This window comes from Nicotiana tomentosiformis, chromosome 6 (genome assembly GCF_000390325.3).
Source record: "Nicotiana tomentosiformis chromosome 6, ASM39032v3, whole genome shotgun sequence".
Lineage (NCBI taxonomy): Eukaryota > Viridiplantae > Streptophyta > Magnoliopsida > Solanales > Solanaceae > Nicotiana > Nicotiana tomentosiformis.
In genome coordinates, this window is record NC_090817.1 from 99,983,868 (window position 1) to 100,055,956 (window position 72,089).

At 39.9% G+C, this 72,089-nt stretch overlaps 5 protein-coding genes and 1 long non-coding RNA gene across 6 annotated transcripts; 4 read left to right on the forward strand and 2 right to left on the reverse strand.

The window, feature by feature from the left end:
* Positions 1 to 9,345: 9,345 nt before the first annotated feature.
* On the reverse strand, positions 9,346 to 9,644 carry LOC138893381 (uncharacterized). Its single transcript, XR_011408762.1, has 2 exons — positions 9,540 to 9,644; positions 9,346 to 9,461 (listed from the first exon to the last, which is right to left on the reverse strand). It is a non-coding gene; the product is annotated as an uncharacterized lncRNA (long non-coding RNA).
* A 1,041-nt stretch (positions 9,645 to 10,685) lies between these two features.
* Positions 10,686 to 12,678, forward strand: LOC138893382 (uncharacterized). The gene is made up of 2 exons (XM_070177635.1): positions 10,686 to 12,469; positions 12,570 to 12,678. The coding sequence occupies exons 1-2, from the start codon at positions 11,948 to 11,950 to the stop codon at positions 12,573 to 12,575; spliced, it is 528 nt and encodes a 175-aa protein (XP_070033736.1). The 5' UTR covers positions 10,686 to 11,947; the 3' UTR covers positions 12,576 to 12,678.
* A 1,075-nt stretch (positions 12,679 to 13,753) lies between these two features.
* On the forward strand, positions 13,754 to 16,105 carry LOC138893383 (uncharacterized). Its single transcript, XM_070177636.1, has 2 exons — positions 13,754 to 15,537; positions 15,638 to 16,105. Exons 1-2 carry the CDS (start codon positions 15,016 to 15,018, stop codon positions 15,641 to 15,643), a joined length of 528 nt encoding a protein of 175 aa, XP_070033737.1. The 5' UTR covers positions 13,754 to 15,015; the 3' UTR covers positions 15,644 to 16,105.
* A 704-nt stretch (positions 16,106 to 16,809) lies between these two features.
* LOC138893384 (uncharacterized) lies at positions 16,810 to 19,161 on the forward strand. The gene is made up of 2 exons (XM_070177637.1): positions 16,810 to 18,593; positions 18,694 to 19,161. The coding sequence occupies exons 1-2, from the start codon at positions 18,072 to 18,074 to the stop codon at positions 18,697 to 18,699; spliced, it is 528 nt and encodes a 175-aa protein (XP_070033738.1). The 5' UTR covers positions 16,810 to 18,071; the 3' UTR covers positions 18,700 to 19,161.
* Positions 19,162 to 19,877: 716 nt separating this feature from the next.
* On the forward strand, positions 19,878 to 22,230 carry LOC108944416 (uncharacterized). Its single transcript, XM_070177638.1, has 2 exons — positions 19,878 to 21,662; positions 21,763 to 22,230. The coding sequence occupies exons 1-2, from the start codon at positions 21,141 to 21,143 to the stop codon at positions 21,766 to 21,768; spliced, it is 528 nt and encodes a 175-aa protein (XP_070033739.1). The 5' UTR covers positions 19,878 to 21,140; the 3' UTR covers positions 21,769 to 22,230.
* Positions 22,231 to 25,828: 3,598 nt separating this feature from the next.
* LOC138894484 (uncharacterized) lies at positions 25,829 to 26,916 on the reverse strand. The gene is made up of 2 exons (XM_070179183.1): positions 26,551 to 26,916; positions 25,829 to 26,440 (listed from the first exon to the last, which is right to left on the reverse strand). Exons 1-2 carry the CDS (start codon positions 26,914 to 26,916, stop codon positions 25,829 to 25,831), a joined length of 978 nt encoding a protein of 325 aa, XP_070035284.1.
* Between the last annotated feature and the right edge of the window lie 45,173 nt (positions 26,917 to 72,089).

Below are 72,089 nucleotides of genomic sequence, written 5' to 3' on the forward strand. Positions count from 1 at the left end.
CCTCTTTTCTCTCCTATGTCATTTACCTTCCGTACTTTTTTTGTTAGACTCTGGTGTATAGAGATACTAATTTTCTTCTGTAGCTTGTGACTTACGATGTTACGGATTTTGGAAAGACTGTGTATTTATAGAGTATTAGTTATTGTACATGCCGAGCGGTATTGTTACTTGTTATTCAGTTATCCAGTGCTGTTAGTTGCCAAGTTTTACTTTTATTTTGTTATTTTCCGTAATTTGTTAAGCTTACCTAGTCGTAGAGACTAGGTGCCGTTACAACGTTATACGGAGGGAGTTTGGGTCGTGTCAAACTGGAACAGGGCAGAAGTCACAAATTCCATCAAATGTTCACATTTGCGAGCCCTGGGATACTACACCAGAAACCAACAGTCTTCCTGATATAAAAATGGACATTACTCTCTCATACGATATTCGAATTCGACGATTCTTTTTGCTGTGGATCCGTAATTATAATACTGATCTAATTCTTCAATAAAACTGAATTTGGATCTCATTTACTTAATGTGGTACCATTAATGCTTGAGAAAACGACGTCGAAACATCAAAAACAAGCGCAGTACAACCTAAACCTATCTGAAACTCACCCATGCCTTTCGGGACCCCGTACGAATATACCAATAAGTCTCAAAACATAATACGGACCTGCTCAAGGCCTTAAAGCATATCAAACAATGTTGAAACAACGAATTGTATCTCGAATCGAACTTATGAATTTCCAAATCTTCCAACTTCCAAACTCATGCCGAAGCATATCAAACCAATCCGGAATTACCTCAAATTTTGCTTGCTAGTCCCAAATGACATAACAAAGCTAATCCAACTCTAGAAATTGAAATATCAGCCCAATATCAACCGAGTTAACTCCCGGTCAAACCTCTCAACCTTCCAAAACTTCAACTTTTCGATTTTTGCGAAAAATGCTACAATTTATCCTACGACCTCCAAATCTAAATCCGGATGCACGCCTAAGTCCAAAATCACTGCACGAAACTATTGAAACCATCAAAATTCCATTTCGGATTCGTCTACACAAAAGTTAAATTCCAATCAACTCTTATTGCTTTCTAAAACAAGAATCCTTCTTCCAAATTGATCATGAATCATCCGAAAACCGAACTCGACCATACACGCAAGTCATACCATATAATATAAAACTACTCGAGACCTTAAGCTACCAAACGGGACGCTAATTCTTAAAATGAACGATCGGGTCGTTACACCTATCCGTTCTTCAGTTGTTGAGTATACTAGATATGTTTTATCGCGATGCAATTTTGTATTTTCTAATGACGCCCAATGATCTTCTTAACTCCCCTCCCTATGTTAAGTTCATTCAAAGCATGAAAGGTATTTAGTATTTTTTCCATATCTAAGATTTCTTTCATCAAGTGCTGGATAACTAGTGCTTCATCTCTAAACTTGTATTCTTGGAAAGTTGCTAAAACTGCTTGTGGTATAATGAGGTTGTGCTTGTGGTTATTCATATAGCATAAAATGAAAGAGACATTGTTATCCTTATGTATTTTGAATTATTGAAAATGATGTATTTAAAGATTATACTTTATGTATGGTTTTAATCATTTAAATGATTATATTTAGAAGACTTCCGCATGCATCTATTAAGCATATATATGGATATTCTAGTATAGATTGGTTCACTCGGGTTGGATTATGTGTTGGGTACCGATCACGTTATTTTGGGTCATGACAACCATCTCCAAAACTATGATAATGATAATTTTCAGTAGAAAATGGTGTGCCAAAACTAGTACAATCATGACCATAGCTACTAGGTGTTGATTCAATTTCTAGTGTTGTAATTTGTGATAACAACCTTGTAAAAATATGAAATTCTGAATAACTACTTAATGGATCAGTACATGGCATATAAGCTTCGGTTGAAGGCTCATTAAGATTAAAAGATGGAATATTAGAAAGCAGAGATGACTCGTAAAAAATATTTATGGGCTCAACAACCTCCAATAATTCAGTTTTAATAAACATCTCAAGCACATCAAAATTTATCATATGGCTTAATTTATCGGGTGCCCTAAAAAAAAATTACAATGACTCACTATCGACAATAGAAATTTCTATATCGAGCAATACCTTATGTGGTCTGATATGGCCACCTACCGGAGATAATAAGTGTTACCTCGTTGGGGTTGATTTTCATTCTAATATGCAAGTTCCTAACTAACCACTCATACTCAACATTGAGATGAAATTTCATAATGGAAAGAGCACCACAATTATATCTAACTGTATCAGTTTCATAAATTATCTCACCGTCCCACTACAATGCAACTCTTATACGCTGACCAATTGACATTTTAAAACCTACCAAAAGTAGCAATTATAATCAATAAATAGTACCAATATTTGGAAAATAGATTACAAATTATGAAAATAATACTAGCCTTTTAACAAACTTGAAACACAACATACACAACATGAAATAACATCGGTTATATATAGAATCTAAATGCATATATTCTAGTATTTGTTTCCTAACAAAAGGCACATTCAATAAGCAAACCTTCCACATTTCAAAAAAAGGCGCAATCTGACAATGAGTCTTCCGTAAAGCTCACTACAAGAAATTTGATTTTTAACAACCACTTCTTAACGAAGGGACATAGATCCGGTCATTATAAGTGTACTTATAGCAACCAAATATTTTTTCAGTCGTTGAATTTAACTTTTAGCCCAATATTAAAGAGGGACCCTTAAAATATAATATAGCCCGTCGTTAAATAAAAAGTGGCGCTAACGCTTCCCTCTTTTTTTCCCACACCTCTGCCAATCCCCCCCCCCCCCCCCCCAAAAAAAAGGAAAAAATCCTAAGATTTCTCCTACAACTGTGAAGTAAACCTCTATTTTGAACACTTATTTCGTAAACCTGCAACTGCTATATCTCCTGCAACTGTGAAGTAAAATTCAGTGAAACTGCTGGTGTTCATACGTCAATATCATCGTAATAGAGAAATTGTTCGTTACCTTTGTTGACAACAATTGCTCATCTTCGAGTTTCTTCTCATCAAGTTAAGGTTTGAAATTATACCATTTTATGTTAATTTTAGGTTAGATGAATAGGTTGTGATGGCAATTGTATATATATGGATATTGGTATTCACTTTGGTGAAAGAATGACACAAAATACAAAAATTGTTCCCATCTATTTACAGTCTGATTCTACGGTGAGGTCTGCTGGTTAATTACTTATTTTAATTTGATCCATTATTGATTTTCATTCTTGTCCTCTCATCCCTTTTATATACAATGACATACTTGATTGGAAGTTTTTTGTGAAACTTATTTCTTGTTTTAAACTATACAAGTTACTCTGTTTTTTCAAGAGAAGAGTAACTTGTATAGTTACTCCATCTATGTGTGTATCGTGTATGTAACCACTACTTATTTTGTTTTATTAATAATGTTTTGTTCCTCTTTTCTTATATTTACTTTATTTTTAAAAGCAAAAGAACGCGTGTTTGTGCTCTAAATTTAAAATTATGGCTCTCTATTTGTAATGTGTAAATGGGTCAAATTCAGATTTTTCTTGTTGTTTATGTGTGTGTGTTTTCACCATCATGTATGGGTAATGTTCATGTAAACAATATTTTTTTTTTGGGCCAAAAATACTCTAATCCTCTCACATTCAGATTTTTGTCGTTGTTATTTATGTGTGTTTAGTTTCACAATATACGCTTGTATTTCAATTTTCAATATTATTTTTTACTCGCATCAATCTCTATTATTGTTGTTATTGTGTATGCATCTGTAATCTGTTAGACATGGTTTCATGTTCAGATTTTTATATTTGTTTATTTTAGTCCATGTGTATTTTAACACTGTTGTTTTTTCTCCAACAATTTTCTGTTTCTCTTTTCTTATTTGGTAGCATTTCTCTGTTTTAATCTCAATTGTACTGCAAAAGATCAGTATGAAAGAATGAGCACGGTCCAATTGGCATTGTTATGGATCAGCCCCTTTCTGGGTTGTTTTAGACAAAATTGATTTTATAGTCATATTTTAGTTGCATTGCACATTAAAATTGAAAACTACAAAATTAATCTAATAGCTAGGATTCCATTCCCAACCGAGATAAATAGAACGTTTAAATTAATTCTGAAATCAACTCCAATTCACTCTATCAAGGCCATGTGCTTAATGTTTCTTTTTAGTTGGCACAAATTGTCCCATGTACACCCCTTTCTGAACTTTGTTCATAAAAAAAAATTCAATAGCCATTAGCTATAGTGCACAGTAGTGCCTCTTTCTTAGCCCGTGGCTGTTCAAATTCCATTCTTGTCATCCCAATCAATTAAAAGCTTGAGGTTTAGCTAGATCATCTTTTATATGGCAGAGTTGTTGTTGAAAGACCCCTTCTTCCATTCTCCAAAAGGATTTTATTTATGCCCATACCTAGGGATTTTAGGTCCTTTATGTGGTAGTGTTAATAGCAAAATAAGAACAGTAAACATTGATTGTGGAATTGGTATTCTTTTAGTGTTTCAGTGATTTTTCTATTTGAAGATACTGATTTTTTTTTTTCAAATATTGGATTTTCTTTTTAGACTTGCATGTTTTTCAAATATACATAGGTTTCCTTTTTATGATTTGGGTTATCAAAAAATATTCTCAATTATCTAGAGTACTAGAAATTTAACATGTTTTATTTATCCTTTATTGTAGGGATATTAAGGCTATTACTTGGATTATAGGCCAGTTAAATTTTGCGGGTAAGAAATTATTCAAATGAATTATAAAAATAATTTTTGAAATAGATTGACTAATATTTTTTGGTAAAGGTGACTAATATATTTTTGTTTGCTTAAGTTCATTTTTTGCTCCTTTTGCATTGCTATACTAATATTTTTCGCTGGAATATATGTGTATATAAATCTTGTGCATGTACCAGGTTATGGCACATGATAAACAATGGATGAAACTTATTCATGATCGACTTGATGATGCTTACATACTTGGAGTGAAGAATTTTTTGGATTATGCTTTTATAAGATTAAAAGAAACACGCGAAATATGTTGTCCATGCATCAAATGTTATAATGCTATTTTAGGGACACGTGAGTTGGTTAAATCACATTTAATAGTACATGGAATAATCCAAAAATATACCTTTTGGTATCACCATAGGGAGAGGTTAGGTGAGCAACTATCAGATTCTGAATTTGTAGATGATAATAACAATGAAGAGGGGCCATTGAATTTGTAGCAAAAAGATTTTATAGGATCTTAAAGGATTTTGAGCAACCATTGTATCAAGATTCAAAAATTTCCAAACTTTCTACTCTGCTAAAGATGCTTCATATTCAAAGTATTGGTAATTGGAGTAATGCATCATTTACAATGTTGTTAAAGATATTGAAGGAAGATTTATTGCCTGATGGATCAAACTTGCCAGATTCATATTACGAAGCAAAGAAAGTAATTCGACACCTTGGGCTTTCTTACAAGAAAATTGATGAGTGTATAAATGATTGTATGTTATATTGTAAGGATAATAAGTCTCTTGAATCATGCAAAGTTTGTGGTGCATCTAGATGGAAGAAAGATAAACATAGTTGTCACGACCCAAACTTAGCCTGTTGTGATGTCACCTAACGTAGTACTAGGCAAGCCGACACCTCAAAACATTTCCAACACTTTTAAGCACACAATGAAATAACACAAGTTTGAATAATTAAAGTTCTCATAAACTGGATAGGATGTCAAAACTCAATACGGAAGTCCCCAAAACCGAGGTGTCACTAAGTACATGAGCATCTATACAACAAAAGTCTGAAAATATTGTCTATAAAAAAGTGAAACTAAATACACAAAGCTGAAAGATAGGGAGGGAGATTCAAGATCTGTGAACGCCGGGCAACTACCTTGAAATCTCCAAAATGGTCAAGCTGCTAAGATAATCAACACCCACCATATATGGAAATACCTGGATCTGCACAGAAGTGCAGGGTGTAGCGTGAGTACAACCAACTCAGTAAGTAATAAGACTAACTATTAGATTGAAAGTAGTGACGAGCTTCACGGATACAGTTCAATTTCAGAAAATACAATACAGAAAAATAGGCATGCTTTCAAGTTCGACAGTTAAAGCTAAAACAGATAATTTATGCCAGGTTCAATTGAAACAGGATATAGTATCTCTCAGAAATTTCATGACAGTGATATATGCCAGCTGAAGTACAACATTAATGAAATCAAGTGCATATTATCAGAGTGACAGTCACTCATTCCTCACAATCTCTCATTTCTATAAGATACTCGGCACTCGCGCTCGACACTCGCACTCTGTAGGTACCTGCGCTCACTGGGGGTGTACAGACTCCGGAGGAGCTCCTTTAGCCCAAGCGCTATAACAAGCCAATCATGGCATAAATCAATAAAACATGCTGCGGCGTGAAGCCCGCTCCCATAAATATCCTCACAATTAGACCATCGGCCTCACTCAGTCATCTATCTCTCCAGTCTCTCGGGCTCTCAATAATCATGATAATCAGCCCAAACAGCGATGATATAATGTATCAATAAAGAACAATGGAGACTGAGATATAATATGCAAGTAAAATTATGACTGAGTACAAAAGAATAATTTAGCAGATAATTCAACATATAACACGACTTTTGTGGGTCCCTACAGTACCAACACATAGCCTAAATATGATTTCTAATATGATTTGCAGTTCAATTTCTATGACACATAGAGAATAAACGGATAACAAAATATTATTCAACTACACAGTTCCATGGAATTGACCAAGTCACAATTCCTACGGTGCACGCCCACACGCCCGTCACCTAGCATGTGCATCACCTCAAAACCAATCACATGACACATAATACGGGGTTTCATACCCTCAGAACTAACTTTAGAACTGTTACTTATCTCAATCCGTGCAAATCTCTACTCCAACACGCCCTTGCCTCATGAATCGGCCTCCAAATGCCCCGAATCTAGCCACAAACAGTTCGATACAATCAACACGAGCTAAAGGAATCAATTCCACAAGAAAATACTAAGTTATTAATCAAAAGTCAAAAGTCGACTCAAAAGTCGGCCCCTGGCCCACGTCTTGAAATCTGATAAAAGTTATAAAATCCGAAAGTTCATTCAACCACGAGTCCAACCATATAAATTTTACCAAAATCCGACACCAAATCGTCACTCAAATCCCCATATCAAACTCTCCAAATCCCTAACCTCAAACTCCCAAATTACACCTCAAAACAACACAATCTAGGTGAAAAAATCAATGGAGAAATATAATTATTGAATGAATTAAACCACAAGTGATTTACCTCAAGAATCCCTTCGAAATCCCTCTCAAAAATTGCCCAATCCCGAGTTTGAAATGTCCAAAAATAAAGAAAATCTCGAAAACCCTTGAATTTAAACACTGCCCAGTGCTTTCGCACCTGCGGCCAAATATCCGCACTTGTGGAATCACTTTTGTGGAAAATCCTCCGCTTCTGCAGAAATTACTTAAGTCCACAGGGTCCGCACCTACACTCCAAGTTCCGCACCTGCGGAAGCGCTTCTGCGGCCCATGATCCGCTTCTGCGAAGGCAGCCTACGCCCTTTTCTCCGTATTTGCGGAGCCTTGCTCGCACCTGCGAGATCACAGATGCTGATTACTCATCGCACCTGCGTCCTACCCCAGACTAGCCCAGCTCCACACCTGCGCAACATCAGCCGCATCTGCGGCATCACACCTGCGGCCAAGACCCTCGCAGGTGCGATCACACCAGAATGCTCCAAGTTCAGTAATGTACTAAATCTCATTTTCAATCTGATAACCATCCGAAATCAACGCGAGGCCCCCGGGACCTCAACCAAACACACCAACAAGTCCTAAAACATGATAAGAACTTAGTGGTGCCCCAATTCAATCCTAATGAAAACTAAGGAATTCCAACATCAAAAAACGATGCCAAAACCTATCAAATCACGTCCGATTGACCTCAAATTTTGCACATAAGTCACAAATGAAACCACATACCTACTCCAACTCCCATAACCCCCAATCCGAGCCCGGTATCCTTAAAGTTCACTCTTGGTCAAACTTCCAAACTTTTAATTTTGGCCATTTCAAGCCTAAATCAACTACGGATCTCCAAATCATAATCCGGAGACACTCCTAAGTCCAAAATCACCCGACGAAGCTAACGAAACCATCGAAACTATATTCTAGAGTTGTTTACACACAAGTCAATACCCGATCAACCTTTTCAACTTAAGCTTTCAACCTTGAGACTAAGTATCTCAATTCATTCCGAAATATGTCCGGACCTGAACCAACTACCCCGGCAAGTCACATAACAACTGTAAAGCATAAAAATGAATAGTAAATGGGAGAACAGGGCTACAACTCTCGAAATAACTGGCCGGGTCGTTACATCCTCCCCCTCTTAAACAAACGTTCGTCCTCAAACGGATCTAGAAACGTACATGGAGTCTCAAATAGGCGTGGATATCTGCTCCGCATCTCCTGCTTAGTCTCCCAAGTAGCCTCCTCAACTAGCTGACCTCTCCACTACACCTTCACTGAAGCTATGTCCTTTTTCCTCAACTTTCGAACCTGCCGATCCAAAATGGCCACCGACTCTACATCATAAGTCAAATCACCATCCAACTAAATCGTGCTGAAATCCAAAACATGAGACGGATCGCCGACATACTTCTGGAGCATAGAAACATGAAATACTGGATGCACACTCGACAAACTAGGTGGCAAGGAAAGCTTGTAAGCCACCTCTCCAATCCTCTGAAGTACCTCAAACAACCCAATATACCGAGGGCTCAACTTGCCCTTCTTCCCTAACCTCATAACACCCTTCATGGGTGACACCTTGAGTAGTACCTTCTCCCCAACCATAAAAGCAATACCACGAACCTTCCTATCGGCGTAACTCTTCTGTCTAGACTGCGCCGTGCACAACCATTCCTAAATTAATTTAACTTTATCCTAAGCATCACTACTAGAAATTGGACCTATAGCAATGGTATTTTCCGCAACGGTTATATAACAATTACTATAGACCTCTATAGCAACGGTTATAATCGTTCCAATAGGATATCAAATCAACTGGCACATTTTTGCAAGTAAACCATTACATTAGTGAAATAACCGCCGCCATAGGGTATTCTACTGCGACAGTTGTTGTAACCGTAATAGTAGGACGACCTGTGGCTACGGTTATTTGCAAAATGGGTCTATGGAGACGGTTCAATTTCCCTCCTAACTTTATCCAATTTTATTTTTATTTTTGTTTTTTCCCTCCTTTAACCAAACCCTAGAATTTATTTTTAAATTTCTAATAGCAAAATAGATGGAGCCCACTCAGATGAACTATTTCCTAGAGCACATCGAACAAGAATACTCCCCCAAGCAAAAATACTCTCTCAACTATCAAATCTGAAGATACCCAAATTGCAAATCTGAAGAATACTCTTTCCACTCAAAAATACTCTCTCAACTATAAAACTAGCAAACTATCAAAGAATACTCCCCCAAGCAAATCTGAAGATACCCAAATTGCAAGGACTCAGCAAATAGATCGACGGTCTCTTAATTCCAGCAAATAAATTGCAAGGACTCTGTTGTGAACTCAGCGAGTCACTCGAAGATATATTTTGGAATTTGAAAAATTATGTGTGGGACCCATTTTGAGCTTAGGCAGGTGTTCAGTGCGTGAAGGTGCAACGTGGAGAAACTGGTTATAAATATAGTAGATGGTGTAGTGCATTTTTATACTGAAATTGTCAAGTGTTAGCTCTGTGTCTCATCTCATCCCCAATTCTGTATCAGTCTATTCCTTATCTCCATTCTTCTTAGATTTCTGTTGCATTGTCCTTATTATCATTAGCGATTGCTTTGTAATTTTCATTAGTGTTGAGTTAATACAATTAGTTGGTTTGGTATATTATCTTTCATTGGTGCTTTCATCCAGAGGTCTTCAATGGAGGACCAAATTTTTTTGAACTATCGATTATTCAGTTAAGGCCGTGAAGGATTCGTGGTCAAAGGATATCGCCGAAATTCATTCATTGTTACATGAGTTAGTTGAAACCCTTGCAACGAGTAAGCCTACTCTGGTGGAATTCCGATGATTTAGTGGCGAGGATCCAGAGTTATGAATTTCTCAAGCTGAACGCTACTTTGAATTTTACGGCACATCAGAAAATAACAAATTATTACACGCGTCTATTTACCTAGAAGGTGAGGCATTGGAGTGGTTCCGATGGCTTCTCCGGAACAAGCAATTGACGGATTGGGAACACTTTGTTGCAAAGGTGCGAATTCATTTTCGTAAACAACATCTCGAATCGCCGAAAAGTCACATGGCTACAGTCAAGGATTATTCTACTGATATTGAAGCCCAAATGTTCGATAATATGTCACATGGATGCTGTTGTTCCAAGGTGTTTGCTACTAAGTGATCAGATGTTGAAGTCTTTAATGATAAAATAGAATCTGGTTTAAACAATGCAAAATCAAAAGAGGTCGAGGTGTTTGATGAAAGCTCTCACGGAAATGGCAACACGCACCAGTCTCATTCTGAGACCTTGCAAACCGAGGTTACTACTAAGGTTCTAGTTAATCATATAGGTATTTCATCAATCTCTGTTCCCGTTACTTCTATAGTGGTTTTAATTGGTTACAATTGTAATGTGACTAAACTACTGGAACCTAAAAATAAAGAGTAGGAAAACGCAAGTGACAATGCAGCTCAGGTGTTTGAAATTTCTCCTCTAAGGGATGAAACTGGTTGTCAGATTCCTTCTAATAGCCAAGGATCTATCATGTCAAATACTATTGGGAGGTTTACTGGAATATAATTTCCATTGGCTGGTGCTACTCAAAATATATTGGGGCACCACCATGATTTAGACTTACACATATGCAATTGGGTTGATACTGGACATGAGCAAATTTTTACTGGTTTGTTGATGTCTTTATCGAGAGAGACTGCTAGGGAGCAGAAAGTACATGGGGTGCTCGAGGCTTTTGCTGATGGATATTTCAAGCAGTTGAGATTTCGAGTCATTGCTCACTGTACAATGCCTGCAAAAAGCTCGGTACAATGCCACAGTTAATTCAAAATCGTGAGAAGCATGAAATCTTCACAGTGCGAACTGATCTCACATTGCATGCACATGCTAAACACCCTGGTGAACTACACCTATTTCATGGCACAGTTTATTTTGATTACAGGGGCGGCAACTACAAGCCTCAATTTCAACTTGGTGCACAATTTGGAAGAAAAGAGACTAGAACAGCTTTCCTCAGAATAGGTTTGCACCCCTTGACGTTAATCATTTCAAGTAGTGGCATTTTATTCCACGCCCGGAAGCACGATGTTTTTGTGAATGCAAAACAATATAAGAGGACAGTTTGTGCATTAGCCGTGCATAAGAATGAATTCCTTCTTGTTGGTGGAAAAATTCAGAAGAGGGTGGTGCGATGTTGACATTCTCAGAAATCAGTTACCTTGCAGCAAGCTTTTGACCAAGGTAGAGTTCACCAAGAAACAAAAATTTATCTCTTTCAGGGCAATGAAGATCATAACCCTGCGCAGCTGCAATTTAAAGGAAGGTACCATGCCCAACAAGCTCTTCCATCAAGAGATTTGGCTGAAGATCGAGAGTCAATATGGCATTGTGATACGTTACTCATTGTGCTGAGTAACGGTTGTTGCTGCACATATGATTCTGTTATGCCGCTATCTCGATCCAAATTATTAAGTGCTCCTGCTGTGGTTATTATTGAGACCTCTGAAAATGCTTGGTTGACATCATCTTATCTTTACCTAGAAAAAGGATGTGCGCAACTATGTTCGCTTGGCAATTATTATTGAGGGTCGGCCCTATGTTAGATATTTTACAGTTGGTTCCTTGGACATGCTTACTGGATTTGCCAAAAAACTAGATAGTGCTGTCATCTTCTTGGTTCCAGAACGAAATTTAAGGAATTCACTACTGTATTTTTGTTTACATGTTGCTCCTGATGTTTGGCTCTATGTTCGTGGATCATGTGCCAATTCTTTTGGTTTTTCAACCAGTGTTTCTGACGTTGGCCTTGCAATTGAGGATGCATATACTGCTTTTGCCACAAAATGTGCTTCTGATGCGAGAGAGTATGTTCCATTTCCAAAAAAAGAGTTTCCCATAAAGAAAGAGACAATCCAGGATATTACATTGCATTATATTGATGCTGCAAGTGATCTGCCACAAGGAGAACACGATATATTGCCTCTTATGTGCCAGCTGATGGCACCTAGGAAAATTAAGTTTGATCTTTTTGTCCCTAGTATCAAAAGATGGCGAGATGTATTTTCCATGGCTATACTCTCAGTTAGGAAGCTAAAATTCCTTGTAAGGCTGTTAAAGCTAGGGATTGGGAAAGGAGCTGTTCACATTGAGGTTAGACCAATTTATTTAGCCATTTCCTATGCACCCATTTGCACTGATGCAGAAGTAATGAGCCACTACAATTCCTGTGCATCCATTTGCACTGATGCAGCAGTAAAGAGCCAGTACATTATGCTTGTAGATGTTGCTCTGCCTTGCTTGCTTGCTGTTGACAATGTCAGGCGGATGTTGCTACAATTTGTGCTCTACTCGAACCTTGAGGGCAAGGTTTTTTTTTAGGCGGGAGGTATTGTTGTGAACTCAGCGAGTCACTCGGGGGAAGATATATTTTGGAATTTAGAAAATTATGTGTGGGACACATTTTGAGCTTAGGCCGGCGCTCAGTGCATGAAAGTGCAGCGTGGAGAAACTGGTTATAAATATAGTAGATGGCGTAGTGCATTTTTATACTGAAATTGTCAAGTGTTAGCTCTGTGTCTCATCTCATCCCCAATTCTGTATCAGTCTATTCCTTATCTCCATTCTTCTTAGATTTCTGTTGCATTGTCCTTATTATCATTAGCGATTGCTTTGTAATTTTCATTAGTGTTGAGTTAATACAATTAGTTGGTTTGGTATATTATCTTTCATTGGTGCTTTCATCCAGAGGTCTTCAATGGAGGACCAAATTTTTTTGAACTATCGATTATTCAGTTAAGGCCGTGAAGGATTCGTGGTCAAAGGATATCGCCGAAATTAATTCATTGTTACATGAGTTAGTTGAAACCCTTGCAACGAGTAAGCCTACTCTGGTGGAATTCCGATGATTTAGTGGCGAGGATCCAGAGTTATGAATTTCTCAAGCTGAACGCTACTTTGAATTTTACGGCACATCAGAAAATAACAAATTATTACACGCGTCTATTTACCTAGAAGGTGAGGCATTGGAGTGGTTCCGATGGCTTCTCCGGAACAAGCAATTGACGGATTGGGAACACTTTGTTGCAAAGGTGCGAATTCATTTTCGTAAACAACATCTCGAATCGCCGAAAAGTCACATGGCTACAGTCAAGGATTATTCTACTGATATTGAAGCCCAAATGTTCGATAATATGTCACATGGATGCTGTTGTTCCAAGGTGTTTGCTACTAAGTGATCAGATGTTGAAGTCTTTAATGATAAAATAGAATCTGGTTTAAACAATGCAAAATCAAAAGAGGTCGAGGTGTTTGATGAAAGCTCTCACGGAAATGGCAACACGCACCAGTCTCATTCTGAGACCTTGCAAACCGAGGTTACTACTAAGGTTCTAGTTAATCATATAGGTATTTCATCAATCTCTGTTCCCGTTACTTCTATAGTGGTTTTAATTGGTTACAATTGTAATGTGACTAAACTACTGGAACCTAAAAATAAAGAGTAGGAAAACGCAAGTGACAATGCAGCTCAGGTGTTTGAAATTTCTCCTCTAAGGGATGAAACTGGTTGTCAGATTCCTTCTAATAGCCAAGGATCTATCATGTCAAATACTATTGGGAGGTTTACTGGAATATAATTTCCATTGGCTGGTGCTACTCAAAATATATTGGGGCACCACCATGATTTAGACTTACACATATGCAATTGGGTTGATACTGGACATGAGCAAATTTTTACTGGTTTGTTGATGTCTTTATCGAGAGAGACTGCTAGGGAGCAGAAAGTACATGGGGTGCTCGAGGCTTTTGCTGATGGATATTTCAAGCAGTTGAGATTTCGAGTCATTGCTCACTGTACAATGCCTGCAAAAAGCTCGGTACAATGCCACAGTTAATTCAAAATCGTGAGAAGCATGAAATCTTCACAGTGCGAACTGATCTCACATTGCATGCACATGCTAAACACCCTGGTGAACCACACCTATTTCATGGCACAGTTTATTTTGATTACAGGGGCGGCAACTACAAGCCTCAATTTCAACTTGGTGCACAATTTGGAAGAAAAGAGACTAGAACAGCTTTCCTCAGAATAGGTTTGCACCCCTTGACGTTAATCATTTCAAGTAGTGGCATTTTATTCCACGCCCGGAAGCACGATGTTTTTGTGAATGCAAAACAATATAAGAGGACAGTTTGTGCATTAGCCGTGCATAAGAATGAATTCCTTCTTGTTGGTGGAAAAATTCAGAAGAGGGTGGTGCGATGTTGACATTCTCAGAAATCAGTTACCTTGCAGCAAGCTTTTGACCAAGGTAGAGTTCACCAAGAAACAAAAATTTATCTCTTTCAGGGCAATGAAGATCATAACCCTGCGCAGCTGCAATTTAAAGGAAGGTACCATGCCCAACAAGCTCTTCCATCAAGAGATTTGGCTGAAGATCGAGAGTCAATATGGCATTGTGATACGTTACTCATTGTGCTGAGTAACGGTTGTTGCTGCACATATGATTCTGTTATGCCGCTATCTCGATCCAAATTATTAAGTGCTCCTGCTGTGGTTATTATTGAGACCTCTGAAAATGCTTGGTTGACATCATCTTATCTTTACCTAGAAAAAGGATGTGCGCAACTATGTTCGCTTGGCAATTATTATTGAGGGTCGGCCCTATGTTAGATATTTTACAGTTGGTTCCTTGGACATGCTTACTGGATTTGCCAAAAAACTAGATAGTGCTGTCATCTTCTTGGTTCCAGAACGAAATTTAAGGAATTCACTACTGTATTTTTGTTTACATGTTGCTCCTGATGTTTGGCTCTATGTTCGTGGATCATGTGCCAATTCTTTTGGTTTTTCAACCAGTGTTTCTGACGTTGGCCTTGCAATTGAGGATGCATATACTGCTTTTGCCACAAAATGTGCTTCTGATGCGAGAGAGTATGTTCCATTTCCAAAAAAAGAGTTTCCCATAAAGAAAGAGACAATCCAGGATATTACATTGCATTATATTGATGCTGCAAGTGATCTGCCACAAGGAGAACACAATATATTGCCTCTTATGTGCCAGCTGATGGCACCTAGGAAAATTAAGTTTGATCTTTTTGTCCCTAGTATCAAAAGATGGCGAGATGTATTTTCCATGGCTATACTCTCAGTTAGGAAGCTAAAATTCCTTGTAAGGCTGTTAAAGCTAGGGATTGGGAAAGGAGCTGTTCACATTGAGGTTAGACCAATTTATTTAGCCATTTCCTATGCACCCATTTGCACTGATGCAGAAGTAATGAGCCACTACAATTCCTGTGCATCCATTTGCACTGATGCAGCAGTAAAGAGCCAGTACATTATGCTTGTAGATGTTGCTCTGCCTTGCTTGCTTGCTGTTGACAATGTCAGGCGGATGTTGCTACAATTTGTGCTCTACTCGAACCTTGAGGGCAAGGTTTTTTTTTAGGCGGGAGGTATTGTTGTGAACTCAGCGAGTCACTCGGGGGACGATATATTTTGGAATTTAGAAAATTATGTGTGGGACACATTTTGAGCTTAGGCCGGCGCTCAGTGCATGAAAGTGCAGCGTGGAGAAACTGGTTATAAATATAGTAGATGGCGTAGTGCATTTTTATACTGAAATTGTCAAGTGTTAGCTCTGTGTCTCATCTCATCCCCAATTCTGTATCAGTCTATTCCTTATCTCCATTCTTCTTAGATTTCTGTTGCATTGTCCTTATTATCATTAGCGATTGCTTTGTAATTTTCATTAGTGTTGAGTTAATACAATTAGTTGGTTTGGTATATTATCTTTCATTGGTGCTTTCATCCAGAGGTCTTCAATGGAGGACCAAATTTTTTTGAACTATCGATTATTCAGTTAAGGCCGTGAAGGATTCGTGGTCAAAGGATATCGCCGAAATTCATTCATTGTTACATGAGTTAGTTGAAACCCTTGCAACGAGTAAGCCTACTCTGGTGGAATTCCGATGATTTAGTGGCGAGGATCCAGAGTTATGAATTTCTCAAGCTGAACGCTACTTTGAATTTTACGGCACATCAGAAAATAACAAATTATTACACGCGTCTATTTACCTAGAAGGTGAGGCATTGGAGTGGTTCCGATGGCTTCTCCGGAACAAGCAATTGACGGATTGGGAACACTTTGTTGCAAATTTTCGTAAACAACATCTCGAATCGCCGAAAAGTCACATGGCTACAGTCAAGGATTATTCTACTGATATTGAAGCCCAAATGTTCGATAATATGTCACATGGATGCTGTTGTTCCAAGGTGTTTGCTACTAAGTGATCAGATGTTAAAGTCTTTAATGATAAAATAGAATCTGGTTTAAACAATGCAAAATCAAAAGAGGTCGAGGTGTTTGATGAAAGCTCTCACGGAAATGGCAACACGCACCAGTCTCATTCTGAGACCTTGCAAACCGAGGTTACTACTAAGGTTCTAGTTAATCATATAGGTATTTCATCAATCTCTGTTCCCGTTACTTCTATAGTGGTTTTAATTGGTTACAATTGTAATGTGACTAAACTACTGGAACCTAAAAATAAAGAGTAGGAAAACGCAAGTGACAATGCAGCTCAGGTGTTTGAAATTTCTCCTCTAAGGGATGAAACTGGTTGTCAGATTCCTTCTAATAGCCAAGGATCTATCATGTCAAATACTATTGGGAGGTTTACTGGAATATAATTTCCATTGGCTGGTGCTACTCAAAATATATTGGGGCACCACCATGATTTAGACTTACACATATGCAATTGGGTTGATACTGGACATGAGCAAATTTTTACTGGTTTGTTGATGTCTTTATCGAGAGAGACTGCTAGGGAGCAGAAAGTACATGGGGTGCTCGAGGCTTTTGCTGATGGATATTTCAAGCAGTTGAGATTTCGAGTCATTGCTCACTGTACAATGCCTGCAAAAAGCTCGGTACAATGCCACAGTTAATTCAAAATCGTGAGAAGCATGAAATCTTCACAGTGCGAACTGATCTCACATTGCATGCACATGCTAAACACCCTGGTGAACCACACCTATTTCATGGCACAGTTTATTTTGATTACAGGGGCGGCAACTACAAGCCTCAATTTCAACTTGGTGCACAATTTGGAAGAAAAGAGACTAGAACAGCTTTCCTCAGAATAGGTTTGCACCCCTTGACGTTAATCATTTCAAGTAGTGGCATTTTATTCCACGCCCGGAAGCACGATGTTTTTGTGAATGCAAAACAATATAAGAGGACAGTTTGTGCATTAGCCGTGCATAAGAATGAATTCCTTCTTGTTGGTGGAAAAATTCAGAAGAGGGTGGTGCGATGTTGACATTCTCAGAAATCAGTTACCTTGCAGCAAGCTTTTGACCAAGGTAGAGTTCACCAAGAAACAAAAATTTATCTCTTTCAGGGCAATGAAGATCATAACCCTGCGCAGCTGCAATTTAAAGGAAGGTACCATGCCCAACAAGCTCTTCCATCAAGAGATTTGGCTGAAGATCGAGAGTCAATATGGCATTGTGATACGTTACTCATTGTGCTGAGTAACGGTTGTTGCTGCACATATGATTCTGTTATGCCGCTATCTCGATCCAAATTATTAAGTGCTCCTGCTGTGGTTATTATTGAGACCTCTGAAAATGCTTGGTTGACATCATCTTATCTTTACCTAGAAAAAGGATGTGCGCAACTATGTTCGCTTGGCAATTATTATTGAGGGTCGGCCCTATGTTAGATATTTTACAGTTGGTTCCTTGGACATGCTTACTGGATTTGCCAAAAAACTAGATAGTGCTGTCATCTTCTTGGTTCCAGAACGAAATTTAAGGAATTCACTACTGTATTTTTGTTTACATGTTGCTCCTGATGTTTGGCTCTATGTTCGTGGATCATGTGCCAATTCTTTTGGTTTTTCAACCAGTGTTTCTGACGTTGGCCTTGCAATTGAGGATGCATATACTGCTTTTGCCACAAAATGTGCTTCTGATGCGAGAGAGTATGTTCCATTTCCAAAAAAAGAGTTTCCCATAAAGAAAGAGACAATCCAGGATATTACATTGCATTATATTGATGCTGCAAGTGATCTGCCACAAGGAGAACACGATATATTGCCTCTTATGTGCCAGCTGATGGCACCTAGGAAAATTAAGTTTGATCTTTTTGTCCCTAGTATCAAAAGATGGCGAGATGTATTTTCCATGGCTATACTCTCAGTTAGGAAGCTAAAATTCCTTGTAAGGCTGTTAAAGCTAGGGATTGGGAAAGGAGCTGTTCACATTGAGGTTAGACCAATTTATTTAGCCATTTCCTATGCACCCATTTGCACTGATGCAGAAGTAATGAGCCACTACAATTCCTGTGCATCCATTTGCACTGATGCAGCAGTAAAGAGCCAGTACATTATGCTTGTAGATGTTGCTCTGCCTTGCTTGCTTGCTGTTGACAATGTCAGGCGGATGTTGCTACAATTTGTGCTCTACTCGAACCTTGAGGGCAAGGTTTTTTTTTAGGCGGGAGGTATTGTTGTGAACTCAGCGAGTCACTCGGGGGAAGATATATTTTGGAATTTAGAAAATTATGTGTGGGACACATTTTGAGCTTAGGCCGGCGCTCAGTGCATGAAAGTGCAGCGTGGAGAAACTGGTTATAAATATAGTAGATGGCGTAGTGCATTTTTATACTGAAATTGTCAAGTGTTAGCTCTGTGTCTCATCTCATCCCCAATTCTGTATCAGTCTATTCCTTATCTCCATTCTTCTTAGATTTCTGTTGCATTGTCCTTATTATCATTAGCGATTGCTTTGTAATTTTCATTAGTGTTGAGTTAATACAATTAGTTGGTTTGGTATATTATCTTTCATTGGTGCTTTCATCCAGAGGTCTTCAATGGAGGACCAAATTTTTTTGAACTATCGATTATTCAGTTAAGGCCGTGAAGGATTCGTGGTCAAAGGATATCGCCGAAATTCATTCATTGTTACATGAGTTAGTTGAAACCCTTGCAACGAGTAAGCCTACTCTGGTGGAATTCCGATGATTTAGTGGCGAGGATCCAGAGTTATGAATTTCTCAAGCTGAACGCTACTTTGAATTTTACGGCACATCAGAAAATAACAAATTATTACACGCGTCTATTTACCTAGAAGGTGAGGCATTGGAGTGGTTCCGATGGCTTCTCCGGAACAAGCAATTGACGGATTGGGAACACTTTGTTGCAAAGGTGCGAATTCATTTTCGTAAACAACATCTCGAATCGCCGAAAAGTCACATGGCTACAGTCAAGGATTATTCTACTGATATTGAAGCCCAAATGTTCGATAATATGTCACATGGATGCTGTTGTTCCAAGGTGTTTGCTACTAAGTGATCAGATGTTGAAGTCTTTAATGATAAAATAGAATCTGGTTTAAACAATGCAAAATCAAAAGAGGTCGAGGTGTTTGATGAAAGCTCTCACGGAAATGGCAACACGCACCAGTCTCATTCTGAGACCTTGCAAACCGAGGTTACTACTAAGGTTCTAGTTAATCATATAGGTATTTCATCAATCTCTGTTCCCGTTACTTCTATAGTGGTTTTAATTGGTTACAATTGTAATGTGACTAAACTACTGGAACCTAAAAATAAAGAGTAGGAAAACGCAAGTGACAATGCAGCTCAGGTGTTTGAAATTTCTCCTCTAAGGGATGAAACTGGTTGTCAGATTCCTTCTAATAGCCAAGGATCTATCATGTCAAATACTATTGGGAGGTTTACTGGAATATAATTTCCATTGGCTGGTGCTACTCAAAATATATTGGGGCACCACCATGATTTAGACTTACACATATGCAATTGGGTTGATACTGGACATGAGCAAATTTTTACTGGTTTGTTGATGTCTTTATCGAGAGAGACTGCTAGGGAGCAGAAAGTACATGGGGTGCTCGAGGCTTTTGCTGATGGATATTTCAAGCAGTTGAGATTTCGAGTCATTGCTCACTGTACAATGCCTGCAAAAAGCTCGGTACAATGCCACAGTTAATTCAAAATCGTGAGAAGCATGAAATCTTCACAGTGCGAACTGATCTCACATTGCATGCACATGCTAAACACCCTGGTGAACCACACCTATTTCATGGCACAGTTTATTTTGATTACAGGGGCGGCAACTACAAGCCTCAATTTCAACTTGGTGCACAATTTGGAAGAAAAGAGACTAGAACAGCTTTCCTCAGAATAGGTTTGCACCCCTTGACGTTAATCATTTCAAGTAGTGGCATTTTATTCCACGCCCGGAAGCACGATGTTTTTGTGAATGCAAAACAATATAAGAGGACAGTTTGTGCATTAGCCGTGCATAAGAATGAATTCCTTCTTGTTGGTGGAAAAATTCAGAAGAGGGTGGTGCGATGTTGACATTCTCAGAAATCAGTTACCTTGCAGCAAGCTTTTGACCAAGGTAGAGTTCACCAAGAAACAAAAATTTATCTCTTTCAGGGCAATGAAGATCATAACCCTGCGCAGCTGCAATTTAAAGGAAGGTACCATGCCCAACAAGCTCTTCCATCAAGAGATTTGGCTGAAGATCGAGAGTCAATATGGCATTGTGATACGTTACTCATTGTGCTGAGTAACGGTTGTTGCTGCACATATGATTCTGTTATGCCGCTATCTCGATCCAAATTATTAAGTGCTCCTGCTGTGGTTATTATTGAGACCTCTGAAAATGCTTGGTTGACATCATCTTATCTTTACCTAGAAAAAGGGATGTGCGCAACTATGTTCGCTTGGCAATTATTATTGAGGGTCGGCCCTATGTTAGATATTTTACAGTTGGTTCCTTGGACATGCTTACTGGATTTGCCAAAAAACTAGATAGTGCTGTCATCTTCTTGGTTCCAGAACGAAATTTAAGGAATTCACTACTGTATTTTTGTTTACATGTTGCTCCTGATGTTTGGCTCTATGTTCGTGGATCATGTGCCAATTCTTTTGGTTTTTCAACCAGTGTTTCTGACGTTGGCCTTGCAATTGAGGATGCATATACTGCTTTTGCCACAAAATGTGCTTCTGATGCGAGAGAGTATGTTCCATTTCCAAAAAAAGAGTTTCCCATAAAGAAAGAGACAATCCAGGATATTACATTGCATTATATTGATGCTGCAAGTGATCTGCCACAAGGAGAACACGATATATTGCCTCTTATGTGCCAGCTGATGGCACCTAGGAAAATTAAGTTTGATCTTTTTGTCCCTAGTATCAAAAGATGGCGAGATGTATTTTCCATGGCTATACTCTCAGTTAGGAAGCTAAAATTCCTTGTAAGGCTGTTAAAGCTAGGGATTGGGAAAGGAGCTGTTCACATTGAGGTTAGACCAATTTATTTAGCCATTTCCTATGCACCCATTTGCACTGATGCAGAAGTAATGAGCCACTACAATTCCTGTGCATCCATTTGCACTGATGCAGCAGTAAAGAGCCAGTACATTATGCTTGTAGATGTTGCTCTGCCTTGCTTGCTTGCTGTTGACAATGTCAGGCGGATGTTGCTACAATTTGTGCTCTACTCGAACCTTGAGGGCAAGGTTTTTTTTTAGGCGGGAGGTATTGTTGTGAACTCAGCGAGTCACTCGGGGGAAGATATATTTTGGAATTTAGAAAATTATGTGTGGGACACATTTTGAGCTTAGGCCGGCGCTCAGTGCATGAAAGTGCAGCGTGGAGAAACTGGTTATAAATATAGTAGATGGCGTAGTGCATTTTTATGCTGAAATTGTCAAGTGTTAGCTCTGTGTCTCATCTCATCCCCAATTCTGTATCAGTCTATTCCTCATCTCCATTCTTCTTAGATTTCCGTTGCATTGTCCTTATTATCATTAGCAATTGCTTTGTAATTTCCATTAGTGTTGAGTTAATATAATTAGTTGGTTTGGTATATTATCTGGGTTGTTTCAGAATCAGCAAATAGAGGACTCAGTAAGTAGTCGCCGACGAGACTCCCGTCCACATATTCCGGTGCTTTAGCTCCTGGGTACCATTACGGTCTGGCCGGGATTTGCTTTTTCGGAACCTTTTTAGGTGCGGCTTTTTTGGTACCGAAACTGAATCTGGCTTGGATAGAGACTCTTAATTTTTTCTTAGCTGCAAAGGTTATACTCATGGTGACTCTTAATTGTTTCTACAAGTTTATGGTAAGATACACTGAACCAAGTCAGTACCCAATAGCCTAGCCTCACCCGGCTCAAACTAACCCATCGGAGATCGACGTCATCTCCCGTACAAAGCCTCATATAGAGCCATCTGAATACTCGACTGGTAGCTATTGTTATAGAAAAACTCCTCGAGCAGCAGAAACTGATCCCAAGTATCCCCAAAATCAATGACACAAATGCATAGCATGTCCTCCAATATCTGAATAGTTCGCTCAAACTGTCCATCCATCTGAGGGTGAAATGCTGTGCTCAACTCAACCTGGGTGCCCAACTCTCGTTGTACCGCTCTCTAAAATTGCGATGTAAACTGCATGCCCCGATCTGAAATAATGGACACCGGTACACCGTGAAGGCGAACAATCTCGCGGATGTAAATCTTAGCCAAACGCTCCAAAGAATAAGTGGTCCCAACTGGAATGGAGTGCGCGGACTTGGTCAGCCGATCCATAATCACCCAAATAGCATCGAACTTGCTCGAAGTCCATGGGAGCCTAACTACAAAATCCATGGTGATCCGCTCCAATTTCCACTCTGGAATCTCTAGCCTCTGAAGCAACCCACCCAGTCTCTGATGCTCATACTTTACCTGCTGACAGTTAAGGCACCGAGCTACAAACCCCATTATATCCTTCTTCATTCTCCTCCACTAAAAGTGCTGCCTTAAGTCCTGGTACATCTTTGCGGCACCTGAATAAATGGAATACCTCGAACTGTGGGCCTCCTCAACAATCAACTCACGTAACCCATCTATATTGAACACATAAATCCAACCCTGCATCCTCAACACCCCATCATAAGTAACATCCCTAGAATCATCGTGCTGAACCGTGTCTTTACGGACAAGCAAATGAGGATCATCATACTGGCGCTCTCTAATGCGATACAAATAAGGAAGATCGAGAAAACACACAAGCTATAACCCGAATGGGCTCCGAAATATCTAATCTCACGAACTGGTTGGCCAAGACCTGAACATTAACTGCAAGCGGTCTCTCACCAACAGGAATGAATGCTAGGCTACCCATACTCACCACCTTCTTACTCAAGGCATCGGCCACCACATTGGCTTTCCTGGGATGATACAGAATAGTAATATCATAGTCCTTTAGCAACTCCAACCATCTCTGCTGCCTCAAATTTAGATCCTTTTGTTTGAGCAAGTGATGGAGACTTCGATGATCGGTAAATACCTTGCAAGACACACCATAGAGATAATGTCTCAAAATCTTAAATGCATGAACGATGGCAGCCAACTCCAAATCGTGGATAGGGTAGTTCTTCTCGTGAGGATTCAACTCGAAGCATAAGCAATCACTCTACCCTTATACATCAAGAAACACCCAATACCAATTTGAGAAGTATCACAATACACTGTATAAGAGCCTGAAGCTGAAGGGAGACTAGAACTGGAGCTGTGATCAAGGCAGTCTTGAGCTTCTAAAAGCTTTCTTCACACTCATCCGACCACCTGAAAGTAGCACCCTTTAGGGTCAATTTGGTCAAAGGCGATGCAATAGACGAGAAACCCTCCACGAAGCGACGATAATAACCAGCCAAGTCGAGAAAGCTTTGAATCTCAATAGTTGAGGACAACCTGGGCTAACTCTAAACCACCTCTATCTTCTTTGGATCCAGCTGAATCCCTTCACTGGACACCACGTGCCCCAAGAACGCCACCGAACAGAGCCAAAACTCACACTGAGAGAACTTGGCATAAAGCTTCTCCTCTTTAAACCGCTGCAACACAATCCTCAAATACCGGGCATGCTCCTCCTGGCTACGAGAGTACACCGGGATATCATCAATGAATACTATGACAAACGAGTCGAGATAAGGCAGAAACACATTGTTCATCAGATGCATGAATGTTGCTAGGGTGTTGGTCAGCCCAAAAGACATCACAAGGAACTCATAATGACCATAACGGGCCCTGAATGTTGTCTTTAGAATATCTGAGTCCCAAATCTTCAACTGGTGATACCCAGACCCTTAAATCAATCTTAGAGAACACTCTTGCTCCCTGAAGCTGGTCAAATAGATCATCTTTGCGCGGCAATGGATACTTGTTCTTGATTGTAACTTTGTTCAACTACCTATAGTCGATGCATATCCGCATAGTACCATCCTTCTTTTTCACAAATAGAACTGATGCACCGCGAGACGATATACTAGGCCTGATAAACCCCTTATCAAGAAGTTCCTGAAGTTGCTCTTTCAATTCCTTCAACTCAGTCGGTGCCATACGATACGGAGGAATAGAAAGGGGCTGAGTGTCCGGCACCAAGTCAATACCAAAGTCAATATCCCTGTCGAGCAGCATGCCCGACAGGTCTACAAGAAACATATCAGGAAAGTCTCGCACTACCGGAACCAAAATAATAGTGTGGGTATCAGCACCAACATCTCTCACAAAGGCCAAATAAGATAAACAACCCTTCCCAACCATCTGTTGAGCCTTCAAATTTGAAATCACCCTGCTGGGAACATAATCTAGAGAACCTTTCCACTCAATCCTTGGCAAACCTGGCATCACCAATGTCAACGTCACGGTCTTAGCGTGACAATACTGCATAGCATGACATTGGGACAACCAATCCATACCCAAGATCACGTCGAAATCAACCATACTAATCAATAAGAGATGAACTCTAGTATCCAATCCCCCAATAGTCACTACACATGACCGATATACAAGGTCCACAACAATAGTATCACCCACTGGCGTAGATACATGAACAGATGAGACTAAGAGCTAATGGGGCATATCCAGATAATGAGAAAAATACGATGATACATACAAATACGTGGAACCAGTGTCAAATAATACAGAAACATCCTTGTGGCATACTGAGACAATACCTGTGATCACTGCATCTGAAGTAACAATATCTGGCCTGGCAGGAATAGCATAGAATCAGGCATAACCGCCACCTGATCGGCCTCCCCTTCTAGGGTGACCTCTAGTTTCATGGGTCCCACCCCGAGCTAGTTGGGCGGGTGGTGAAGTAACTGGTGCTGAAGTCATATCCTGACTCATCTGCTGCACTGGACCTCCCGGGTGACGAGGAAACTGCCTCTACATATGCCCAAACTCCCCTCACTCGAAGTAACTCCCCGTAAGTGGTGGTGGTGGGGATTGAATCGGGCCACGTGTAACAGAGTAAATGCTAGAAGGGCCTGGCATAGATGAACTCTAAACTGATGAAGCACGGGATGAACTCTAGGCCGGGAGGGCACTGAGAGATAACTGACCCTGATGAGCACTGTATGACCCATGGCTAGATGATGCACGACGATGAACTGGACGGGCCATCTGGGCGTGCTTATAAGGACGACCCCTGCTGTGGTAGAACTGAACCCCCAGAAGAAACACCGATGAAACCACCCGATCCACGAGGCCTTTTGGATTCCCTCTCCCCACACTCCTGACTATGGACCACCTCTAGTCGTCGTGCAATATCAACCACCTCATCGAACCGAGCAGCAGATACACTCCCCCGAGTCATAGCAAAACGTAAGTGATGGGTGAGGCCACCAATGAACCTCCTAATCCTTTCCCTCTCAGTGGGAACCAACCAAACTGTGTGATGAGACAACTCTAAAAATCTCATCTTATACTGAGCCACAGAAAGGCCATCTTGACGTAACTGCTCGAACTGCCTACACAGCTCCTCCCTACGGGTTGGTGGCACAAACTTCTCCAAGAAGATCACAGAGAACTCATTCCATGAAAGTGGTGTAGCACCGACTGGCATGCTCCTCTCATAGGCCTCCCACCATCTGAAGGCAGCCCTAGTAAACTGAAAAATAGTGAACGAGACCCCAATAGTCTCCAAAATACCTGCAGTACGAAGAATCCGCTGACACCTATCCAAGATATCTTGGGCATCCTCAGACTCAGCCCCATTGAATGATGGAGGCTGGAGTTTCCAAACCTATCAAGTCTCTTTTGCTCATCCTCACTCATAACGTTACCCACCTGGTCCTAAGCAGCTGCAATCGGCTGGATTAGTAGCACCCCTGGTGTCTAAAGTCCCTACATCACCTGCTCGGGAATACGAGCGACGGGAGTTTGAGTACCTCCCCCGACCTGAAAAGTGGTTGGCGCGGTCTGAACAGAAACTGCCCGAGCAAGGTTAGTGCACATAGTCAAAATCTGAGCCAAAGCCTTCTGAAGGCCTGGAATCATAATGGGCCCAGCTAGTGCCTGAGCTGGCCCCACTGGCTCAACCACATATGAAACCTGCTCCTGAGCTAGAGCAACTGGTGGATCTACAGGTGCTGCTCCAGCTGCTGTACAAGCTGCACCTCCGCCCCTACCATGGCCCCTACTGCAACCTCGGCCTCTCGCGGCCCTAGCTGGTGGTACTGGTGGCTGGACGTCCTGTCCGGTAGCACGTGTCATCTCCATCTGTGAGATAATTGAACAACAGAAGTTTAGTTTTCAGAATCAACAAATTTGCACGACAAGAATACAATAATGTGAAGTTTCCTAAGGGTTCGGCAACCTCTCAAGGATAAGTATGGACAACTCTGTACCGATCCGCAAGACTCTACTAAACCTGCTCATGACTCTTGAGACCTATGTAACCTAGGCTCTGATACCAACTTATCACGACCCAAAACTTAGCCTTTCGTGATGGCGCCTAACGTGGTACTAGGCAAGCCGACACCTCAAAATATTTCCAACACTTTTAAGTAAATAATGAAATAACACAGGTTTGAATAATTAACGTTCTCATAAACTGGATAGGAAGTCAAAACTCAATATAGAAGTTCCCAAAACCGGGGTGTCACTAAGTACATGAACATCTATACAACACAAGTCTGAAAATACCGTCTATGAAAAATTGAAACTAAATACATAAAGCTAAAAGATAGGGAGGGAGAGTCAAGGTCTGTGAATGCCGGGCAACTACCTTGAAATCTCTAAAATGGTCAAGCTGCTCAGATAATCAACACCCACCATGTCCGGAAACACCTGAATCTGCACACGGAGTGTAGGGTGTAGCAAGAGTACAACCAACTCAGTAAGTAACAAGACTAACTATTGGACTGAAAGTAGTGATGAGCTTCACGAATACAGTTTAATTTCAAAAAATAATCCCCAAATCAAACTCTCCAACTTCCTAGCCTCAAACTCCCAAATTACACCTTAAAACCACACAATCTAGGTGTGAAAATCAATGGGGAAGTATAATTATTGAATGAATTAAACCACAAGTGACTTACCTCAAGAATCCCTTCAAAATACCTCTCAAAAATCGCCCAATCCCAAGCTTGAAATGTCTAAAAATAAAAAAAATCTCGGAAACCCTCGAATTTAAACACTGCCCAGTGCTTTCGCACCTACGGCCAAATATTGACACCTGCGGAACTGCTTTTCCAGAAATCCTCCGCTGATACGGAAGTCACTTAAGTCCACAGGGTCCACACTTGCGCTCCAGGTTCTGCACCTACGGAAGCGCTTCTATGACCCATGATCCTCTTCTACGAAGGCAGCCTACGACACTCTTCTCCGCATCTTGCGAGTCTTGCTCGCACCTACGGGCTTGCAAATAAGGATTACTCCTCGCACCTGCATCCTACTCTAGGCCAGCCCAGCTCTGCACCTGCGCAACATCAGCCGCACTGTGGCATCGCACCTGCGGCTAAGACCCTCATATGTGCGATCACACCAGAAGGCTCCGAGTTCTGCAATGCACTAAGTCTTATTTTTTATCCGATAACCATCTGAAATCAACCCGAGGCCCCGGGGACCTCAACCAAACAATCCAACAAGTCCTAAAACACGATATGAACTTAGTCGAGCCCTCAAATCACATCAAAAACATGAACCGCACCCTAATTCAAGCCTAATAAAAACTAAAGAATACCAATTTCTACAAACGATGTTGAAACCCATCAAATCACATCCGATTGAGCTCAAAGTTTGTACACATGTCACAAATGACACCACAGACCTACTATAACTCCCAAAAGTCACGTCTGATTGGCCTTGCTATGTAAATGGATCCCGAAAGAGTTATGGCAGTTTAGACCACGACTTGAGGTTTGTATTTTTTTTTGTTGCGAGAATTTAGAGGCGTGTTGCAATGGTTCTTTTGAAAGGAGTTAAGTGAAACATTTCTAGCCAATGAAGTATTTATTCTAGTAGTAGTTCAGGGGTTATGAGGAAATCTTGTACTCTCATGTAGCGGCATTATAGGTGAAGTGAGCAACACGGGAATTGGAGGTTGAGGATCAAGATTGCGGCTCAGATGGGTAGGGAATAATTCATATGTTTAGAGTAAGTTGTCATTAACTTAGTGTCGCCTGAGAATGGTGTCGTATGGAAGAGCCATTGTGTGTTGATTTGCGGATTCATGATTTTCTTTACATAATTAATACAGTTGGTGGTATGGAGGTGCAGACTTTGCTACCTGGTGCGGAAGGTCGTGGGAGCGTATCCCACGGGAGAATTGTGTAAGTGTGACATGTTAGTGACTTGATTGTTAAGGATTGAAACAAAGTATGGAGATTCTGGCACTATCGCTAATATGAGATTTTATGCCAGAAAGGCGCTCTATATCTTTAGTTGTGGACTGTGGGAGTTAGTTCCGGATTGGATGGCTGCTTATGTGCGTCATGAATAGGTCCATTGTGGATCCTTGAAAGGTTGTTGGCCTAGTATGGTATGATCATAATTGGCTTGAGGTTTGTTGGTGGGTCTAATGTGAGTGTTTGCTCTACATCAGGTCGGATGTGTTCATTCGACATAGCATTTCTTACAGAGGAGTCTTCGGGCATTGGATGTTATTCCTGTCATCATCTATTCCAGGTAATACTCTATTGTGCCAGGTGGGTTATGAGATGGCTTGATTATTTGCATATGTGTTGTGATCCCGTGTAGCTTGTGGTGTTATATGAGCAAGATGGCTCTCGAGATGCAGGTCATTTTTTTCACCTTAGTCGTGCTTGGGTTTTTGTAGCGTATGGCTCTATCCGTCTCCCCATGGTTGTATTATGCACCCGGCATGCTTGTGATCGGTATTCGGGCATTTTGTAAGTATAAGCATTTTGGCTTGATGTGTGTTTCTTATTAATTGTTATTAGTAGATCGGGTGGCACGCCACCATGGTTCTATTGTTTGGATCGGGTGGCACGCCACCATTGGTATGTTGGGTGGATCAGGTTGCGCACCACAATGATGTCATGCTTGGATCGGGTTGCACGCCACAATAAGTCATATTTGGATCGGGTTGCACACCGCAACATTGAGATGTTAAGTACGGTTCCCAATACTTATTTTTGTGTGTCTTGTTTCTTATCTCTAAGGAAGGTTCATAGAGGCTATTGGCCATTTTATTCTATCCGTCTCCCCATGGTTGTATTATGCACCCGGCATGCTTGTGATCGGTATTCGGGCATTTTGTAAGTATAAGAATTTTGGCTTGATGCGTGTTTCTTATTAATTGTTATTAGTGGATCGGGTGGCACGCCACCATGGTTATATTGTTTGGATTGGGTGGCACCCCGCCACTGGTATGTTGGGTGGATTGGGTCGTACGCCGCAATGATGTCATGCTTGGATCGGGTTGCACGCCACAATAAGTCATATTTGGATCAGGTTGCACGCCGCAACAGTGAGTTGTTAAGTACGGTTCCCTATACTTATTTTTGTGTGTCTTGTTTCTTATCTCTAAGGAAGGTTCATAGCGACTGTTGGCCATTTTATTCGTTATGCAGGCTTGATTGTTCTTTGCCAGAGTTCATTCTTTCCTATGGTTCATAATCGAGTTGTAGCTTGTTGGCGCTTTGGTGGCGTCATATGAGATTCTAGACGGTGTTTGAGGTGGCTTATTGCCCGAGCAGCTTGTACTGGGTGAGACAAGATTATTGGACCTGGGATCAGTGCGATCGAAGTTATGTAGGGTATATTAGAGAGAAAATATCGCTATTCAGTTCAAAATGAGGTAATGATTCTAGTCAGGAGGAGAGACCCCATGATTTATTGTTTTGGCAGGTGGTTATGAGTTTCTACACATCTCTTTCTTCGTGGCAGTATTGCGAGAGTTGGAATATGGCTTACATGTGTTATGAGGCATATTGCGAGCATCGAATTCATAATATTGCAGATATTGTGGTCGGAGTATGTTATTATTGGGATGCAAATTATGCGGTGCATGGTGTGATTTCAGCAAAAGTGCACAATCATGTTTTGGTATAGTGTGTAGTGATTGATGCATTGTTCATATGTTAGAATTGGGTCTCGTGGAGAATTCCGGATGTCAGAATTTGGTTCTTAGGCTTGTTAGCTAAGGTTATAGGGAGGATCTTCAGTATGGCTCAAGCTAATGTGCTCACATCGGTTGTGGTGGCATGGGTAGGTGCACGAGGTGTTAAACAGTGATTTTGGACAACTCCGAAATAGTTCTTGGCATGTTCGAGGACGAACGATGTTTAAGTGCGGGAGAATGTAATGACCCGACCGGTCGTTTTGAGCTCTAGTGTATCATTCGGCGGTTTGAGGTCTTGAGTAGCTTCACTTCAGGTATTATGAATTGTACGTGTGGTCGGAATTGAATTTCGGGAAGTTCAGAATTGGTTCAGATGGAAAATTCTATATTCTGAAGCTTTAAGTTGGAAGAGTTTACTAAGGTTTGACTTTTGAGTAAACGACCTCAGAATCGTGATTTGAAGGTTCCAATAGGTTCGTATGATAATTTCGGACTTGGGTATATGTTCAGGTTGAGTATCGGTCGCCAGGGAGCATTTCAGCGCTTATTATGGAAAGTTGACATTTTGAAGGTTTTAGAATTTCCTAAGTTTGGTTTGAGGTGGACTTTGGTGTTATCGATGTCCGTTTGTGGTTCCGAGCCTTGGAATAGGTTCGTATAGTGATTTATGACTTGTGCGTAAAGTTTGGCGTCATTACGGAATGTTTAAGTATGAATCGGATGCGTTCATCGAAGTTTCAAATTTTGAAAGTTTAAAGAAAGATTTCGATCGTCGATTCGTAGTTTTGATGTTGTTTGTTGTGATTTGAAGCCTCGAGCAGGTTTGTGTCATGTATTGGGACTTGTTGGTGTGATTGGACGGGGTCTCGCGGGCCTCGGGTGTGTTTCGGAGGTCTACAGGTCATTTCACCATGTTGAGCTGCTATTTTCTGAGGTCTGGTGCGTCCTTCTTCGTGTTCGCAAGGAAAGGGTCACGTTCCCGAAGAGAAAAATGGGAGAAAGGGGTATGTGAATCGCGTTCGCGAAGAAGCAATTTCTGCTGCACATAGTTGACTTTGGAAGCTCATATCTTGCAATCTATAAGGAATTTAGAGATGATCCAAACATGAAAGTTGTATCCCTTGGTGTCTAGTTTTCAGAAAGTTAAACCATTTGTCGTTTGAAGTTTTGTACAAAAATCTATGACCATTATACTAGAGGATGTCTTGAGGAGTTGGGAAGCTTGCTCTTTGCGATCACGATTGGTTTTCCGCGATCGCGAAGGGAAATGTTGAGCTGAGAAAAGTTGTGCCTTATGATCGCAAAGCATTTTCCAAGATCGTGAAGGGTTAATACCTGGGTAGAAGCTATATTTTAGGGGTTTGGCTCATTTTCACCTCATTCCTTCCGTGGGAGCCGACTTTGGGGTGATTTTGGAATGCCATTTTCATCATCAATCTTTAGGTAAGTGATTTCTATATCTTGTGAGTTAAATACATAGTTTATATGTAAATTAAATTATGAATATTTATGGAAATTGTGGGATTTTAAGAGAAAAACCTAGAATTTGGTATATTTAGATTTTTAACACGAAATCGGACATGGAATTGGGAATAAATCATATATTTGAGTTCGTAGTATTATGGGTAAAGTTTATCTTCGAGTATTTTCGGCATCCAGGCACGTGTGCCCTAGGGTTGACTTTATTGACTTTTCGAGCGGAGTTGAAAATTATTATGAATTGATTTATTATAAGTATTAGAGTATATTTTTATTTGTTTTCACATTGTTTGACTAGTTTTGGAGCAACGGGCATCGGTTTGAGGTGTTAGAGTGGAGTTGGAGTCGATTATGGAACTTAGGAGCGAGGTAAGTCTCCTGTCTAACCTTGTGAGGGGGGAAGCTATCCCCTAGGTGATGTAATTGTTATGTGCTATTTGTTGGGGGGCTATGTACGCATGAGGTGACAAGAGTCCGTACGTAGCTAAATTCATGTTATGTCCGGGTAGGCTTAGGTATACGCCATGATATAATTGTACTATTGGAGTTATCTTTGCTCATTTAATTCCTTTATTTTGCATTACGACTTGAGACTAGACTTGTGTAGAGTGATAGACTTGCTATTGTAGAGATTTGACGAGCTTCATGATTAGCCGCAGAATAATTGTGCTCCTCTTACGGATTTCTCCCGCACTATGCGTTTTTCATCGAATGATTTTCCTTACAAATTCATAAATCACACATTTATTCTTGAGTGGGGTCAAGGACCCGTTAAAGCTTCTCTTTCTTATGGTATTGGACCGTTCACACCGGTAGGATTATGTACCACACTCTTATAGGAGCGGGTTGTTCGCCTCGGCAGTATAATAGATGCATTTATGGTTCGTGTCATTCGACCCTCGGTAGTGCACATAGTATGATGGGATCGGCTGTTCACCGCGAAATTTCTATAAAACACTCTTTTGGATCAGGTCGTTCGCCTCGGCAGTATCGTACGTAATATCTGACAAGAAACCAACACATCCATGTATTTATTTTCCTGATTTGAGTTGTGATGACCTATCTGGTGAGGTCCATTCTAGATATACTCCGGTTGAGGTGGTGACTGCTTAGTGAGATCTTGAGTTTACCATTCGGAGGAGGATTGTATCTCGTATTTATATTTGTTCATACCATTTATCTACTCTGCCCCATATTTGTTTACTTCTTACTGTACCTGTCTTATTGGACCACTAGTAAGTGTTGATGTCGACACCTCGTCACTACTTCTCTGGGGTTAGGCTAGATAGTTACTGGGCACGTGTTGATTTACTTACTTATGCTACACTTGCTGCACTTATTGTGCAGGTATATATATGTTTCTGGTGGTCCTCTAGGCGCGAAGGCGCGGCTATTGCGGGGACATTACGGTGAGCTACATTGCATGTTACGATCCGTAGTATACAGAGTCTCCATTAGAGTTATTTATATTCTTCCTTCCAACTTGTATTCTAGACGGATGTTGTAATATTATTGTACTCCTTAGTAGATGCTCATGCACTTGTGACACCGGATTTTTTGATTGTTCTAGATGTTGCGGTGATTTTAGTTAGCATTTACACACTTTGTATTATTTATTCTATTTAAATTGTAGGTTTTCATGATTTTAATGCGTTGATTTATTCATCTTATAAAATGCACGATTTTGAAAATAATAAAATGCATAATCAAGTTGGTAGTTCACCGTTGGCTTGCCTAACGACGACGTTGGGCGCCATCAGGGCCTATAGTGAGTTTTGGGTCGTGACAGAACCCGAACCAACTACTCTGGTAAGTCACATGATAACGGTAAAGCATAAAAATGAGCGGTAAATGGGGAAATAGGGCTACAACTCTCGAAACGACCGGCCGGGTCGTTACAATAGTGGGGAAACAAATTTAAAAGTGGGAAAAAGATACCCTGTAAGATTTTACGTTATTTTCCTCTAAAGCCAAGACTTCAAAGATTATTTATGTGCTCGAAGACATCTTCTTTGATGAGATGGCATCATGACCAAAGAGTTAATGATGGAATATGAGGCACCCAGCTGATTCTATAGCGTGGAAAACATTTGATGGACTTCATTAATCTTTTGCATCTGAGCCTCGTAATATTCGGCTTAGACTTGCTAGTGATGGTTTTCAACTATTTGGAAATTCCAAAATTCCGTATAGTATTTGGCCTGTGGTACTTATTTCTTATAATTAACCACCTTGGCTATGCATGAAGAAAGAGAATTTTATCTTGTTAATGATTATTACTAGTCCTGAGAGTCCTGGAGATGCTATTGATGTTTACCTCCAGCCTTTGATAGAGGAATTAAAGGAATAGTGAGAATCTGGAGTGGAGACCTTTGACGCATCAACTAAACAATACTTTATGTTACATGCATCTTTGTTATGGACCATTAATGACTTTCCAGCATATGCAAATTTGTAGTGATGGAGTACAAAAGGAAAATTGGTGTGTCCATGTTGCAATAAAGAAACTTACTCAATTAGGTTACAAAATTGTAAAAAACAATGCTATTTGGGTCATAAGCATTTTCTTCCTCTTAATCACAAATGGAGGAATGATAAAGCGTCATTTGATGGCATTAAAGAGCGAAGAATAGCACCAAAACAGTTGCCCAATGATGATATACTTGATCAAGTGTCTTATTTAGATGGGTTGCAACTAACAAAGGATCCAAAGAAGAAGATTAAAATATCACATAAGAGTAAGGGTGATAATTGGAATAAGAAGAGCATTTTCTTTGAACTTCCATATTGGAAATCTCTTTTATTGTGGCATAACTTAGATGTAATTCACATTGAGAAAAACATATGTGATAATATTTTGGGGACAATCTTAAATATCAAAGGAAAAACCAACGATACCATAAACACTCGGTTGGATTTGCAAGCAATGAACATAAGAAAAGAATTACACCCAATAAAAATTAGGGATAAATATGACTTACCAAAGGCATGTTACACATTATCTCCTGAAGAGAAGCACATATTTTTCAGTTTCTTGAAGAACTTAAAGGTCCCAGATGGATTTTCATCAAATATTTCTCAATGTGTCAACCTTAAAGATCGGAAAATTTTAGGTTTAAAAAGTCATGATTGTCATGTTCTTTTACAACATTTGCTCCCACTTGCTCTACGGGGTATGCTATGCAAATCTGTGTGTGAACCGCTTTTTGAGTTATCTTTATTTTTTAACATGCTTGGATCAAAATATTTAAGTATTGATGAATTAGAACAGATAGATGCCCAAATCCCTATAACTGAGTCCAAACTAGAAAAGGTCTTCCCTCCTATATTTTTTGATGTCATGGAACACTTGCCAATTCATTTAGAATGAAGTTAAGATTGCTGGAGCTTCTCAATATCGATGGATGTATCCAATTGAGAGATATATATACTTTATGAAACCTTTTATTTGTAATAGGGCTTGCACAGAAGGTTCTATTGCCGATGGATATTTGGCAACTGAATGTATGACCTTATGTTCAAGGTATTTACATACAATGGAAATAACGTTTAATCGCCTTGAACGGAATTATGATGGTGGTATTATAGAATCTGATGGAGGTTTAACAATTTTTTGTCAACCCAGAAGAGATTTAAGAGGTGGCAAACCACAAAAACTTGGTTCAAAAGAACTGGAGCAAGCATATTTTTATATTTTGAAGAATTGTGATGAAATTCAACCATTTCTCGAGTAAGTAATAACTTGTTTCAATAATTTACTTTATATATCTCCTCTATTTTTTCATTTAAAATGACATGTTGTTATGCTCCAATTATTTGTAGAGAGTTTTCACTAACTCTAGTTGATACCTCTCAAGAAAATTCTGATAGACAATTCATTAGTTGGTTAAAAGAAAAGGTGAGTACCAGTTAACATTAATATTTTTCAAACTAAGTATGTAAATATTATTTTCTAATATATGTATTTAAATCTTAATAGGTTGCAGGATTGCACAATGGCGATGATAGTAAGAAAATGACAGATTTTCTCTCATTGTCATGTGGTCCCATGACATATGTGACAAGTCATCGTGGCTACCTTATTAATGGATATAGGTTTCACGTGCAAGATTATGATAAAGGTTTGAGAACTCAGCACTACGGAGTGGTTGTAGTTGGAGAGACAGATGAAGCGAATAAGACCATTAATTACTATGGAGAACTAACAGATATTCTAGAATTACAATTTTGTCACGACCCAATTTTCGTACTAGGTTGAGACTGCACATAACGCCTCCGTTAGGCAAGCCCACAAGTGAAACTACTATTTATTTATCTATTTTTTTTACGTATTTTTAATTACACTAAATTTCATGTAAGGGTGATAAGTCTTTTTAAGCAAAATAGCAACATCTTAAGTACATAGTCTGCGGTGATAGAAATGACAAGTACAACGGTACATAAGTGCGACAAATCCCCAAAACCCGACGTCACAAGTACATGAGCAATCTAGAGAATATATAAAACTACTAATACTATTGTCCAAAAGTAATAGACAGAAATAGTAAATAAGATGGAAGGAGACCCCAGTGCTGCGGATCGTAGCAAGGCAAGCTGCTCACCTCTATGTCTCCGTAGATGATCGACTACGTACCCGCATGACCACTGGTGGAACCTGTCTCAGTACCTGCATATCAGTGCAAAAGTGTAGCGTGAGTACGAAGAACAAGCGTACCCAGTAAGTATCTAGTCTAACCTCGAAAAAGTAGTGACGAGGGGTCGACTTGACACTTACTAGAGATCAATAATAATAACGAAAGTGCATAAAGTAGACATGGTGAATATACAACAAGTATTAATAAGACAAATTAAAGCAACTACAGTAAATACAACAGGAGTCCGTGACACATCACCAATATCTCATAACTGGCCATGAAGACCCTAACTCAATTATATCCAGACTGGAACCCGTTCGATTATTAAGCACGAAGTTGTCGAGGCGAACGACCCAATCCCATAAGAATAGTGGTACTCAGTACTGCCAAGGCGAAAGGCCCGGTCCCATAAGAGTGGTGTTACCATACTGCCAAGATGAACGTCCCGATCCCATATGAGTGGTGTTACTATACTGCCGAGGCGAACGGCCCGATCCTATAAGAGTGGTGTTACTATACTACTGAGGCAAACAGCCCGATCCTATAAAAGTGGCGTTACTATACTGTCGAGGCAAATGGATCAATCCCATTAGAGTAGAGGAGTTTACCTCGCTCGCGGAAGTACTTACGACGCGAGAGGACATGGATTTTTCATAGTTATTAAGTATTCCTCAATTTTCCAAAATAAAAAGCTAAGTCAAAAATTGCAACTTTAAATCCCTAGTCTCAGCTCTATTCAAGACAGTTAATGCACATGATAAACACAACAGTACAATTAAAAGCATGATGTGGATCTAAGACTACCCAGACATATCATGGAATATAGCTACGCACGGACTCTCATCACCTCGTGCGCACGTAGCTCTCCACACAAGTAATACACAGCAAAGATACACCTAAAGGGATGAGTTCCCTTCTTACAAGGTTAGGCAAGAGACTTACCGCATTTCCAAGCTCACTTTCGGTCCACTAATCCGCTCTAAAAGCCACAAGTCGATGCCGAACAATTTGAAACTAGTCAAATATTATATAATTTAATCAATATATACTCAAAAGTTCATAATTTAGCTATTAGAGTAATTACCCAACCCAAATTAGAAGATTCTTCAAATTTTTCCCTGGCCGACGTGCCTGGATTTCGGAAATTTTTAAAGATAAATATCACCCACAACCTCACAATCTCAAATATATAATTTTTACTTAATTCCATAACCAATTTCGTGGTCAAATCTCATTTTTACCAAAACCCTAGGTTCTTCTCAAAATCCCATTAGTTTCACCATTTTCCCATGTTAAATCTATCTATGATTCACGTATTTAGCTAAATAATTGATAGGGATCACTTACCTCTTGATGTTGATGAAATCCCTCAACAAAATGCTCTCAAAAGCGCTTAAGACCAAGTGGGAAATGAGGAAAATAAAGCTAAGTCCCATAATAAAAAGCTCTTACACCAATCGCAGGTATCGCATTTGTGACATCTTGTTCGCAAATGCAATAAAACCATCACAAATGCGAAGGCTGTCCATCTCTGCCATGGTCGCAAATGCGAAGATGGACAGGTTCGCAAAAGCGGCAGGATCTTCGCAAATTCAAAATCCTCAGTGCCTTCCCAACTTCGCAAATGCAAAAGGTTCCTCGCAAATGTGAGCTTGCAAATGCAAATAAAACTTCGCATTTGCAATACCTGAGGCACCAGCAAAAGAAAACCAGAAAAACTGAAGTCTTTTCACCCCTCCGAACGCATCCGAAACTCACCCGAACCCTCAGGGCTCCACACCAAACATCCACACAAGTCTAAAAATATCATATGAACTCGCTCGCATGATCAAAATATAGAAATAACATCTATAATCATGAATCGGACGCCAAAATGCATGGATTAAATCATGAAACTCAAAAACTTCTAAAAACACTTCCGCGCGTCCGATTCGTATCAAATAAACTCGGAATGATGCCAAATTTTGCATACAAGTCATAAATCACCATACAGAACTACTCCCAGACTCAAAATCCCAAATGGACCTCGATAACACCAAAGTCTACTCCAAACCAAACTTAAAGAACTTGAAAAACCTTCAATGCGCCAACTTTCAATATTAAGCGCCGAAACGCTCCCAGGTCATCCGAAACCCAATCCGAACACACGCCCAAGTCCAAAATCATCATATGAACCTATTGGGACCTTCTAATCCCGATTCCGAGGTTGTTTACTCAAAACATTGACTCAAGTCAAACTTAACCATTATAGGCTATTGTTAAGGAACTAAGCATTCTGATTTCAACCCGAACCCTTCCAAGCCTAAACCAACCATCCCCGCAGGTTATAAAATAGTAAAAGCACATACAAGGAGTCTTAATTAGGGGAACAAAGATCTAAAAAGTAAAACGACCAGTCGGGTCATTACAAATTTATTGGTAGAGGAAGAGCAATTTTATTTAAATGTAAGTGGTTTGATGTATATGACCAAGAAAGTGGAGTTAAGATAGATGAATATGGCTTTGTAAGTATTAACCACCAGTGATTTCTAAAAACAACTGAGCCTTTTGTATTAGCCAACCAAGCATTACAAGTGTTTTATGTTGAAGATCTTTCCAATTCTACAAGAAAATATTAATGATTTAGAGGATTCAGATAATTCTTTACTGAAAAGGAAAAGAACTCATGAAGGTTTGGATATTTATTAACTCCTTTATTTAATTTCTCAACTCATTGTGATAATGAAAGTTTCTTACTAAATTTCATTTGATTTACTAGTTTAGAAAAGGTTTCTAACACTTTACTAATGGATTTCCTCTTAAGTGATTACATGTTCTTATATGATGAATCTGATTTGCTAAATATTTTTGTTATCTCTAGGTTTTTCTGCCTTATGTTTCTATCAATTTTCTTTATTGTTGTTGTTTGTTACCATCTAACTTCTGAGCTTCTTTTTAAGGCCTTCATATGTATGATATATGATGAACTCACATGTAGACATCTATTACTCATTTTTTTATTGTACTAGGTTGACATAAATTCAAAATCTCAGACTTCTAAAGTGGAATCAACTTCAAATTTTGCAAAGTCTGTGTACGTTCCACCTGGTTTCTTAGCAAGGAGACGAGGGAAAAGCTTTAGAGAATTGGGATCTGTAAGAGTAAATGCTGAACAGAGAGGTTCGATTGGAAAGAGAAAAACTTTTAGTGTATTAGCTCCTGATCAGAATAAGGTAACTCATAATGATATTTTTGCGCCGCCTGGTTTTGAACCAATAATGGAAGGTGATGCTGCTCATCATGAAGAAGTGATGCAAATCACTCAGAGAAGTGAAATAAGTATCTTACTATTTTAATCTATAATATATTTTTTGGTTATTGTACAAAAACTTCTTTATATTTAACTTAAATTGAAATTTATAGGGCCATGTGAATCTAAAAGGCAAAAAAGTGAGAGGAATGATTAGGTGTAAAAATATTGCAGGACTCAAAGTTGGAGAAAAGTTGAGCATTACTTTTGACCACAATCGGGTTGTTGGAAAGAATAATGCCTAATTTACGAGATACTTAGGTATATTGGTTCGTGATCGCAATATGTGTCCATTGCGTGTACACTCTTGGGTAGACATCGAAGAATATAAGCTGCAAAACATGTGGAAAGCTGTTACTGTAAGTATTTAAAGCATTACTTTATTGATTTTCCTTCTCCATTTCTTATTTCACAAATGCAAAAGTAAATACTTGTGAGCTTACATCATTAAGCTTTTAATTTTTAAGTAACGACTCGACCGGTCGTTTTGAGATCAAGCATGTTGTTTGGAGGTTTGAGGCCTTGATTAGCTTCACCTCATGTATTATCACTTGTACGTATGGTCGGAATTCAATTCCAGGAAGTTCGCAGTTGATTTAGAAGGAAATTCCCAATTCGGAAGCTTGAAGTTGGAAGAGTTGACTAGAGTTTGACTTTTGAGTAAACGATCTTGGAATTGAGATTTGAAGGTTCCAATAGGTTTGTATAATAATTTCGGACTTGGGTGTATGTTCGGGTTGAGTATCGTGTCGCCTGGGAGCATTTCAGCGCTTATTGTGGAAATTTGGAATTTTGAAAGTTTTAGAAATTTCTAATTTTGACCTGAAGTGGACTTTGGTGTTATCGATGTCCATTTAGGATTCCGAGCCTTGGAATAGGTTCGTATTGTGATTTAGGACTTGCACGTAAAGTATGGCATCATTCTGGGATGTTTAAGTATAATTCTGACGCGTTCGCGAAGTTGAAAGTTGAAAGAAAGGTTTTGGCTGTCAATTCGTAATTTTGATGTTGTTTGATGTGATTTGAGGGTTCGAGTAAGTTCGTTTTGCGTTTTAGGACTTGTTAGTATGTTGAGATGGGGTGCCGGGGACCTCAGGCGTGTTTCAGGTGAGTTTCGAACAAGTTTGGGCATTTCAACACTTTGATGTTCTGGAGCAGTAGAAGTGCGGAGGCACATTTTTGGAGTGTTGAGGCAAAACCCATGTGCGGCCGCAGTGGAAAAAGGTGCGGACCGCAGTAGGGGAAATCTGCAGGTGTGACGATCTGACTTCAGAAGCTTATATCTTTTAATCTATAAGAAATTTGGAAATGATCCAAAAAAGAAAGTTGTAGCCCTTTGAGTTTAGTTTCCAGAAAATCAAACTATTCACCATTTAGACATTTGCACAATAATTTATGGTCAAATTACTGAAGCCTGGTAGTGCAAATATTACTGAAGTGCGGCCGCACAATTTGAATCACGGCCGTGAAACTTGGAAGTGCGGACCACACAAAACAATGTGTGGTCAGCACTTTGGGAGATCAGATGTGGTACCATATAAACGAGTGTTTCATATCATTTTTGGATAGAGAGCTCAGTTTGTGGAGATTTTTCATGGGTTTTTCAAGAAAATCATCGAGCTAAGTGATTCTAATTTGGTTTTGGCAATATTATATGAATCCATTGTTATTTTATTATTTAATTGGTGATTTGAGTTGAAAATTTGAGGAAAAATTGTGAAAACTTCTTAGACAAAATTTTGGGGATTTGAAAGGCGATTTGAGGTCGGATTTGAGTAGTTCTTGTGTGGTTGGACTCGTTATCAAATGGGTGTTCGGATTTTGTAATTTTGGTCGGATTTTGATGCGCGAGCCCGAGATTGAATTTTTGAGTTGACTTTTATTTCTCTTTAAAGATCGTAACTTTATTGTTCGGAATAGTTTTCTATAGTTTATATTTATGGTATGAAGTTATTTTGGATAGATTCAAGCCGTTCGAAGTTGGATAATAAAAGGGAAGGGCTTAATAGTGGATTGAGTTAGAGTGTTTTGAGGTAAGTCACCTGTCTAACCTTGTGAGGGGGAAATTACCCCGCAGGTATTATATTTATTACATGCTACATGTTGTTGGAGCTACGTATGTACGAGGTGACGAGTGTCCGTGCGTATGCTAGAATTCCTGATTATGTCCAGGTAGACTAAGATTCACGTTATGTTTTAATTGTACTATTTGAGTTATCCTTGCCTGTTTAATTACTTTATTTCACATTACGATCTGAGATTGGACTTGCGTAGAGCAATCGACTTGCTATTTTAGAAATTGGACGAGCTACTTGATTAGCCATGGGAATTGTGCTTCCCTTACAAATTTATACCGTGTTGTGCGTATTCATCGCAAAGCTTCCTTAAACTTCATAACTCACATGTATATTCGTGGGTCGGGTCAAGGATCCATTAAGCTTCTTATTCTAATGGGATCGGGTCGTTCGCCTCGATATTTCTATAAAACACTCTTACGCGATCGGGTTGTTCACCTCGGCATTATCATCTATCATATTGTTATGGGATCGGGCCGTTCGCCTCAGCAGGAATTTGTATCATACTCTTATAGGAACGGGGTCGTTCGCCTAGGCAGGATGTTGTAACACACTCATATGGGATCAGGTCGTTCGTCTCGGCAACATCATGTATCATTTTCTTATGGGATTGGGCTGTTCGCCTCGGCATTTCTAAAAAACACTCCTATGGGATCGGGTCGTTCGCCTCGGCAACTTCGTGAAATACTCTTATGGGATCGGGCCGTTCGCCTCGGCAGAATCGTGCATAATATTTGATAAGAAGCCATTATATCCGTGAGTTTTCCTTACTTGAGTTGTGAGGACCATATTATATGTACTTCATCTAGGGAGGTAACCGATATTTGAGGACTTGTGTTTACTATTCAGAGGAAGATCATATCATGTACCTATATTTGTTCTCACTATTTTAATTATCATGCTTCATACTTGTCTACTTTCTACTGTACTTATTTTATTGGACCACTAGTAGTGTCGATGTCGACCCCTCGTCACTACTTCTCCTGGGCTAGGTTAGATACTTACTGGGTAAGCATTGATTTACAAACTCATGCTACACTTCTGCACTTATTGTGCATGTATACATATTTCTGGTAGTCTTTTGGGCGCAAAGGCGCAACTATTGTGGGGACTTTACGGTGAGCTGCATCCCATGTTATGATCCGCAGCATACAGAGTCTCCATCATAATTATTTGCATTATCATGTCTATCTTGTATTCTAGACAGATGTTGTATTGTTATTATACCTTCTAGTAGATGCTCATGCACTTGTGAAATCGGGTTGTGGGGGTTCCTATTGGATGTTTAATTATAGTTCACGTTACTATCATCATTTCACTTTATGATTCATTTATATTCGGAAATATGTAAAGAAAAGCACATGTTTCTATGAGTGCTAGATTTTACTCTATTATTTAATGGGATTCATGATTCCAAAAATAATAAAATGAATAATTAAGTTGGTAGTTCATCGTTGGCTTACCTAACGGAGACATTGGGCGCCATCACGGCCTACAGTGGATTTTGAGTCATGACAGCTTTGTATCAGAGCACTAGGTTCATTTAGGTCTCAGGAGTCATGAGCAAGTCTACTAGAGTCTTGCGGATTGGTACGAAGATTTATGTACTTATCTTTGAGAGGCTACAGAGCTGTTAGGAAGAACTTCTGTTTCTTTATTTCTTTTCATGCGATTTGATTTTGGTTGAATCTTATGTCTTCAGTTCATTCTTACTCATTCAAACACGATGTTGAGCACTTGATATCACTTGGGCATCAAGGAGTTGTGGTGGCACTACATGTGTGTTGCAAGATGTTTTCTCCTACGTTATGAGGTCAGAGTACTATCATTGCCTCGTGAAAGGGTGTTCAGTCGTTTCAGTCCAATATTGGTGTTGCCCACGGATTCAGAGCTATACACAATGTATTGTGATGATCATGCATTGTTATAATGTAGTATTGGTGTGAACGGTAGTGTGTTTGCTTATGTGTTACGGTAGTGAGCGCTTCAGGAGAAGGGTTGTTTAGTTTGTGATTGGAAGATTCAGTATTAAATTCCAGTATAGGAGATGCAATTGGGCTAACGATGTTTAGGTTTTGGTTAAAGGAGTAGTGAGATTTGACATCTCCGAACTTGGTGTAATTCTTGTTTGTGTTGTGGTGTCGTCGTCCTTATTTGAATGCACTAAGGATCAGTATGATTGTCTTTATTTGTTTACCTCTAGGGCATCGTGTTGTGAAATGGTACCTAAGAAGCAGTTATCAGAGATGACGATGTGTTGTGACTTCATAATCTAATCGGAGTTTCCAGTGTTGATGGTACAAGGTAGATGATCCCTGAGGTGGCTTCTGTACTTAGGGAGTACGAATGTCATGAGAAGGGCCTTGATCGGAATGTAGGAAAATGTGAATATTTGATTATCGTTTTGGGATGCATTATAGCTCCGAGTTTTAAACATATTGTTGGACCTTCGATTGATGTTAATGAATGGATGGATTCTTATGGCTGGCGGATGAGTGTGGAACTGGAGAGATTAACTGATTTCATAATAGATATAACTACGGCAATGTCGTTGGGGGATGCTGATTTGAGGTTACACATGTGGGTTATCTCCTGTGAGAAGGTTAGGGATTGCATGATTTCTGGTAAAGTTCCTATGAAGAGTTATACTTTTTATCCATCATGAAGCATGTATTACGATGTGGGCTTGGATCGCGTGAAGAAGAGGGTGTGACTATTAGGAGGCTGAGAATGCATTTGGGGCCGGTAATTCGTGGCGTGTTATAATTAGTACAATAAGAGCTTGTGAGAAATTTGGCATTTGGGGAGAAGTCATTGTGGGTCCTTCAATTTTGCGATTTGTGGTTTAAAGCTAAGTGGGGGAGCCCACTATCTATGATTGAGTCACGTGGTTGTGTGCCTGTGTAGTTTCTGGTTATCGGTGCATTGATGGATTAGTTATAACCAAGAGGTATTTTGGACAAGGAATTTGATGCATATGTGTTACATTTCACCTTATCGATTCATGTGCAGGTGTTCAGGATAACTAAGAATTTATGCTTCATGTGGCTGTGATGTGCAAGGAAAAGAATTCATCCGGTTTCTTCCTTGGAAGTATTCATGTGCTAGCAGAGCATTAGAGTTTGGTTATATATTCGGGACTAGGTCAGAGTGGGTGACTCTCAACAATGGTTCTAGTGGGTTCAAGAAGTAAAGTGCGGTGTTTAACGATTTTGGGTTCGTTACGTGGCTGAGGACTGGGTTTTGCAGCAGAGTGTGAAGAATACTTGGGGAATTTCCATGTTATTATCGGGTATATGGTGCAGTGTTAGAGAAATGGAAGAAACAGCTTCAAATTTGTAGGAGGTCTTTCAGAACGGGTGTATCAATTGGAGATACTATGGAGTACATGAGGAGGGTATGAGATGAGTTATGGGTATTGGGACAACATGGTCTCGTGATTTGGGTCACTCGGGATGAGTGTTGTTTGAGGTCCATTATGTGTTTGAATAGGACTATTATTCCAAGGCCAAGTCAAGAGTAAATTGGGAAAAGTTGAGTCAGCTAGTTATGGCTTGAATCAGCATGGTTCTGCGGTTATGGGAAATTCGGTTGTGTGTTGCAATTGTTCTTCGAAAATGATTTGGGTGAAAGGGGTTCCAGCCTATGAAGTGGTTATTCTACTAGTGGTTTAGGGATTATGATGAAATTCTTGTACTCTCACATAGCGGCATGATAGCTGCAGTGAGCGGTATAGAAATTGGAAGTTGAGGATCAGGGTTGCAGTACAGTTCTGATAAGAATGTTGCGAGCTCAGAGGAGCGGGGGAAGATTTCAGATGTTCAGAGTATGTTAGCAGTATTTTCGGGCAGCCTGAGGATGGCTTGTTTTGGTGGAAGAAGTGTTGAGTGTTGAAATGCGGATGCTTGGTAGTTTTATAGAAATAGCATGGTCGACGACCATTAATGTTCAGATTTTGCTACCTGGTGCGGAAGGTTGTGGGGGTATATCCCACGAGAAGATCGTATAAGTGTGACGTGTTAGTCATTCGATTGTTAGAGATTGAAATCAAGTATGGGGATTTTGGTAATATCGCCAATGGGAGAGGTTATGACTGAGAGGCGCTCCATTCCTTTAGTCGAGGACTGTAAGAGTTTGTTCTGGATTTGACGGTTGCTCTTATGTGTCATAGATAGGGTCATTGTGGATCCTTGAAAGGCTATTGGCGCAATATGGGATGATTGAAGTCAGCTTGAGGTTTGTTAGTAGACCTAATGCGAATGTATGCTCTACATCATGTCGGATGTGTTCATTCCCAATAGCATTGCTTATAGAGGATTCTTTGGGTGTTGGATGTTATTCCTGTCGTCAACTATTCTCTGTAATACTCTATGATTCCATATGGATTCTAAGACGGCTTGATTATTCGTGCATGTGTTGTGGTCCCATGTAGCTTGTTATGTTATATAAGCAAGATGGCTCTCTAGATGCAGGATGTTTATTGCACCTTAGCCGTGCTTGAGTATTTGTAGCGCGTGTCGCTATCCGTCTCCCCAGGGTTCGTATTTATGCACTTGGCATGCTCGTGGTCGATATTCAGGCATTTTGTAGGTATGAACATTATGGCTCGATGTATATTTACTTATTGATTATTATGTGTGGATCAGGTGGCACGCCGCCACGGGTATGATGTTTGGATTGGGTTGCACGTAGCAACGGTATCATGTGTGGATCGGGTTGCACGCTGCAACAGTGAGATATTGAGTATGGTTCCTTATACTTATTTTTGTGTGTCTTGTTTCTCATCTCCGAGAAAGGTTTATAGCATATGTTGGCCGTTTTATTCATTGTACGGGATGGGTAGTTCTTTGCCTGAGTTCGTTCTTCGTTGTGTGTCATGTTTAGGTTGTAGATTGTTGGTGCAATGATGGCGTCATGTGAGATTTTAGTTTGTGTTTGAGGTGGCTTATTGCCTGAGTGGCGTGTACTGGATGAGACAAGGTTATTGGACCTAAAATCAATGCGATCGGATTTATGTAAGGTATATTAAAAAAAACGTCAATGATCAGTTCAAAATGAGGAAATGGTTCTTATCAAGCGGAGAGACTCCAGGAAATTTTGATTTGGTTGGTGGTTATAAACCTCTACGTGTCGTTTTAATCGTTGTGGTACTGCTAGGGTTGGATAAGGGCTTATGCGCATTATGAGGTATACTACGGGCATCGGGTTAGTGAATTTATAGTTGTTGTGCTTGGAGGAGGTTACATTGGGCAAATGAGTTATGTAGTGCATTGTATGATATCAGTACGTGTGCATGATCATGCTTTGGTTCAATGTGTGGAGATTGATACGGTGTTCGTATGTTAGAATTAGGTCTTGTAGAGAAATTTGGATGTTGGAATTTGGTCCTAAGGCTTGTTGGCTAAAACAAAAGTGAGGATCTTCAGTCTAGCTCGAGCTTGGGTGCTCACGTGGGTTGTGGTGGCACAAGTAGGTGCACGAGGTATTAAACAGTGATTTTTGGTCAACCCCAGAACGGTTCTTGGCATGTTTGAGGACGAACACATGTTTAAGTAGGGGAGGATGTACTGACTCGACCGGTCGTTTTGAGCTCTAGCACATCGTTCGGTGGTTTGAGGCCTTGAGTAGCTTCACTTCATGTATAATGACTTGTACGTGTTGTCGGAATTGAATTCCAGGAAGTTCGGAGTTGATTCAGAAGGAAATTCTCAATTCGGAAGCTTGAAGTTGGAAGAGTTGACTAGCGTTTGACTTTTGAGTATACGATCTCAGAATCAGGATTCGAAGGTTCCAATAGGTACGTATGATGATTTCGGACTTGGGTGTATGTTCGGGTTGAGTATCGGGTCGTCCAGGAGCATTTTGGCGCTTATTGTAGAAATTTGGAATTTTGAAAATTTTAAACAATTTCTAAGTTTGACCTGAAGTGGACTTTGGTGTTATCGATGTCCGTTTGGGATTCCGAGCCTTAGAATATGTTCATAATGTGATTTATGACTTGCACATCAAGTTTGGCGTCATTCCAGGATGTTTAAGTATAATTCGGATGCGTTCAGCGAAGTTGAAAGTTGGGAAAGTTGAAAGAAAGGTTTTGGCTGTCGATTCGTAATTTTGATGTTGTTTGACGTGATTTGAGGCTTCTAGTAAGTTCGTATTATGTTTTAGGACTTGTTGGTATGTTGGGATAAGGTCCCGGGGACCTCAGGTGAGTTTCGAACAAGTTTGGGCATTTCGGCACTTTGATGATGTTCTGGAGTTGTTGAAGTGCGGAGGGCACTGTTTTGGAGTGTTGAGGCAAAACCCATGTGCGGCCTCAGTGGAAAAAGGTGCGGACAACAGTAGGGGAAATCTACAGGTTTGATAGTCTGAATTTAGAAGCTTATATCTTTATATATAAAAGGAATTTGGAGATGATCCAAAAATAAAAGTTGTAGCCCTTTGAGTCTAGTTTCTAGATAAATACACTATTCATCATTTGGACATTTATACAAAAAGTTATGGTCAAATTACTGAATCTTGGTAGTGCAGTTGCTGTTGAAGTGCGGCCGCACAATTTGAATCACGGCTGCAAAACTTGGAAGTGCGGACGACACAAAAAAATGTGTGGTCAGCACTTTAGGAGATCAGATGTGGTACCATATAAACGAGGGTTTCATATCATTTTTTCATTTTTGGATAGAGAGCTCGGTTTTTGGCGATTTTTCGTGGGATTTTCAAGAAAATCATTGGGGCAAGTGATTCTAACTCGTTTTTGTCTATATTATATGAATCCATTGTTATTTTTATTATTTAATTAGTGATTTGAGTTGGAAATTTGGGGGAAAATTGTGAAAACTTCTTTGACTAACTTTTGGGGATTTGAAAGGCGATTTGAGGTCGGATTTGTGTAGTTCTTGTATGGTTGGACTCGTTATCAAATGGGTGTTCAGATTTTGTAATTTTGGTCGGGTTCCGAGGTGCGAGCCCGTGATTGAATTTTTTAGTTGACTATTATTTTTCTTTAAAGATCGTAACTTTATTGTTCGGAATAGATTCCTATAGTTTATACTTATGGTATGAAGTTGTTTTGGCTAGATTCAAGCCGTTGGAAGTTGGATAATCGAGGGAAAGGCTTACTAGTGGATTGAGTTAGTGATTTTTGAGGTAAGTCTCCTGTCTAACCTTGTGAGAGGGAATTACTCCGTAGGTGTTATATTTATTACATGCTACATGTTGTGGGAGCTACGCACGTACGGGGTGACGAGTGTCCATGCGTATGCTAGACTTCCTGATTATGTCCGGGTAGACTAAGATTTACGTCATGTTTTAAATATACTATTTGAGTTATCCTTGCCTGTTTAATTACTTTATTTCGCATTATGATCTGAGATTAGACTTGCGTAGAGTAATGGACTCGCCATTTTAGAAATTGGACGAGCTACTTGATTAGCCATGGGAATTGTGCTTCCCTTAGAATTTCTCCAGTGTTGTGCATATTCATAGAAAAGCTTCCTTAAACTTCATAACTCACACGTATATTTGTGAGTCGGGTCAAGGACCCGTTATGCTTCTTATTCTAATTAGATCGGGTCATTTGCCTCAACATTTATATAAAACACTCTTATGCGATCGGGTCGTTCTCCTCTGCAGTATCATGTATCATATTCTTATGGGATCGGGTTGTTCGACTCGACAGGATTATGTATCACACTCTTATGGGATCGGGTCGTTCGCCTCGGCAGGATGTTGTAACAAACTCTTATGGGATCGGTCGTTTGCCTCGGCAGCATTATGTATCATATTTTTATGGGATTGGGATGTTCGCCTCGGCATTTCTATAAAACACTCCTATGGGATCGGGTCGTTCACCTCGGCAACTTCGTGAAGTACTCTTATGGGATCAGACCGTTCGCCTCGGCATAATCGTGTGTAATATTTGACAAGAAGCCATTGTATCCGTGAGTTTTCCTAACTTGAGTTGTGATGACCTATCTGGTGAGGACCATATTATATATTCTCCATCTGGGGAGGTAACCGATATTTTAGGACTTGTGTTTACTATTCAGAGGAGGATAGTATCATGTACCTATATTTGTTCTCACTGTTTTAATTACCATGCTTCATACTTGACTACTTTCTATTGTACCTATTTTATTGGACCACTAGCAAGTGTCGATGTCGACCTCTCATCACTACTTCTCTGGGGTTAGGCTAGATTCTTACTGGGTACATATTGATTTACGTACTCATGCTACACTTCTTCACTTATTGTGCAGATATACATATTTCTGGTGGTCTTTTGGACGGAAAGGCGCAGCTATTTCGGGGCTCCAAACCAAACATGCACACAAGTTTAAAAACATCATACGAACTTTCTCGCTCGATCAAATCGCCAAAATAACACCTAGAACTCAGAATTTAGCACCAAATCGAATGAAATTCTCAAGAACACTTTAAAATTTCTATTTTCTCAAATGTACGTCCGAATCACGTCAAACCAACTCTGTTTCTCACCAAATTTCACAGACAAGTCTTAAATATCATAATTAACCTGTACCGGGCTCCGGAACCAGAATACAGACCCGGCACTAACAATGCCAAGCATCAATCAATTCTTAAAAATAATTAATTTTCAAACTTTTAATTTCTTCAAAAATTCAGAACTCAAGCTAGGGACCTCCGAATTCGATTCTGGGCATATGCCCATGTCCTATAATTTGATACGGACCCATCGGGACCGTCAAAATATGGATCTGGACCCGTTTTCTAAAAATGTTGACCGAAGTCAATAAAAATTAACTTTTAAGGCAAGAATTCTTATTTTCATTAGTTTTCAACATAAAAGCTTTCTGGAAACCTCCCTGGACTGTGCACGCAAATCGAGGAAGGTAAAATGAGATTTTTAAGGCTGAAGAGCGCAGATTTGAGTTCTAAAATATAAGATGACCTTTTGAGTCATCACAATTTCTGAAAAACTGTGATACAATTATGATCTTAATCTTCTTCAAATTTCAATCACAACTCTACACCAAAAATCTAATATAATCGTATTATAATTGTATTAGTATTATATCAAGTATTGTTTTAGGTATTGGTGTATCATAGACAAGTAACATACAATAAAGATATTAGAAAGAAAGAAAATAAGATTCAAACTTACCCACAGCTTGATTCTAGAAAAATATTCCGAATTTTGTCTGCATTGTATCAATACGAAATAAAGATTTTGGGTAATAAGTAAGAAAGAGAGAAATTAGGTTTGAAAACCTTTTAAAAGTAAAAGAATCGAAAAACTGGGGGGAGGGGTATAAAAATTAAAGAGAGATTTTCGGTAATTATTAAGAAAGAGGAAAATATATTTGACATCCTTTGGGAAAAAAAGAATCTTAAATATAGGGGGGTTATTGGAATTGGGGGATGGGGTGTCGTGTGACTGATAGGATAAAATTAAGAAATCTTGAATTTTTTTTCTTTTTTATGCTTTTGTATATAACTTGTAAATATAGATATACAGATTAATTTTTAAGGAACCTAAATAAAGGTGGTAAATAGGTTTCTATTATAGTATAGCTAGGTAAAACCCCAAAAGAAAGACTCCGGGTGTTGTAGAACGGGCTCAGAAAATAGCTCACAACTAAGCCTCGGGGTAACAGGGGTGCGCGCCTGACTGACTGCTAGATGCACCTGTCTCAGATCTTGCACAATTAGTGCAGAAGTGTAGCTTGAGTACATAAACAAGTGACATAAACATAATTGTATTATAATTGTATTAGTATTATATCAAGTATTGTTTTGGGTATTGGTGTATCATAGACAAGTGACATACAATAAAGATATTAGAAAGAAAGAAAATAAGATTCAAACTTACCCACAGCTTGATTCTAGAGAAATATTCCGAATTTTGTCTGCATTGTATCAATACGAAATAGAGATTTTGGGTAATTAGTAAGAAAAAGAGAAATTAGGTTTGAAAACCTTTTAAAAGTAAAAGAATCAAAAAATTGGGGGGAGGGGTATAAAAATTAAAGAGAGATTTTCGGTAATTATTAAGAAAGAGAAAAATATATTTGACATCCTTTGGGAAAAAAAGAATCTTAAATGTAGGGGGGTTATTGGAACTGGGGGATGGGGTGTCGTGTAACTGATAGGATAAAATTAAGAAATCTTGAATTTTTTTTCTTTTTTATGCTTTTGTATATAACTTGTAAATATAGATATACAGATTAATTTATAAGGAACCTAAATAAAGGTGGTAAATAGGTTTCTATTATAGTATAGCTAGGTAAAAACCCCAAAAGAAAGACTTTGGGTATTGTAGAACGGGCTCAGAAAGCAGCTCACAACTAAGCCTCGGGGTAACAGGGGTGCGCGCTTGACTGACTGCTAGATGAACCTGTCTCAGATCTCGCACAATTAGTGTAGAAGTGTAGCGTGAGTACATAAACAACATGTACCCAGTAAGTATTCAGTCTAACCTCGAAGAAGTAGTGACGAGGGGTCGACATCGACACTTACTATGGGCCAACAACAAAAATATAGGAATTCTAAATAGGCATGAGATATATTATTAATAATAATACCACGATAGCAAGCAGTGAATAAATGATTCTTTAACTGATAGTAAATTTCAAAAATCTTTAACTAACACATATTAACTCCAGATAAAATTCGGGCCAATAAATGAATTATAATCCCTCATTTCATAAAAAAATAATAATAATATCAAGTGTATTCAGACACCAAGCATTAACACGCACGATTTATGCCGAGGTCGTACGGCCCGATCAAGAAATATGTGTACACTGCCGAGGGTCGAGCGGCACGAACCATAGATGCATCTATTATACTGCCGATGCATTCAGCCCACTCCACAAGAAGAGAGAATACTCTATGAGTATCCAATTTAAAAGTTATTACAAGACTAATACACAAGGAAGCTTAATTTCCATTAACGGTCAAGTAACCCGCCAAAACTTAAAGTAAGTGAAATTTGGTCTTTACGAATCCTTTATCAAGTTTCAATATAATTTAGGCACTTAAATTAACAAGTAGAGTGCAAATAATACAAGTATTTCATGATTTGGGTCCTAAAACTACCCGGACTTAAGCATAATTAGTAGCTATGCACGGACTCTCGTCACCTCGTGCGTGCGTTACCCCCACAATTAGAAGCAAATAGAAATTTTAAACACCTATGGCGTAAATTCCCTCTTACAAGGTTAGGCATGAGACTTACCTCGTCTCAAAGCTCACTTTACGACCCACGAACTCACTCTAAAGTCTCAACTTGGTGCCGAACAATCCGAAGCTCATCAAATATTATATAAATTATTCAATATACACTCATAAGTTTGTAATTTAGCTATTAGAGTAATTACCCAACCCAAATTGGAAGATTTTTAAAATTCACCCCCGGGCCCACGTGCCAAGATTCCGAAAATATTCGAAGATAAATGTTACCCATAACCTCACGAACTCAAATTTATAATTTTCACTCAATTCCATAATCATTTTCGTGGTTAAATCTAATTTTTTATCAAAACCTAGATTTTTTCAACTAAACCCACAATTTTTACAATTTATGTGTTAAGAATCTACCCAAAAATGCATGTATTGAATTCATCTTGTATAGAAATTACTTACCTCAAAGTGCTAGGTTAAAACTCCTCTTCAAGAACTCCAAAATCGTCCAAAAAGTGAAAGAAATGAACCAAAATATCCTAAATCCCGAAATTAAATGAACTTCACTGCCTCAGCGATTTTCGTTTCTACGGGTCCTAGGGCGCGCCTGCAGAAAATCCATCGCAGGTGCAGTCCTAGCGCAGGCTTCCTCCCTTCGTTTTTGTGGACGGACTCCCGCTTCTGCGGAAAATCTGTCGCACCTGCGACCCAAGCCTGGCCGGCCTCTATTTCGCATCTGCGGCCCTATCATCGCAGAAGCGAGGCCGCTTCTGCGGAATTCCCTTCACTTCTATAGGCCACTGACCACCAATCCAAGGCCGCTTCTTCGATCAAAAGCTCGCACCTGCGGCCAAAAGTTCGCACCTGCAGCCAAAATCTCGCAAGTGCGGACGCACCAGAACTGGTGCACCAGCAGTCCTTCATGCAAATTTTTGAGTCCGATTCCAATCCGTTTCGCATTTGGGGCCCCTCTCGCGGGATCAAAACACCAAAATAATATCTAGAAATACGAATTGGACTCCAAAACACATGAATCAAATTATGAAACTCAAAAACTTCTAGAAATACTTCAACGCGTCCGATTCCTATCATATCAACTCGGAATAAAGCCAAATTTTGCGTGCAAGTCACAAACCACCATACGGAGCTATTCCTAGGCTCGAAATCCCAAACGGACCTTGATAACACCAAAACCTACTTCAAACCAAATTTAAAGAACTTGAAAATCTTCTATGCACCAACTTTCAATATAAGCGTCGAAATGCTCCCGGGTCATTCGAAACCCGATCCGAACATACTCCCAAGTCTAAAATCATCATACGAACCTATTGGGACCATCAAATCCTAGTTCCAAGATCGTTTACTAAAAATATTGACCCAAGTCAAACTTAACCCTTTTAAGCCAATATTAAGGAACTAAGTGTTTCGATTTCAACCCGAACCTTTTCAAACCCCACTAACCATCCCCACAAGTCATAAAAAAGTAAAAGTACATACAGAACGTCTTATTTAAGATAATGGGGATCTAAAAAGTAAAATGACCGGTCGGATCATTACAACAACTTTCATAGCTTCTTTTGTATTGTGTGGTACCATCTCATAGGTGCTTATTCTGATTGCATGGTCTTTTTTTTTTGGAAGTATTACAATTCTCACTTTTTCTATGTAAGGGTAATTGGTTTATGTTGTAATGTTCCTATTGGTTCAAATGAAGCTAGAAACCAAAATTTCCTTCTTTATTGATTGGCGTGATAGCGCCACTCTTTTTCGTGTCCACGCTCAGCCTTCAGCCGACTAAAATCCTATTTTATTGGAGTTCTGCATCTGTCTGTTTACCATTGTTAATGAATCTCTTCCAAGTTCCATTCTGCTCTATGTTAGAGCATTCATGTGAATACTATTCTGATCTAAGCGTCTTATTCTTTGTCCAGTACTAGAAAGCATCACCTCCTCGTTTTAATCAAAATTCAAGAATATGACCGATACGTTAAATTAGTCAGTGCGCCTCCCATGTTACTTTTTGTGTAGAGCTGTCAAGAATAAAATTGTGCATTGTCTGCTTGGAATGCTTGAGTGTCTTATTGTCTAAGTGAAAGAATATAGATCGAAATTTCTGGTATGGTCAGGCCTGTAAAAAGCACTGTCGCATAGGCTTTCTCCATGTTTCCACCATTGAAACCTTAGTTGTTTGTGATAGACATCCCAGTCCACATGGTGTAGTTTTGAAAATGACACCAGCTTTCCAGTTCTCATTTTGTTGACACCCTTCAGCCTTTGCTGCTGCTACAGAGAATACCCAACAACTCCCTTCTATTGAAACATGTGTAAGTAAGTAATTTTGGTTTTCTTTTTCTTGCAATATGAATTAGATGAAAGAGAGACAGAAGATGGAAAAAGATTTCTTCTATAACCACAATTTCTTTCTTTCTGGACAGGCGTGACATTGCCTCTCTTTTTCTTGTCCACTCTTAGTCTTCAACTGATTAGACCCCCATTTGAATTAGGCTCCCATCCTTTTACTATTATTAATGAATCTCTTCCATGTTTGATTCTATTCTATGTTAGAGCATTTTTGTGAATACTATGCTGATCTAAGTGGTTTTATACTATACTGCAGCATATCTGTTGTAAAACTAACTATTATCTAATAAGAAAATGAATTTACTATGAACATTACCAAAATAATTGCTTTTCTTTATAAGCTAAACAAGGCGCTCGAGCATTTTGGGACAATCTAGGAGAGTCCTAACTACAAAACTTGAATAGAAAATATTGACTGCAAAATGGTTCTACTAAGCTTAGAGCATGAGATGTTGTTGGTTTTTTAAAAGATGGGGCAGCAAAAAGATTTGAAGTATTGATTGAAAAAGTCACTCAATAATTTTATTAAGCATAATAAGGCTTTAAATAGCCAATTAGGAAGAAAACAATTCACATAATTTAAAATTCAAAAAACTAAAATATCTCAACTAACTTAAACAATCTAATAGAAATTTAAAATTGAAATTCATCCTAAAACTAAGCAACTTATTTTGCTAAAAATTTACTGTAGTAACTGAAAGCAATAAAATTTCAACACTCCTCCTTTGCTTCAGTTGCTGCAGTTTAAAAAGTTGCTCCTCCTCAATTCTTGCTTCTGTTATTTGTCTTTGAGGATTGTTTTGAACATCGCCGAAACTGCACACTTTTGTAGTGCAGTTATTTTTCTTCTTTTCTTCTTTCTTTTTCGTCTTATGTTTTGTGTATAAAAAATACCCTTAGAGACCTTGTCTTATATGAAATCTCTTATGAAAGTATTTGATTCTGGACAATGATAGGATCTTCATGGATTGCTCGTAAGGATCGTTCTTCCATTACAACATTCAATAAATCATAGGTTTTAAGATATGATTTTATTTTCACTGAGCAAATCCGGTAGTTTTCGCTAGTGAAAGTTTGTGGGGCATTCAAAGAGAGACTGTTGTTTTCCATGATTGAAAATGGGTTTAAAAATTGATATTGGTTAAAAATAATTTAAAAATGGTTCTTTGGAAAAACTCACAGATCCCATAAGACCAATGAAGCTCTGATACCACTATTAGTTTTTTAAAAGATGGGGCAGCAAAAAGATTTAAAGTATTGATTGAAAACGTCTCTCAATAATTTTATTAAGCATAACAAGGCTTTAAATAGCCAATTAGAAACAAAAATTCCACATAATTTAAAATTCAAAAAAACTAAAATATCTCAACTAACTTAAACAATCTAATAGAAATTTAAAATTAAAATTCATCCAAAAACTAAGCAACTTATTCTGCTAAACAATTTACTGCAACTAAAAGCAACAAAATTTCAATAGATGTCTTAAGCTTGTTATTTTACATGTTCTATAACATATTGTCACGACCCCAATTTCCCTCTGTAGGATGTCGTGATGGCACCTAGTCTCTAAGACTAGGTAAACCTAATAATTTGCGGAATAACTGAATAATAAACTGAACTCCAATCTCAACACATGATATATATAAATAGAAACTGAGATTTAAATAATTACAACTCCCAAAATCCGGTAGAAATAAGTCACAAGCTTTTAAGAGAAATGTTAAGTGTCTCTATACGTCAGAGTCTAAGAGAATAAGGAAGACAACATAATAAGGATAGAGGGGGACTCCGAGGTCTGCGGACGCTGGAAGATATACCTTGAAGTCTCCGCGTACAGTCCAACTCACTGGTATCCGGTCTGGTAAGAAGAACCTGGATCTACACAAAAGGATATGAAGAAGTGTAGTATGAGCATACCACAACGGTACCCAATAAGTATCAAGCCTAACCTCGGTAGAGTAGTGATGAGGTCAGGTCATGGCCCTACTAGAAGTGTAGTATGAGTACACCACAACGGTACCCAGTAAGTGCCAAGCCTAACCTCGGTAGAGTAATGACAAGATCAGGTCAGTGCCCTACTAGAATAAAAGGAAATGAGGCAGAAAATATAATAATACAATGAAGTGAGTGATAAATGAAAAACGAGAAATTACAGAAAAGTAACAGCACAACAAATAGAGGAAAACAACAGGGGCACTCACGAGGCATCGCCTCGTAAACCCAAATATAAATGGTCAACATGGGGTTCCCGAGGTACCGCCTCGTAGTCCCAAAAGTAAATATGTATGACAGGGGGATCTCCCGAGGTACAGCCTCATAGTCCCAAAAGTAAATATGCAACTCATAAATTATGGAATCACGAATTTACGGCAAGGAATCCTATAGTTAAAGACCGAATACAATAATCAAGGTAACAGGTAATTCAACTAAGCATGTTGCAAGAATTTCAAGTAAGGTTAAGACACGTAGACATGCGATACTAGGCTAAACATGACAGCTACACATGCTAAGGCAACTCGATTAAGGAATTTAAAATAAGTCTACTCAGCAAGAACCAAAATTTTCCATAATTAGCCCGTGTACGCACTCGTCACCTCGCGTACACGATGCACACATATCACAAATTGTTACAACAGTACGAAATCCTAAGGGGATTTCCCCCACACAAGGTTAGACAAGTCACTTACCTCAAATCTCGCTCAATCAATCGATAAGGATGCCTTTCACTCGATTTTCCGACTCTTAATAGCCCAAATCTAGCCAAAATCAATTACATACCATGAATACAACTACAAGAAACTAATTTAAATCATAAATCTACGACTTTAGCAAAGAATCAAAAAATCGCTCCCAAAAGTCGACCCGGGCCCACGTCTCAGAATCAGGTAAAAGTCACAAAATATGAACACCCATTCAATATTGAATTCACCCATACCAAGATTACCAAAATCCGACACCAAGTCGCCACTCAAATCTCCAAATTAAACTCTCCAAATCCCTAGCCTCAAACTCCCAAATTCCACCTTAAATACACACAAACTAGGTGGGAAAATCAATGGGGAAATAAGTTTATTGATAAAAAATGAGTACAAGAGACTTACCACAAGAAACCCCTCAAAGATGCTCTCAAGAATCGCCAAAACCCGAGCTCAAAATATCCAAAGATGATAAAAATATCGAACCCTCGAATTAATATAGTTTGCCCAGGCTTTTCGTTTTTGTGGTCAAAAATCCGCTTCTGCGGTGAAGTCTCCGCATCTTCGAAGCTCACTTAAACTCCCAGATTCTGCACCTGCGCACAAACATCCGCATCTGCTGTCCCTTATCCGCTTCTGCGGAAACCTTGGCCACCCCAGCTCCCTCACTCACTCCGCTTCTGCGATCACCCTTCCGCAGAAGCTGATCCGCTTTTGCGGTCTTCACGTCGCATCTGTGACCACTGGCCACTTTCCCCAGCCCCGCATCTACGCCCAATTGCTTGCTTCTGCGGGCTCGCACCTTCGGTCAATCTTACACAGGAGCGATTACACCAGAGCTGGTGCCTTCAACCATTCTCAGAAGTCCAAATTTGATCTGCTAACCTTCTGGAATCCACCCGAGGCCCCCGGGACCTCAACCAAACTTACCAATAAATTCTAAAACATCATACGGACTTAGTAGAGCCTTTATATCACATCAAACAATGCTAAAAGTATGAATTGCACATCGATTCAAGCCGAATGAACTTTAAAACTTCAAACTCCTACATCCGACGCCGAAACCTATCAGATCAAGTCTGATTGACCTCAAAATTTGTAAACAAGCCATAATTGACATTATGGACCTACTCCAACTTACGAAATCAAAATCTGACCTCGATATCAAAAAGGACACTCCCGGTCAAACTTCCCAAATATCACCCAATTCACCCACCTCTGCCAATTGATGTTAAATTGACATACGGACCTTTAATTCAACATCCGAACACGCTCCTAAGACCAAAATCACCCTACAAAGCTATTGGAACCGTCGAAACTCTATTCCAGAGTCGTCTTCACACAATTCGAACTAAGGTAAATTCCTAGAAATTAAACTCCCAACTTAGGGACTATGTGTCCCATTTCACTCCAAAACCTAAAACAAATCCCCCCCGACAAGCTATGTAACCACAAAATGAAATGGAGGGAGCAATAAATAGGGGTTAGGGGCTAGTACTCTTAAAACAACCGGCCGATCATTACATCCTCCCACTCTTAAAACAAATATTCACTCTCAAATGAGTATAGAGACATACCTGAAGTGGTGAAAAGATGAGGATAACAGCTGCGCATATCATACTCGGTCTCCCAAGTAGCCTCCTCGACCGGATGACCCCCCCCCCCACTGAACCTTTATTGAAGCGATATTCTTTGACCTCAACCTTCGAACCCACCTGTCCAAAATGGCCAACGGCTCCTCAACATAAGATAGATCCTCAACTGGACTGAGCTGAAGTCTAACACATGAGATGGATCATCGTGATACTTCTGGAGCATAGAAACATGGAACACTGGATGAACTACAGTGGGACTAGGTGGTAGTGCAAGTCTGTAAGCCACCTCTCCAACCCTCTCAAGAATTTCAAAAGGTCCAATATACCTAGGGCTCAACTTGCCCTTTTTTCGGAACCTCATAACACCCTTCATGGGCGAAACCCGGAGCAAGACCCTCTCCCCAATCATGAATGCAATGTTGCGAGCCTTCCGATCCTCATAAATCTTTTGTCTGGACTGGGCTATACGGAGTTGATCCTGGATCAATTTAACCTTTTCCAAAGCATCCTGAACCAATTCTGTACCCAATAGCCTAGCCTCGCCCGGCTCGAACCAATCCACTGGAGACCGACACCGCCTACCATACAAAGCCTCATACGGTGCCATCAGAATGCTCGACTGATAACTGTTGTTGTAGGCAAACACCGCAAGTGGAAAGAACTGATCCCAAGCACCCTTAAAATCCATCAGACATGCACGAAGCATATCCTCCAATATCTAAATAGTGCGCTCAGACTGTCCGTCCGTCTGAGGGTGAAATGTTGTACTCAACTCCACCCGAGTACCTAACTCACGTTGTACGGCTCTCCAGAACCATGATGTAAATTGCGTACCTCGGTCAGAGATGATAGATACTGGTATGCCATGAAGCCTGACAATCTCACGAATGTAAAACTGAGCCAGCTGCTCCGAAGAGTAAGTAGTAAATACAGGAATGAAATGAGCTGACTTGGTAAATCTATCCACAATCATCCAAACTGCATCGAAATTCCTCTGAGTCCATGGGAGCCCAAAAACAAAATCCATAGTGACCCGCTCCCATTTCCACTCCAAAATCTCTAGCTTCTGAAGAAATCTACCTGGTCGCTAATGCTCATACTTCACATGCTGACAATTTAGGCACCGAGATACATATTCCACTATGTCCTTTTTCATACGCCTCCACTAATAATGTTGCCTCAAGTCCTGATACATCTTCACGGCACCTGGATGAATGGAGTACCGCGAACTGTGAGCCTCTTGAAGAATCAACTCACGCAAACCATCTACATTAGGCACACATAGTCTGCCCTGAATCCGTAATACACTGTCATCTCCAACGGTGACCTCCTTGGCATCGCCGTGCTGAATCGTGTCCTTAAGGATAAAAAAATGGGGGTCATCATACTGGCGCTCCCTAATACGATCATAAAGAGGAGACTGAGAAACCACACAAGCCAAAACTCTGCTCAGCTCAGAAACATCCAATCTGACAAACTGGTTGGCCAAGGCCTGAACATTTAAAGTTAAATCCTTCTCTGCTACTGGTAGATATGCTAAACTATCCAAACTCGCTGCCTTGCGACTCAAGGCATCGGCCACCACATTGGCCTTCTCGGGATGATATAGAACGGTGATGTCATAATCCTTAAGCATCTCCAACCATCTCCGCTGCCGCAAATTAAGATCTTTCTGTTTAAACAGGTGTTGTAGACTCCGATGATCGGTGAAAACCTTCCAAGGAACACCATACAAATAGTGCCGCAAGATCTTCAAGGCATGAACAATAGTTGCTAACTCGAGGTCGTGGACATGATAGTTCTTCTCATGCACCTTCAGTTGTCTAGATGCGTAGGCAATCACCCTATCGTCCTGCATCAACATCGCGTCGAGACCAATGCATGACACATCACAATACACAGTATAGGATCCCAATCCGATAGGCAACACTAACACTAAGGTTGTAGTCAAAGTAGTCTTGATCTTTTGAAAGTTCTCCTCACACTCCTCGGTCCACCTGAACGGAGCACCCTTCTGGGTCAATTTGGTCATAGGTGCTGCAATAGATGAGAAACCCTTTACAAATCGACGGTAATACCCCACCAAGCCAAGAAAACTCCGGATCTCCGTAGCTGAGGACGGTCTGGGCTAACTCTGCACTGCTTCAATCTTCTTCGGATCTATCTTGATCCCCTCACTCGATACCACATGACCCAAAAATGCCACTGAATATTGCCAGAACTCACACTTCGAAAATTTTGCATACAACTTCTTTTCTCTTAAGGTCTGAAGCACAGTCCTTAGGTATTGCTCATGATCCTCCGGGCTCTGGGAGTACACCAGAATGTCATCAATAAACACAATGACGAAGGAGTCAAGATAGGGCTGAAATACACTGTTCATCAAGTGCAAGAATGTTGCTGGGGCGTTGGTCATCCCAATAGACATCACAAGGAACTCGTAATGACCATATCGAGTCCTAAAAGCCGTTTTCGAGACATCTGGCTCCTGAATCTTCAATTGATGATAGCCTGAAATCAAGTTGATCTTAAAAAACACTCTAGCACCCTGAAGATGATCAAATAGGTCATCAATATGTGGAAATGGATACCTGTTCTTCATTGTAACCTTGTTCAACTGGCGATAATCAATACACATTCTCATAGAACCATCATTATTATTTACAAACAAGACAGGAGCACCCCAAGGTGACATACTAGGCCGAATGAAGCCCTTATCGAGCAACTCCTGCAACTTTTTCTTTAATTCTTTCAACTCTGCTGAGGCCATACGGTAAGGTGGAATAGAAATAGGCTGAGTTCCCAGTAACAAATCAATGCCAAAGTCAATATCCCTTTTGGGTGGCATGCCCAGAAAATCCGTTTGGAATATATATGAATAGTCCCTCACTACTGGAACAGACTCGACGGTAGGAGTATCAACACTAACATCCCTCACATAGGCTAGATACGCATCACACCCTTCTCAACCATTCACCGAGCCTTAAGAAATGAGACAACCCTGCTAAGAACACGATCTAAGGTACCTCTCCACTCTAGTTGTGGTAGACCTGGCACAGCCAACGTCACCGTCTTGGCATGACAGTCAAGGATAGAGTGATAGGGCAACAACCAGTCCATGCCTAAAATAATATCGAAATCCACCATACAAAGAAATAATAAATCAGCTCTGGTCTCAAAACCACTAAGAACAATCAAACACGACCGATACACATGGTCAACAACAATAGAATCACCCACGGATGTAGATACATAGACAGGTGAGCTAAGAGAATTACGGGATACACCCAAATACGGAGCAAAATAAGATGACACATAGGAATAAGTGGAGCATGGATCAAATAAGACTAATGCATCTTTATGACAGACTGGGACAATACCTGTGATGCTAGAATCTGATGCAACTACCTCCGTCCTAGTAGGAAGGACATAATATCTTGTCTGGCCTCCCCCCTCTAGAGCGACCTCTACCTGTGCGACCTCCACCTCTAGCTGGCTGTGTAGGTGTGGTGGTAGCTGGTGTTGTAACCATAGCCTGGGGACCCGGTGGAGTACGCAGTGCCTGAGAAATCTGTGAAGGTGCACCCCTCCTGAGTCTGGGGCAATCCCTCGCCACATGACGAGTGTCACCATACTCAAAATAAGCTCTCGGAGGACATGGCTGCTACGATTGGCTTGGGCCTGATCGACTGGACTGACCACTGAAAGCACCCCGTATAGGAGGTACGCTAGACACTGGCGGTGCATAATAAGGATCTTGGGGCCTAGGAGTGGCCGGAGCACCGCTGGAGGCTGGAGGTGTTGAATGAACAAAGCGACCCATATAACCCATGCCCTAATGAGTTGTCACTGGGGTACGAGTACCACTATAAGTGCCAGACTCTCGAGACCTTTTGGCCTTTCTCTCCTCTTTATCCCGAGTCAGCATACCCTCCAACCTCCTAGCAATCCCCACTACCTGCTGGTACGCAATATCCATCTCTAACTATCGGGCCATGCTCAATTTGATACTGGGGTTGAGCCCCTCAATAAACTGACAAACCCACTCCCGGATAGTAGCAACCAAGGCTGGCGCATGCCTAGCCAAATCACTAAATCGGACTGCATACTCTGACACGATCATAGAACCTTGGCGCAACTGCGCAAACTCTACATGCCATGCATCTCTGAGACTCTGGGGAACATACTCCCTCAAGAACATATCTGAGAACTGAGTCCAAGTAAGTGAAGCTTCCTCGGCTGGACCACCCAGCTCATATGCTCGCCACAACTGATAGGCCGCTCCTCTAAGCTGGAACGCAGTGAAAGAAATCCCACTAGTCTCTGTAACACCTATAGTATGGAGGATACGGTGGAACTCTTCAACAAAGACCTGGGCATCCTCTGACGCCAAGCCACTGAAAGTAGGAGGGTGGTACTTCTTGTACCTCTCGAGACTGAGCTGCTCCGCCTCAAAAACTGTTGCCCTAGCCTCGGGCTGAACTGGAGTTATCAGCTGCATCGGTATGATATTTGGAACCTGGTCGACCTGAACCCGCTGCTCTAGAGTATCGACGGCGGAAGTCTTTGCTCCTCCCCCGACCTCAGATGTGGCAGGAGCAAGTGGTATCAATCCGGCCTGAGCCAAGGTGTTGAACATGCTCAGAAACTGGGCTAGAGTCTCCTGGAGGGCTGGTATAATAACAGGCATCTCAGGTGCCTTCCCTCCAACAGGAGCTACTGGTGGCTCCTTTGTAGCAGCTCGTGCGGGTGCTCTGGCTGCACCACGTGGACGTCCTCGGCCTCTACCCCGGCTCTGGCTCCTCTATATTTATGGACTAGTGCCATACAAGGTACCACATGACCATGATAGTAAGGTGTATAAGGTGTGATAAAAATAAGTAGTATTTTAAGTAATTTGGGATAATTCTTAATTATGTGGATAAGCGGGTAATTATTAATTTTAGTGGAAGATTAACACTTAATTAAGATGATTGGTGGTTAATTATTGGGAATGGGATAACAATCAATGTGGCAGCCTTGCATTAAGGAATGGTGACTCTTAAAGTCACATACAAGGTGGCAAATTTGGAGAGTGGTAACGTTAGCAAGGGTCATATGACTACTTCATGACCCTTTAGACTTCTTATTAGTTTGAAAGTTTGTTAGTAATGTGTTCTCTTGCTTTCTATGCTTGTAAAGATAATAGATGGTCATATATCATTTAAGAAGGAAATACTTAGGCTTGCTAGAGCGGATGGAATTCTCAAGGGAATTCTTATAAACCCCTACAAGTGCAACGTGAATGTTTGTGTGTTACAAATGTAAGTCACATAAGCAAGACAAGATCTTCAACAATTCAAAACAACGCGAGATTTTGCAATTATAAGGGAGTACGGTGCAATCTTTCTCAAGAATATCATACGAATATTTCCCTACTCCGATCCTGCTGTCACGTGTTTTGTCGCAATTAACGTGTGTTAGAGGGATTGTCAAGAGAATCAACTCGGGTATGTTAAGGCTAAACCTTTCCTTCATTTTAACATGATATCGTAATTACATGTGTTTGATAACGAGGCATAAAGAGAAGTTCATACTCACGAATTTATATACATTATCCTAGTCTCATAAATTACAGTATTCTCCTTATCGGGACTTCATATTTAATTGAATATTGTCTTCTTCCAGTCAAGAGAGAAGAGAGACTATATATATAGTATTACAGTATTTTCATTACCATCGAGCTATAATTGATGAGTAGGCCCCTATTGGGCAACTTCTGATCAGATGGTAAGTTATATACCGAGCCTACTGTGGACGAACGCCTACGAGCGAGCCCAGTTGGCCGAGATACAGAGCCTAGTATGGTCGAGTGCCTATGAGCGAGCCTACTACGGCAGAGCAGTTATATATACTGAGCCTTATAAGGCCGGACAACTATATTACTTACTATATTGAGAGAGTTGAGTCAGTATCAACATGTGAGCATATCTTCAAATTATCTTTGACTCCCAATTACTTTCAGTTATATATTATCAGTTTAATTTCAGGTTTCAGTCTATTGCCTTACATACTTGGTACATTATTTATACTAACGTCCCTTTTGCCTGGGGACATTGCGTTTCATGCCCGCAGGTCCCGATAGACAGGTCGAGAGTCCTCCAAGTAGGCTATCAGCTCAGCGGAAGATGTTGGTGCGCTCCATTTGCTCCGGAATTGCTTGTTTGGTCAGTATGATTTAGACGTGTATTTTTTGGTATGGCGGGGCTCTGTCCCAACCTTTGTGACAATTATGTATTCTTAGAGGCTTGTGGACAGATGTCATGTACGTAAAAGATTGTATGGCCTTGTCGGCCTATGTTCAGTGTACGAGTGGTTATTTTGGTCTTATAGGTTTGTATGGCTTATGTATAAGTTGGTATTTCATAATGTATTCTACTTATCTCATGGCATCCTCTCCGGCTCAGTTATCTATGATAGTATGATACGAAAAGATACGTTATGTTGGCACTTGGTTGAGTAAGGTACCGGGTGCCCATCGCGGCCCATCGGTTTGGGTTATGACAACATCTGATCCAGCTGTACATGTCCTCACCATCTATGAGAGGATAGAAGCACAAAAATTTAGAATCCAAAGTCAAAATCTCGCACGATAAGGAATCAAAGAAGTGAATCTTTTCCTAATAGTTGCATAGCCTCCCGAATATAAGTAGAGATGTCTCTGTACTGATTTGCGAGACTCTACTAAACCTGTTTGTGACTCATAACACTATGAACCTAGATCTCTGATACCAACTTGTCACGAAACCAATTTCCCTCCGTAGGATATCGTGATGGCACCTAATCTCTAAGACTAGGTAAGCCTAACAATTTGCGGAATAACTGAATAATAAACTGAACTCCAATCTCAACACATGATATATATAAATAGAAACTGCGATTTAAATAATTACAACTCCCAAAACCTAGTAGAAATAAGTCACAAGCTTCTAAGAGAAATATTAAATGTCTCTATACATCAGAGTCTAAGAGAATAAGGAAGACAACATAATAAGGATAGAGGGGGACTCTGAGGTCTGTGGATGCTGGAAGATATACCTTGAAGTCTCCACGTACGGTCCAGCTCACTGGTATCTGGTCTGGTAAGAAGAACCCGGATCTACACAAAAGGATGTGAAGAAGTGTAGTATGAGTACACCATAATGGTACCCAATAAGTACCAAGCCTAACCTCGGTAGAGTAGTGACGAGGTCAGGTCAGGGCCCTACTAGAATAAATGGAAATGAGGCAGAAAATATAATAATACAATGAAGTGAGTGAGAAATGAACAACGAGAAATTACAGAAAAGTAACAGCACAACAAATAGAGGAAAACAACAAGGGCGCTCCCGAGGTATCGTCTCGTAAACCCAAATGTAAATGCTCAAAAGGGGGATCTCCCGAGGTACCGTCCGTCTCGTAGTCCCAAAAGTAAATATGTATGACAGGGGTATCTCTCGAGGTACCACCTCATAGGCCCAAAAGTAAATATGCAAGTAGGGGGATCTCCCAAGGTACCGCCTCGTAGTCCTAAAAGTAAATATATAATTCATAAATTATGGAACCACAAATTTACGGCAAGGAATCCTACACTTAAAGACCGGATAAAATAATCAAGGAAACAAGTAATTCAACTAAGCATGTTGCACGAATTTCAAGTAAGGTTAAGACACGAAGACATGCGATACTAGGCTAAACATGACAGTTACACATGCTAAGGCAACTCGGTTAAGGAATTTAAAAGAAGTGTACTCAGCAAGAACCGAAATTTTCCACAATTAGCCCGTGTACGCAGTCGTCACCTCGCGTACACGGTGCACACATATCATAAATTGTTACAACAGTACGAAATCCTAAGGGAATTACCCCCACGCAATGTTAGACAAGTCACTTACCTCAAATCTCGCTCAATCAATCGATAAGGATGCCTTTATCCGACTCCGAATGGCCCAAATCTAGCTAAAAGCAATTACACACCATGAATATAACTACAATAAATTAATTTAAATTATAAATCTATGACTTTAGCAAAGAATCGAAAAATCGTCCCAAAAAAGTCGATCCGGGCCCACATCTCAGAATCGGATAAAAGTCACAAAATACGAATACACATTCGTTATCGAGTTCACCCATACCAAATTTACCAAAATACGACACGAAGTCGCCACTCAAATTCCCAAATTAAACTCTCCAAATCCCTAGCCTCAAACTCCCAAATTCTACCTTAAATACACACAATCTAGGTGGGAAAATCAATTGGGAAACAATGTTATTGATCAAAAATTAGTACAAAAGACTTACCTCAAGAAATCCCTCAAAAATGCACTCAAGAATCGCCAAAACCTGAGATCAAAATGTCCAAAGATGATAAAAATCTTGAACCCTCGAATTAATATAATCTGCCCAGCCTTTTCGCTTTTGCGGTGAAGTCTCCGCATTTGCGGAGCACACTTAAACTCCCAGATTCCGCACCTGTGCACTAACATCTGCATCTGAGGAAGCGCTTTTGCGGTCCCTCGTCCGCTTCTGTGGAAACCTTGGCCACCCCATCTCCATCACTCACTCCGCTTCTGCGTTCACCCTTCCGTAGAAGTGGCTCCGCTGCTGCTGTCTTCACGTCGCATCTACGACCACTGGCCACTTCCCCCAGCCCCGCATCTGCGGATAATTTCTCGCTTCTCCGTGCTCGCACCTGCGGTCAATCTTATGCAGGTGCGATTACACCAGAGCTGGTTCCTTCAGCCATTCTCACAAGTCCAAATTTGATCCGCTAACCATCTGGAATCCACCTGAGGCCCCCAGGACCTCAACCAAACTTACCAACAAGTCTTAAAACATCATATGGACTTAGTAGAGCCTTTAGATCACATCAAACAACTATTAGAATATGAATTGCACATTGATTCAAGCCTAATGAACTTTAAAATTTCAAACTCCTACATCCGATGCCGAAACCTATCAAATCAAGTCCGATTGATCTCAAATTGTGCACACAAGTCATAATTGACATTAGGACCTACTCCAACTTCTGGAATCAGAATTCGACCCCGATATCAAAAAGTTTACTCCCGGTCAAACTTCCCAAAAATTACCCAATTCACCCACCTCCGCCATTTGATGCTAAAATGACCTACGGACCTTCAATTCAACATCCGAACACGCTTCTAAGACCAAAATTACCCTACGGAGCTATTGGAACCGTCAAAATTCTGATCCAAAGTCGTCTTCATACAATTCGAACTATGATAAATTCCTAGAACTTAAACTCCCAACTTAGGGACTATGTGTCCCATTTCACTCCAAAACCAAAAATAAATCCCCCCAAGCAAGTCACGTAACTACAAAATGAAATAGAGGGAGAAATAAATAGGGGTTCGGGTCTAGTACTCTTAAAACGACAGGCCGGGTCGTTACATATATGAAATTCTGACGGACTTTTATATGAAGTCAAGGAAAGGTAAAACAATTCTACATATGAGAGAATTGTACCACAGTTAGAGTATGATTTGGCAATCGAAAGAATGTGTTGCTTACCTATTAAGACAAGGGTACTCCATCATTCATAGTATGACTGGAAACTTTTCTAGCAATAATATTACCATCAATCTCAAGAACCATCCAACATCATACATTTGAAACACCAAAACATATTAGTAAACCTTTTGCTTATTAAAAGTTAAAAAATAAGGCAACAGTGCAAAGTGGTTAATAGGAGCATGCATATTTTCTGCTCCAAATTCGTCTAACCTCTCATTTTGACTATTGCAAGTACATTTAAACATAAGTTTCCTTCTTTTGCCTGTTAAATAGAACTAAATATAAAATCATGATCTCTTCACTATTTTCTTTAAAGAATCTACTCTCTCTATCAATTAGAACTCGTGTAATAACCTTTATAAGCTATTTATCATCTCTTTTGATACACACGAATGGTTAGATTTTTATTTTCTAGTTTCCAAGATAAGCTCTATGTTTACTGATACTTGTGAATATTATAGGACAAATTTGACAGTGATGACATGAATGATCAACGAGATCATGTTTTGAAACATATGAGAAAGTTATGGAACAATTGTAGAGGATCGCTGCACAAGAATATTAAGTCTAAGCCATTTCATGATGCTCTAAAGGATGTACCAAATGGGGTAGACAAAAGTGATTGGGAATGGCTTGTCAAGGAGCAATTTTTAACTGAAACATTTAAGGTATGATTTCATAGCTATTTATTAACATCTTATTATATTAAGTGGCTAACAATAAATTTTTCAATGTGTTCTAAATTTAGGAAAAAAGTGCAAGAAACTAGGTCAATAGGTCTAAGTTGAGTATGCCTCATCGTACGGGTAGCAAGCCAATTAGAGAGATCATTTATGAATTGGTGAGTAAATCTTGAAAACTATTAAGAAACCTTATCCTTGTTAAATGGATTTCTTTGACTTGTTTACTTTTCATGTGAAGGGAGGGAAAGATGGTAATTCACCAAATATGGCAACTATCGTTTTTGAGACTCGTAAGAAGGACAACTGTAACGACCCGACCGGTTATTTTACTTTTTAGAACCCTGTTCCCCTAAATAAGGCTCCATGTATGTGCTTTTACTGTTTTATAATTTGCGAGAATGGTTAGTTCGGGATTTGGAAGGGTTCGGGTTGAAATTGGAACACTTGGTTCCTTAGTTGGCTTCAAAAAGGCTAAGTTTGACTTCGGTCAACATTTTGAGTAAACGACCTCAGAATCGGGATTTTACAATTCCAATAGGTTCGTATGATAATTTTGGACTTGGGTGTATGTTCGGATCGAGTTTTGGATGACCCGAAAGTGTTTCTGCGCCCAATAGTGAAAGTTGGCTCTTTGAAGGTTTTAAAGTTTTTAAAAATTGGTTTGGAGTAGGTTTTGGAGTAATCGAGGTCCGTTTCAGATTCCGATCCTAGGAATGATTCCATATATTTATTTAAGACTTTCATGTAAAATTTTGGATCATTCCGAGTAGTCTAAGTATGATTCGGCACTTTCGGAGTGATTTGGAAACTTGGAGTTCAAAACTTTATTCAATTTTGTTTTGGGGTATGATTCTTGATTTTGTTGTTGTTTTACGTGCTCCGAGAGTTCGATCAGGTCTGCATTATATTTATAGACCTGTTGGTGTGTTTGTACGGGGTCCCGAGGGGCTCGGGTGTGTTTCGGACCACCAAGAGCCAAGTTAAAGAAACCAGATTTTTTCCTGTTCTGGTTTCCTTCTTCGCGTTTGCGAAGAAGGATTTGGGCAGTGGGGCAATTAGCCCTTCGCATTCGCGAAGTCCCCCACGCATTCGCATAGAAGGAAGGGACATGGGGGGGAGGGGTCGGTGTCATTGCTCTTCGCGTTCGCGAATGTGCCCTCGCGTTCGCGTAGGGCATGGCTGGTAAGCCTTCGCGTTCGCGAGTCCCCTATCGCTTTCGTGCAGGCCAAGTTTTCCTGAGCCTGGACCGATTGTCTTAGGGAATGCGAGGCCTGTTCCGCGTTCGCGAAGAAGAGGAGAGCTGGGCACAGAGTTTTAAAAATCGGGACTTAGCCATTTTTTGGTTCTTTTATTGTACTCTTGGGCGATTTTTGGAGCTTCCAAAATGGGGATTTCAACCTAGCTATTGAGGGTAAGTAATTTCTACCTAATATGAGTTTAATACATAGACTATGTGCAGATTTTATCATATAAATTTGTGGAAAACATGGGTTTAGATGAAAAAATCTAGGTTTTGATAAAAATGAGATTTTAACCACGAAGATGGTTATGGAATGGGATGAAAATTGTATGTTTGAGTTCTTAAGGTTATGGGTGATGATTTCCTCCGAATATATCCGAAATTCGGGCACGTGGGCCGGGGGTAAAGTTTAGGAATTCTTCAATTGGGGTTGGGTAATCACTTTAATAATTAGGATATGAACTTTTGAGCATGTATTTACTGTTATATATAACATTTGACTAGTTTCAAGTCGTTTGGCACCGAATTGAGGGTTTAAGCATAATCTTGGACCGAAAAGTAGGCTTTGAGACGAGGTAAGTCTATTTTCTAACCTTCT

Coding starts and splice junctions, on each gene's coding strand:
- LOC138893382 (XM_070177635.1), top strand. CDS start 11,948: ATGCTTACTGGATTTGCCAAAAAACTAGATAGTGCTGTCATCTTCTTG.
- LOC138893383 (XM_070177636.1), top strand. CDS start 15,016: ATGCTTACTGGATTTGCCAAAAAACTAGATAGTGCTGTCATCTTCTTG.
- LOC138893384 (XM_070177637.1), top strand. CDS start 18,072: ATGCTTACTGGATTTGCCAAAAAACTAGATAGTGCTGTCATCTTCTTG.
- LOC108944416 (XM_070177638.1), top strand. CDS start 21,141: ATGCTTACTGGATTTGCCAAAAAACTAGATAGTGCTGTCATCTTCTTG.
- LOC138894484 (XM_070179183.1), bottom strand. CDS start 26,916: ATGGAGATGACACGTGCTACCGGACAGGACGTCCAGCCACCAGTACCA. Junction 26,441..26,550: donor TCGCTCGTATTCCCGAGCAG/GTGATGTAGGGA, acceptor GAGACTTGATAG/GTTTGGAAACTCCAGCCTCC.